The 71,384-nt window shown below is 42.1% G+C and overlaps 1 protein-coding gene across 1 annotated transcript; it reads left to right on the top strand.

Annotated features, from left to right (window-relative positions):
* Nucleotides 1-32,121: 32,121 nt before the first annotated feature.
* Nucleotides 32,122-68,507, top strand: JMJD1C (jumonji domain containing 1C). Its single transcript, XM_054382775.1, has 22 exons — nt 32,122-32,157; nt 33,858-34,001; nt 34,121-34,313; nt 34,401-36,076; nt 39,080-39,252; nt 39,571-41,780; nt 44,410-44,611; nt 46,906-47,120; nt 48,112-48,264; nt 51,022-51,111; nt 53,582-53,709; nt 53,884-54,097; nt 54,564-54,778; nt 55,786-56,064; nt 56,444-56,612; nt 56,998-57,088; nt 57,203-57,333; nt 58,457-58,579; nt 59,593-59,732; nt 61,907-62,083; nt 67,371-67,502; nt 67,838-68,507. Exons 1-22 carry the CDS (start codon nt 32,137-32,139, stop codon nt 67,925-67,927), a joined length of 6,966 nt encoding a protein of 2,321 aa, XP_054238750.1. The 5' UTR covers nt 32,122-32,136; the 3' UTR covers nt 67,928-68,507.
* The last annotated feature ends 2,877 nt before the right edge of the window (nt 68,508-71,384 follow it).

The raw sequence follows: 71,384 nt of genomic DNA, 5'->3' as shown, positions 1-71,384 counted from the left end.
TTGTTCCTGCAGTCTCTGAAAATACAAACCCTGCGGCACTGCCATCCCCGCATGCACGGCCTGGGCGTGAGCCGGGGCTATGCTGCTGCAGCACACCGGGGCAACTCTTTGTTGTAGTTGAAGTGAGGACTGTGATTTTAGGAAGGGAATGTTTGTGGGTTTCCGTCGTTTTTCATGATTATCTGTAGTTCTAGTGATTATCTGCAAAATAGGGCACACTGTGTTGCCAGTAATACATGTATCCTGTGGCAGCGAGCCAAGACAGTAATTGAAGGTCAGGGATTGTTTGCGGAGTGCAGTTCAGTGTGCTGCCTGATTCCATAGGGGACTGGCAGTGCCAAAGAACAAAGGCAACTCTGTTCTGCAAGCTTATAGCATAGCTTGTTCGGCAGAGTTCAACCCCAATTGTGAGAAGAACCAAACACATAGTTGGAAACAGCACTAAAATAATGTGACTCTTCAGTGAGCCACTCTAAAGTGTAATGTTTTGCAAATGTCATAACTAGGCTTGGATAGGAATATTTTCCATAGTCTTTTGGGATTCTTAGGACACTATTTTTTCTTTAATTCTTGTTTAAAAAAATCAGTGTCAGGGCCTTTTCATGGCAAATCTGTGTTAAGAACACACACCTAAATTCTGAGGTTAATTTAGTAATCTGGAAATGACGTAAATGTTTCATGTTGCCATAGCATACGTAACATTAGCAGTTGCAGCAGTAGCAACGTCATTATTGTTTTAATATTGTCAAAAGGTGATTTCCCATTTAGCAGCCTTTTACTGATATTTTTATGTGAAACCCTTGGAAATAGAATTGTAGGGTCAGTGCTCCGTGTGTTGCTGGCACCACTTGAGAATTTTTAGCAAAATCTCTCTGTGGTAATGAAGAAGCAGTGGTGTGCTCGGTATTAATATTATTTGCTACTAAGTCGCAGTCTATTAATAAAGTTTTGTCCAAAGTGGCAAACTTGCGTGTCCTCCAGACAGTCTTGTGATTTGTATTTTAACAGTGTCTGTCTTGGATAGTGAGGACTGCCTGCTTTCACAGTTGTGCTACATACCGCACAGCTATTGCCGCACCATTAATTGAATAGTAACATGAAGTATATTTCTGTCTGTAACAGGCATAATTTGTTTGCTCTTCCTGGAATAACTAATAGTGTTTGGACTCCTGCTAGAGAGAAATTACAAAACAAAGCTGTGAAACCATATGGGAGAAGTATGAGTTTGGTGGCAGTAGTATGTCCTTGGAGATGTTCAGTACTACCTGAAGGTATCTGAAATGTGCTTTGTAAGTTAAGTTGAAGTAAAGAATGAAGTCTGAAAAAAATACTTTATTTCTTGACTACTTGGCAAAGTCTGAGCTCAGGATAATTCCTTGCGTCAGTTATTACTGATAGGTCAAGTTTTGTTTTTTCAGAGGTGGTGGGGCCTCTGAAGAACCTAGTCCGTGAAAGATTGCCCTGTTGCTGTTTGGTGGCAGAGAAGGGGCATGCTTCTGCACCAAAGGCATAAAGGTGGTGCAATGGTGGTGCAACATGTGGCCCCAAACATGGAATAAAGATACATTTTAGTCTGTGCAAACTTGCATGACCTGTCTCATCATTGGTGAAAGTGGCTGACACATTACTCCCACCTGCCGTGGGAATGGTAGAGTGGAAAAGAAGGAATTGGAAAGAAATCATGTCAAAATGGTGTCACTAACGTGTTTAATTTTTTTTTGTCTGGATATGAGGAACTGCAGCTCTGCCGTACAGGTGGTGTGCTTTTGGGGGAGCAGAGGGAGTTAGCACGCCCCATGCTCTGGTGGCTGTAGAAGACCTTTCTCTGGCTGGCTCCAAGGGCAAACAGATCTGATGAGGGGCTATGTGCAGGGCTGCCTGAGAATAGAGGAGCAACTGTCCAGCTTGGGTGGTCAGGAATAGATGGAGGCTGCTTAGGGCAGCCTTGCTGCCATATAAGGCTGCTCAGCTGCCTCAGGCTTGCCGGGCTGGAAGACTCAAAAGACAAAATCAACACAATAAACCACCTCTGTTAGTGTTCCTTCAAAGCAAAATCCAGTTTTGTAGTTACATGGTTTGAGTGGAAGCTGGATGGGGTACAAAAGACATGAACAGGTACTCTAGTTCCTGCCTTGTTTGTGCGTGTGCAGTGTCACAAACTGTGTTGGAAAAAATCCAGTTGCTGGAGAAAAAAGTCCATTGTGGGGAGAGAGCCTTCCCATTCAACTTTAATTTTTAACTGTACTGAAGTATTTTATTATTTCAGAGCTCAGTATTTTATAGCATTCCAGTACACCTTTAAGCTTACATCATTTGGAATAATTCACGATGAGAATAGAGGTAGCCATGCATTGATTTCCCATTATTCTTACACTTTCTTGGCAAACTGCAGGCTTCATATTTTTTCCATAAAGTAAAAAATTTAAAATGTACAGCTGTTTATGTTTAAAGGGTTCAGAGGAAATAAATGCTTCTATCACAACCTCCCTTGTGATCCCCCTTTCCCCCTCCAGTTTTACTCTTCTATCCTTGCTTGTGCCTGTGAGTTAAATTCAAGGAATGTGTTACAGGCATTATTGCTAAATTTCTGGTTGGAAACCATGCTCTCGTTAGTGCACTGCTTTTTCCTTTGGACTATTAGGTGAATTGATGTTATATAAACTGTAAATAAATGGGTTAGTGCTATTAACTTAGGTACACCAGTGGAAAAAATGTGGTTTATGTTGCTGTTGCTTTTGTTGTTGTCACGATGGAGACAATCAGTTGTATGTTGAAAATTGTGCTTGAGAACACAATGCTTGCTTGCATCAATTCATGGGCCGTAAATAGTTGCTGGTCCCGGCAGAGCATGCTGTCACTAAAGGGCTTTGGGATGACCAGCCCCTTTGCTAGGCTTTTCCTCGTACCCGGGGTGAAGCGGGAAGTGGAGCAGCCCAGGGCTCCTGGCCGCTCCTCTGCGCTGCGAGTCCGGTCGGGCCACTCCACTCGCCGCTCTGTTCTGGCTGCTCTCCTGGACCGAAATCAGGCACTGAGCTCATGCTTGACCCGCCCTTCCTTTTCCTCCCCCCAGCCCTCTTCTAAAGAACGGGGCCAGAATTGTAGCTCTCGCTTGCTGACTTTGAAAAGCCCAGCCAAGGGGAGTGGTCAGGGACAGGCTCTCAAGGGACAGGCCTGGGCCTGTGGAAGAGACCTGGGGGGACGAAGGACTCAGGCCATAGACTGCGTCTTAGCTTTGGCAGATCCCGAGGTCTGGCGTAGGCCGGGCGCAGCGGCCGCTGCCCACAGCAGGGCGGCACCCCTGGGCAGCGGGAGCCTCTGCCCCCGAGATGCACCGGCCCCAACTCCCCAGCCGCCGCCACACGTGGCCCGCAGCCACGCCTCCGTCGGACGTGGCCGGTTCTCCACCCGCGCGGGCCGCGCCTGCCGAACGCCGCCCCTTCCCGCCGGCGTGCTCCCCTAGCTCGGCTCCTGGAGGCACGGGTGCCGGCGGCCCTCTTCGGCTCGACGCGTCCCAGCTCCTCCCCACCCCGGCAGAGCGCCGCCATGGCCGGCACCGCGCACTACGCGCCCGCCCTTATGTAAGCTGCGGCGGCAGCGCGCCATGACCCAGCGGCGGGGACGCGCCGGGGCCTCCGCGGCGGGCGCAGCTGCGCGTTAGCCTCACAAAGGGCGGGTGGCGAGTCCTCCTCCTTCTCCTCCCTCCCGGCCCTGCCGTCCCCGCCCCCGGCGCGGCAGCCCGGACCGACCCGGAAGCGGCGCGGTGAGAACCATTTTCCTTGTGAGTTCAAAGGCGGAGGCGGGCGCGGAGGTCCCGCGGGCTGGACTGGGCCGGGCCGGCCCGGGCGTCGCTGAGCGAGGTGCGTACCGCCGGCTGAGGGGTTGGGAATCGGCTGGAGTCCGAGGGTGAAAATCCGTCGCCATGACTCGAAGGTGGGGGTGGAGGGGGCGCGGGCGCGCCTCAGTGGCTTCCCCCGCGGGACACCTACTCGCACGCGGACATTTTAACTTTCTGATGCGCACCCGGACGCCTTTTGTTTGTTCTCCAAGGCGGTGGGGGCGGATTGGGACTGCCGTGCCCCCTCCCTACTCCCCCTTCCCCCCGCCGTGCTCCCGGCCCCGCGCTGTGCGGAGAGGCGCACGTGACGAGCGGGCTGCTGCGGGCGCGGGGGAGCGTGGCGGTGGCACGGGGGCGGTGCGGCACGAGGCTGATGGGGGCTTTGTGCAGGGAGCGGCGGTAGGGAGTGCAGGCCGGGGGTACCAGGCATCTCCCTGCCCTACGGAGCCGTGCAGGGGCGGATGGCGCCTTTCTGAAAACGTAATTTAAGAAATTGGTTCTGTTGGGTTGGTTTGTTTTTTTTTTCCCCTCTGTGATTTTTGTTAGTCAGCTTAAATTCCTGCCGTTAATGCCGGTTGCCGAACGGGCAGTTCTCGTTGTACAGGCTTTAGCAGTGAGGAGTTCCCCCCGTTACAAGCCAGCTGCCGGTAGTCGTTGCAGCGCACTGCTATGCTGCAACCGCTGCCGCCCTTCTACCGGGGAGGGGGGCCGGCCAGCGTCGTGTCCGCGCCCCGCCGGTGACTTCCTTCTGCCAGCGGGCTTCGGCACCCCCGCCGGGGAAAGGCTGAGGGAGTTCCGCCTGGAACAGCGCCGTGGCTGGAGATGGGCCCTGCCGCAGGGAGTGCAGGAAGAGCTGTCCGCAAGTGAAAAAAAGCCAGTGCTCGGGTTTTAGGTCAGACATGCCTTATTTATCTTTCTGTTTTTTTGCTCAGTAGTTCTGCCTTTGAGTGTAAACCATGGCAACCAACGGCCGCTGGAGGAGAGCTGCAGCTCTCCTGAGTGATTAGGGATCACAGCGAAGAGGTGCCAGTGTTTGCGCTATTGCAGACTAAACGGGGGGGGGGGGCGGGGGGCGGGCTCTGGAACAATGTGTGGAAAAGTTTGCCCAGTGGAACGTACCCATTGCGTTTACACGATCTTCGCTGGTTTTGTAGACTAAAGAGGAAAATCTATAGAGTAGCACAGGTTTTATCTTAGGAATAGCTTGTTTGAATGCATTTTTAGGTTTTTAAGAGTCTTCGCGGTATTGTCTTCTCTAGAGGGATTTAGAAAGCCCTCAAAAGGCCAATGCAGATGGGTGTTTGCGGTGCGGGGAGCAGGCTGCAGGCTCCAGCGAGGCGGGGAGGAGGAGGTGGTGGTGCTACGTGCGGGATGAGCCAGGCGGCAGCTGCGAGCTCTGCTGTAACCCGAGCGTCTGCTGCAGTGAGCTGCTGGCTGTCACAGCCTGGCACTGCCGGGGCTGCAGCAGCCGGGCGGCAGCGGCTCCCGGGGCCACGACCGGTGCCAGGGAACTGCCTGCTCACATGGGGCGGGCGGCTTACCGTGACTCCAGCTGCTTAACTGCGTTAGACAGAGATAAAAAAAATGCAGTGTGCTCCTTCAGGGCTGCATCCTTGGGAGATGAGGGCCTGTGGTTGCTGTGGGGGTTTTGAAACGATAAATAAATAGATGAATTGTGTCACTGGGCGTTAGAAAAAGCAGCTCGTGAGTAATCAGCTATGTTCATATTTAATGAGTGCTATCGACTAGTTGTTTGATGTGAAGTGATGGCACTGTCTGAAAATTTGTTTGGATTTGCAGAAGCTCCCCAATGTTTTTTCTTAGTCTCAGAACTGTGCTGGATGCCTTCTGTAAGCAGGTTCTTGCATGAGTTGGGGTAAAGTCATGGCAAGAAGGGGAAGGGCAGGGTAAAAAATATTTTTTACGGTACCAGTGAACATGGTAGCAAAGCAACCCAAGTATATGTGTACATAGAGCTCCCTTTGGTCAAGCAGGGAAATTTGGTGGGGGGAAAAATGTGGGATTTTTTTTCAAGCAACAGTTTAGAAGAACGATGAAGTGACATGACACTTAAAATAGAGTGCTTGAGTCCTTCGCTTAATTGTGGTCTTCGGGGAGTTGGGGTAACATAGCTGGTAAAAGGAAGCTTTATGCAAGTTTTAAAGGGAGGTTTTTGTTTGAAGAGACTGTTTTTTCTGGTTTCAGCCACTAGGCCTGATTCTCCCTTGAGTTGTCCTCCTCTTGGGAAACAGAACAGAGAGCATCTTCCTCTGAAAATCTACAAGGAGCTTGTTGGATCTTTTTTACATCTATTTTCATGTTGTTACATGTCTCACGTTTGCCTCTAGTAGCTTACTTGTGCCTGCTGTGCTCTTAGTCTGTTTTTCTTTGTGTTGTATGCAGTATGTGGGGTGAAGTTTGGTCATGTCTTCTGTCTCAAGATTTCCAAATCCCTAATCTGTACTAGTTTGGGTATCTCCTTGGTGGCCTGCCTATCTCCTGGAGCTGATGGAGCCTGGACTTTGCTTTCCCAAACAGGCCTGCTTTTATTAAAGGGTGGAGTTTTGTTGTCCTTTGATAGTGGGAATGTTTTCTAATAGTGTCTGAAAAATCAGGAGTTCTGTGCAGCTGAGCAGCCATCTGCCTATGAGGAGGTGTGTGACATGGTGTAGTTATTGCTTTATTTATTTACATGTTTTTCCCCTGTGCTTGTGGGATAGCCTACATCCTCCACATGCATATTTTGGGGGCGTTGGCTTGTCTAGAGGCTTAGATCTATGAAAGCAAGTGAGAAGGTATTACATATGTTTCTCTTCTCAGAATAATCACGTTCACAGATCTATATTTGGAACCAGTTCTTTTAATACCAGCAGTAAGATAAACCAGTGGCTCACTTGTACCTTAATCTGTAATGTTGTCTGAATCCTGAATGGTAACTGCAAGCCACATTCCACATGGTTTCGTTTCAGCTAATAATGTGGTTTGTCCTGTTGTTTGTAGTTGGAAACGTGTTTTTTTACCTGAATCATAGCACAGAAAGTTAGAAAGACGACAGTGTGGAAAAAGTAGAAGTGTGCAAAGATGCAGGGCTGAATTTAGAACTGAAAGACTACCAGGTTGACTTTTTTCAAAAAAAAGTTTGTCTGATGATATAATCAATGCTCTGCAATCTCATGATGTGAACTCCATCCTCTCTTAACTCAAGCCATTAGAATACAAGACCCATTATAGAAAAGTGATGTAAGAGCAAAGGCCCTTTCTTAACAATTAGAGGTTAAATAATTATTTACTATTCAAACTCTGTAGTTAGCATATCATGTTCTTCTCTCCCTTCAACATTTTCATCTAGTTACCCTGTCATTGAGATGGCTGAAAGGTTATTTTTTTTTCCTTGCTTGTTTGAGAAAGGGTGAGAGCTGAAGTGAAACTTTAAATAAAATGGAAACAAGAATGCTGTACATTAAATCAGAACCTTTGTAGAGTTGGATATATTTATTAGACAGTATTGTGTATCTCCTTTGAAGTATTCTCTCATTTGTTCCCTGAGTGCCAAAGCTGAAGCTCCAGAGGCACTTGGGTTATATTTAGCCTAATCGCGAGGCAACACCTTTGTAAAGTAGGTAATGAAGACTGATAAAACCTTGAGTGCATCTCTTAGGAGCTGCCTGCAGACTGGCTGAGGGCAGGGCACTGACTCCGCTGCTGCCCTGCTTAGGTGGCCTTTGTCAAGGTAGGGGTTGGCTTCATGCCTCAGTTTCCCCATCTGTGAATGAGCGGCAGTGAGCCTGCCCTCCCCTTGTAAGTACTTGGGGTCTGTTGCTGCATGTGAGCTCTGTTCTGTTGTGATAGCAGTACCTTACACATGTTGGTGTAGCATTTGCACAACTGCTTCCATGTGGTTTGACCTGCCCTTGTTTCTCCTCTTTGTCTTTTTTTCTCGCGTTTTAAATTTAGAATCGGTCCCAAAGGGCTAGCTAGCATCATTACTATGTTTGGGTTTTTTTTTGTCCTGTAGGATAACTTTCCTCTTCTTTTTTTTTTTTTTTTCACTGTACCTCCATGGTTTTTTTTCCCCCTTGTATCCTGCATGTGCTTTCTGATGGTCGTTTCTTTTGTTCACCCGTGCTTTTCCTGTCTGTCTTTTTTCCCTCCATCCGCTGGGATTTCCTTTCACCTGACTCATCCCCTCTCGGTACATCCCTGCGCAGTCACGCTCTCCTTGCCCTTCTGTTCCAGGAAACCCAGCCAGCAGGGAAGGAGACCGCCAGCTCATCCCCTCTCGGGGGAGTCCTGACTCCCTCCCCCTTGCCTATCACAACCCACTGCGCCTGGAGGAGGCAGGGTGTTCTGGGCAAAGGCTATGAGTGGCATCGAGGAGCCTGTTATTGTCAGCTCCCCTTTCTGCAAGCCAGGCTTTTGCACTGGGGCCGTCAGGTTTCCTGCTTCGTCCCGGGTTGGGCCCCTCGCCGTTTCCCGAGCACGTGGGAGGAAGCAGGAAAGCTGCCGGCCCCCTGCAGAAGCCTCGGGACCGGGCGCTGCCGCCTTGGAAGCCGCTGCGCCGGAGCAGCCAGTTGTTGCAGGGAGGAGGGGCTGCGGGGGTGGCAAGCAGCAGAGCCAGAGCAGTTGCAGAGACAGGCAGGGAAATGAGATGGTTGACTTCAGGCAAAGCGAACGATTTCAGAACAGGAAGGGGGGAAGCATTTTCACGTCTGCAGTCCCTTTCTACTTCAGTGTCCTTAGTGTAATTGCCACTGCGCTAGTTGATTCTGCAGGCAAAAGGAGAGGTTCTGCTTGCTAAGCTGTATGTTTAAGATAAAATCGTACTCCCGTACTTTGAGATTCTGTGGTAAACACTCTTGCTCAAGCACAATGAGGGAAAGGAAAAGGAAGAATGAGTGGTGTAGTCCCCTTTTCTAGCCGTTTTTTTCACCAACAGCACGAAGGAAAAACGACTAAATACAAAATCCTCATTTCTTGTATAATTTGTAATTGTTACTCTGTTTTAACTTGTTTTGATGGAACAACTATGTCAGTGTTTATACAGTCCTGGGGTCTTCATGTGCTGAGGTGGTTTTTAATTGGCTAATTTGGTTTCTTTTTTTTTTTTCCTTTCTTCCCCAATAGACATTCAAGCCTTTGGTTGGAAAAAGTGTATACAATTCAATTACTGCAGTAGAATTCCTTGTGGACAAACAGCTGGATTTTATAGCTGAAGATAGTGCCTTTCAGCCCTATCAGGTAAGAAATTTTTCTTAGTTTGTAGGTACTGTCCACTCAGTTAAAATCTATGGGTTTATTATTAAGTGCATTTTACAATCAAGTTCTGTGTTACAGAAACAATTTCCTCTTGATTACTAGCAGAAATTAGTGCTTGTTTTGTGAAATACTATATTGGATACTGTATTTGACTCTAGTGAATCTGATCATGTCAAGGACTACTGTGCAACTAATATTGAACCATCTTGAATTAAATACCTTGAAAGGTTATCAGTACTGTTAATTGTAGAAGAGGTGAAGGACAGTATCCGTCCCTCTGACTCTGGGCTTTTATTTCTAGGTCTTTGCAGTACTACAGTGATGCCCAACTGTATTTTTTTGGAGAATGAATAGCAGAAAATGTTTTTAAAAAAGAAGAAACCCTTGTTTCTCTTGCTGTTGTTTCTAACCTTGTTAAAATTTCCAGTATTCTTGGTTTTAATGCCTTCTTCATGCATTAGCAAAATGTTAATATATTGTGTGTATTTAAAAAACAAAAGAAACAATAATTCTTCCCCCTCTCAGCTAAAAATTTCTTCTATGACAAATAGAAAAATATTTGATACTTGTGCTGAACTGATTGCAGTTAGAATAGCTATCAGTTCTATCTTATGACTGGGCTGGTACACTGCGGTGGTACAGAAATAGTACTTTGAGACTTGGAATAACAGATGGCCCTGAATAAATGCTATGTAATTTTGTCCTGACACCCCTTCTTCCCTCCTGCTTCACCACGATGGTTTTTGGTTGTTTTTTTGGTTTGGTTTTTTTTTTTCCCAAGGACTAAATAGAGAGTAGAAAAAAGGAGAAGCAACTGAGAGAGATTTCTGGGGAAAGGAGAGGGAGGTTTAGTTCATGGAAGAGCTGGTGCTTTTGTGTGTCTGTGGTGGGGGAGCTAAATGAGTTCAGTGCCTCTCATCAGGATGAGGTTACATGTTGTGACGAGCTGCTTGAACAGCTTGGCTCTGCCGCAAAGCACAGACGCTGCGCTAGTGCCTTCAGCCTTCCAAATCAGCACAACCTTGATTTTTTAAAACTGAGGGGGCAGGGAGAGGCGGGGGGGGAAAAGCTTATGATGTTAGCGAGCTGAGTTGGATTAGCCCAGGGTGCAGTGAGCTCTCGACTTCCTCCAGGGAGGGGGTCAGGATGACGCAACGCAGAGTGGGATATCCTCCTTTGGCAGCAGGGAGCTCTTAAATCAGCTGAGCTGTGAAGTGTAAATTCACCCTCGGAGTCCAGCCGCAGTCTTCCAGATTCATTTTACAAAGCAAATACTTGTGCTAGTGCCTGTCCTTTGCCTGAAATCTGTCAAGATCGTGTCTCTGATAACATTCATTCCAGTAACAGTAATCGATCTTTTTTTGGCAGTGGATCATTTCTTACAGGATGAGCTGATCAAAACAAATTGAATATATGAGGAGGACTGCCTTCATCAAAACAATCCTACTGCCAGGCATTGCTGGCAGTAACAGTGATGCTGTATGCATTTTAGGTTCTTCATTTCAAGGAGCTTTTACTGGTACGGTATCAGACACAGAAGCACCTCAATTCGGGAAGGTGCATATAAATTGAAGGTGATGTTTTTGGAAACATGTCATATGAATAGCTGTCTTTTTACAATGTCTTGGTAGGTAGTCCTGTAATTAACAGCATTAGCAACTTCGGTTTTAAAGGTGTTGACCAAAAATTGGTACCATGCAGTACCTTCTGAAAAATAGTTCTGGATAATAAGCTTGGTCTCCCTAACTCTTGGCCTCTGTTTTTTAATACATAGAGGGCAACTGGTCAGGTTGTTTCCCCCTCTTACGGAGCAAACAGCTACCTACTGAAGTCTGAGGTGGAGGCTGCTGATCTGTATCAGTCATAGGTAGCTTAGTGACAAGAGGTACCTAAATCATCTGTTTACTTTAACATTAGAAGAAGGTTGCTGATGGTGAATCCTTTTAAATACTAAGGCATCCAGAATTTTCATCTTAATTGGGTATTGCTCAGATATCTAACGTAGAAACATGAAATAACATTAAGCTCACTGACGACTATTGCTAAGATGTCTTTATTTGAATGTTTATAAAACATTTTAGAACAGTTTTGTAGGCACATCTCTCTGCTGGGTTAGCAATTTCTTATTGCCAAGTTTCACAAGTTGATTGTGCAGGTAAAAGCTGTAATGAACAAGAATGTCTTTAAGAGAAAAGACACATTTTCAAAAAATAATTTAACTGAATTATGTACCAATTATGTAATTAAAATTAAAAATATTTTAACTGAATTACGTGTGTTAAAAACATGAACTGCACCATTATGAGACTGTCTTTTCTGAAAGGTACCTGAATCAGAAGATTGTCTCAATTCATTTGCTCTACTTGTTTGTTTTTGTCAGTCCTGGAAATAGTATTCCTAACCTTCAGTCACTTCATGTAAGGTAGTTTTAACTTGTACTTTTTTCTGGAAGGCTTTCCTTTTCTTTTCCTGCCTTTCTCTTTGCTTAGAGAAATCTTTTTTAAACTTCAGTGAAAATCTCTTGTTTCTAAAAAGAAGAGAAAAAACAGCCTTTTTGCTCTCTTACTTGTTCTGGATTACTGTTAACCTGTTTTTGAGCAGAAGGCAGAACTGAGGGACCATTTTTTGCAGAGATGGGTTAACTTGAAGCCTCGCTAAATGTGTTTAGGTTTTGGTTTAAGCTCTCATGGCTGCACGTTTTCAAAATGAAGTCTTAGAGACTATGGTGATCTCAACATTTCTTTATTGCATTTTGCAATTGGTGCCTAAAATTCTAATACCTTTCTGCCAAAACAAACAAAGTTTGAATCTCTGTGGGAAGGCCTCCATTTCACTGCAGGTACAATTCTTGACTACTGAGTAATTTTTCCCATCATTGTGTATACTCCTAATGCTAATAATGGGCAGCAGACAAGCGTTTGGTATGGATTCTGCTCAGATCAGTTCCTAATTGAAAAAAAGCAGCGCTGTTTAATAGAACTGTTGGTCTAAAGGGCTTTATGAGTAAGGTGCTGCTGTTCAGTTTAAGGGTGACAACTGCTCAAGGCAAAGAAAACATCACACTTGGCATCCTTCTAATCTTGGCAGGAAAAGCAGAGTTTGAGTAGGCAAAGAGCTAAATTCCTATCGTTACCAGAAGTGGTTCTTCCAGAACAAGAGAAAGAGACTTTGGCAGGACTTGCTGGGGAATCATGAAGCATGGATTCCCATGCTATGTCTGCTCTTTGCATAAATAAACGTTTCAGTTCTTAAGAGATTCAACAATCTTGGTAAGATCTAGATGAATATCATTATTGAAAGTAGGGTATGTAGCTCTGCTACAGCAACTTTTTCCAAGTCCATATACCTTCATGAGGTTTTCTACAGCAAGTATTGTACTTGCCATTGAATTTGTTCTTCACAGCTAAATGTTAGGTGATTCTTTTCCCTTATGTGTGTACTGCTTTGAATCCTGCCCTTCTCCCTAAAAACTCCTTGTAGTTGGTATGTGCGGTGCTTTAAACACCAACCTACAACTTACTTCCGGTGGCTTTTGTCTCTGCTGCTTCATAGAGGATGCAAACAATGTTAGTCTCTAAGTGAAACTTGTGTGTCACTGAGAGTGACTCATTCATTAATCTGGGATGGTCAGACCATTTAGTCATGTAGTTCTTTTTATGGTGGTGACAAGGAGATCTCGAGGAGAAAGCAGATATGCATGTTTGCTCTCGTACTTTGCTTAGCAGGGACTTCTTTGCAGGAAGTACCAGACATAAAATGTGCATTTTCTATGTCACACTAATATCTGTATTAACTGTTGTCTTGAAATGTGATGTGGAACTCAGGTTCTTAATGTTTTCCTAGTTTGCATTTACAATACATGTTTGTTTTTTTGTTGTTTTTCTTTTTTGGCTTTCGCTGTAGCTAGCAAATAGGCACACTTTCAAATACATTTGTTTTTAAGATACTTGAAGCAAAACTGCAGTAAACCTACAGAAATACCAGTGCACTACGGAGAATACAAGAATTGAAATGGTTTCCTGTAATAGTGAGGTACTTGTACAGCTCTGTGTCTATTCATCGTGATATACATATTAAGTTAACCAGCAAGCAAAGATCATTTTGCCATAATTTAAGCATTGTAGTTTACTTGAGGGATTATAGATGGGGATGTGAAGCATTAAAGCTCAGCATATGGTATGTGTGACCTCATCATTGTGGGGTTTTTGTCTGAGTGGTATTTGGCAGTATCCATCATGGGTGCTCTTGGGCTGAAGTGTGTGGTTCTGCTCTTATTGTCCAGAATGGCTGGAGTGAACTGCATTATACTTTGTACAAGCAAATAAAGAGCAACAGAAAGTGTTTTATAGCATGTTTTTTCATAATAAAATACACTTATGGAAAGACTCTGCTTTGGCTAAGCAGTCAGTGCATTTCAGCTGTGTCTCAGTCACGTAGAGTAGGGTGCATGATAAGATTATATATTTCCCATGATATACCTGATGTGTACACACAGATTTCCTGTGTGTGATAATATAATTCCAAAGGATTTGTGAGCATACAGCACTGCAACAAACACATGCAGCTGACACAGGGCAAAGAATTCAAATTAAGTTCCTTCACAATCATTAAACTTCATGCAAAGGTGGTATTTCACCACTTGAGGAAGGAAATGAGTGGGCAAAGTCTTCAAAAGTCCTGCTGCCTATTGAGTTAAAAAAAAAAAAAAAGATACAATCCCGCTAAGAACGAATCAAGAGTACTTAATTTCTCTTCTGTGGCAGATTTTCTATCTGAGCCACTGTACTTATTTATATTCTCTTTCAGAAAATCTTTTTTAAGACAAGTCTGGTTTCGTTAGTGTTTCAAAAATGATAAGGCCTGCCTCTGTGCTGAAGGTTGCAGATAGAAACAGCACTGAGATGTCCCCTGTGGGAGGTGTGACATGCACAGTGATAGGCCTGTGTACTTTGCTCTTTTTCTAAACATGCATTGCACATTTGAGAGCTGACAGGTCAAATGTCTAACACACCTTAAAGATTGTTGAGGTAAAAATCATTAAATGGGCTAATCTTATTTGACCTATTAGAAAGTCAAGTTCTATATACCATGAAGTAAGGCTTAGGAAAAAAGTGTTGGGGAGCTCTGATCCTCTTCCCATTTATTATGTGTAGACATTGGGTTGTTCAGGCCTTGATGGTCTCATGAGATGTTTGCTTATAGGAGCAAGCCAATGGTGCAGCAGGGCTTGTGTAGCAATGATGCACACATTAAAAATTCATTTGAATGTAGTGAAACAGGAATAAAATAATATTTTTCAGTCTTTAATAAAGTACTGCATAATCATACATGCAGTCATCTTTCAAACAGCTCTTTAAACTTTAGCCTTAAAAATAACTATTGCAACAGAAAATTGCTTTTCCCATAAGCTGGTACCTCCACTGACCAGGTGGGCAGGAGCTTTTGAGCTGGTCCCATCTTTTGAGGTTGAGCTTGGGAACTCCTGGTGCCAGCCAGCTGGTGAACAGTGCCATCATGGGTTCCCCTCCCACTTCCATTTCCTCTACTGGTGACAGAGGTGCACACAGCTTTCTGCATCTTTAACTCTTCTCAGCATTGTGTTTAAGTGCCATCTCTATGCTTTCCTGTTTCTCTGCTGTCTGGACCACCCATAAATAGTCCATCTGGTTTCTCTGGCAGCATCATAAAGAGAGATAGTCTAAACTGCCTGTCACTGACACCTCCATGTATAAGTGTGCAGCTTCTATGGGAGGGGAAGCAAAAGGCTGCCTTCAGCTAGAAGTGGGTCAGATGACTTATACCAGTCCACTCTCCAGGTTACACATGCAGGATAGAAGAATTTTATCAGGGTACTTGCAAAGAGTGAGAAATGAGGGAGGAGGAATTGGATGTGTTCCTGTGTGATCTGGTATAGGTGATCCTGCTCTGAGATGGGGCTTGGACTAGGTGATCTTTAGAGGTCCCTTCAAACCCCTATCATTCTGTGATTCTGTGACATTCTGTAATTGGATCCCCCTCCATTGGTACAGTCAGGGAGATACACACCGCCTTTCCTAAGTCTGTATTTGCACCACCCTGTGAAAAAGAGCTGCTTCTCTGAGGACTTCATCTGTCTTTATTCTCAAAATAGATGAATATAATTGTATCTTTCTGATTTACCTTGATTTCTTAAGAAGAAATAAGGGCTTCAGTCACTTTCTTGTCTTTCTCAGTGAGGCTTGGCATAGGAGTGGAGTTCTTCCAGATCTGACAAGACTTAGGGAAGTCAGCAGCTTGGAGGGGAAGCCATCAGTCATCAGGTGGGTGGCATAGCTGCTGCAGATGGTGTGACTCTTCAGGTAGTGGGAGGGAGTTGAGGTGGAGCTGCTGAAGGCTGTGGGAAGGAAAGGGAAAAAGTTGTGAGGTCCTTGGGATAAGCTGAGGTTGCTACATGGAAAAACAGGTTTTCTTCCACTGTCTTAGAGAAACTTTACTTTTCCTACAGTTTTTAAGAAATCACAGTTGGTTAAATGTTTTTTGCCTTCATTTAATCCTACTTGACGTAATGTTAATAATATAATAGTTTAATAACAATAAATAATTTTAGTTGGAATTTGAAAACAGGGCAGATGGAATAAAACTTGCTACTTCTTTGAAGGTGCAGATCAAGTCCTTTTACTGGAGTATTTTAGTAGTTCTCAAAAGCAGTTTTGGGAGTACTGAACCTACAAATCCATCCAGTGTTTCTGGGTATGGAGCTTTCTGTGTGTGATCGCAGATCATTACTTTTCACCTATAAAAGCCTAAGGAAAACACCACTCAGTAGTAAGAGAAGGGCACTTTATCCTCTGGTTTGTATCCTCAGTATTTCCAGCTTCCACACTTGATCTATTAAAAAAGGAAAGTTTAAAGTGTTTCTTACGTGATGTTCTTGACCAACACTGTTTTCATAATCCAGATAAAAAGTCAGCTCCTAGAGAAGCCTGTTGCGCTTTATAATTAGACAATGCTTTCCCAGCACATTCTTGCTTTCCCAAGTAGTTGCTTTATGTTGGGATTGGGAATCCTTCAGTGTTTTGGGGAACTCTGAAGTGTGAATGAGGGTAAAATCCTGCAGTCATGGCCTGAGAGTGCTTTACCCAGGGAGGGACAGTAGACCTTCCTGCACTCTAGGTAGGGGGGAAACTGTCATTGAAATGTGTTCTTAGCAGAACTAAGATTTAGATTGAGATGATGAACACGATAGCTTGCTTGATAAGTGCTCATGGTTTTGTTTGCCTTTGTTCCTCTGATACATTACTTTGTTCAGATCTGATACCCTGTAACTTTTTCTTGCCCCTAACAGATCGACTCTTTTGTGGGGTGTAGGGGTAGTGCTTCATGAGACATGCTCCCCAGCCTTCATTAAGCTGCAGTTAATACAGGTTGAGAGCTATAGCAGTTCCAAGTGTGTATAAGGAATTCCTTTTCCAGGCCACAGATGTGGGGAGAAACTCGAGTAATCTTACGCAAACCTGAGGGGTCTTGTTGTTGAGTTTTTTTTTATTTGGTTTGGTTTTAGTTAAATTTAAGTGTAAATTTCAGTTTTTTCTCCGATACTGAAGTAACTGCATTAATAAAACTAAGTGTGCAGTACTTGTTTTGACATTGAAGGCTTGGTGTACAGTGTGCATTTTGTTATCAAACGTAGTATCTTTTTAACACTGTAGTACAGAATTGAATATGGTTCTAAAATGTGGGGGGGGGTTGACTACCATTGTTTGTAAATACTGATCCCACTCTTCCATCTAGCAAACATTTCCTGTCTTCTGAATGGAATGAAAATTAACTGTTCCTGTTTTCTTTCCCCTGCATTCACTTCTTGTATGTGTCTGCCAGCATTACTGGGATTAGTATTGTAGCATGTTTATGATGAGAAAGTGATGCATGATAATTTCTGTGCATATCACAAATTACTCTATATTTTAGGATTTTAGTAGTGAATTTTAAGCATGGAGTTGAGAAATTATATTTCAAACATAGGGGCTGGGCTTTTATCCACTGTGAATGTTTTCTTTCCTTTTGCTGCCTTCTTACCACCACTGCACACCACTTTGGTGTACAACAGGTAAAATCAAGTTAAAGCAAATTTCAGGATGCGTAAGGGTTGGTAAGGGTTGGTGGCTAAAGTGTGGTGCTTGACAGGCTTCCAAACACTAACAAGTGGTGCAGTTCATTCTTGAATTATGTTCTTAATAGGATTTTTTTTAGTTCTGTGTGCTAATAGATGTATTGATGGAAAAATATTACGAAGTAGAGGAGCATTGTATCGGTTCTAAACAGTGACTCCTGAGTTTACCCTAAGGAGCTTATGGCAGCAACAACCGAAATGTCCCTATTTTCTGATTAATTTAATCTTTCCTCTTTGTAAGGCCATTATTTGCCTGCTTTATAAAAGACACAGCCACTGCTTTCTCCGGTGTTGCGGAGAGCTGTAGTGTTAATCCAAATATACATCCCAACTGGTCAGACCTGTTATTTATAGGGAAAATTCCTAAAATGTCTCCAGCAGGTCAGAACAGAGCTCTTAGCAATAAAAAAGCACACAGTTGTGGCCACGTTGCTTCTGATGCTGTCTTGGAGCAGAGGCAGCATTTCCGTGTTTGTAAAGAACTGGACTTTCTGTTGCCTGCCCTGCCATACAGTTGAACAGTCTGCACCATAGAGACCAGAGAAGTGTTGTCTTCCGAGTGAAATTCTGCAAGAAAGTGTGCTAATTATTTCCCTCACCCAGATGCACTGCTTCTGTGCAGTGCTACTTTAAATCATGTTAGAAATTTATTTTGAAAAGTTCTGTCTTAACACAGTGGTACTCATTTAAAATGTGAGAGAAATGTGTTTTATTCTGAACTACCTTCATATTATCAGCATGCTGGCCAACACTGTTAACAGTATTAAGTAACATGTTTTCAGACAAACCCTGGAAAACCACTTGAAAATAAACTGTTACTATAATAGTAATTAAGTGGATCGAACTCCACTAAAGCTGTCTTTCAAGGATGTTTTGAAGGTCTCTGTGTATTAGAAGCGGAGGCTCAGGGGAGACCTCATTGCTCCCTACCTGAAGGGAGGTTGTAGCCAGGAGGGGGTTGGTCTCTTCTCCCAGGTAGCCAGCACCAGAACAAGAGGACACAGTCTCAAGCTGCGCCAGGGGAGGTTTAGGCTGGAGGTGAGGAGAAAGTTCTTCACAGAGAGAGTGGATGGCCATTGGAATGGGCTACCCAGGGAGGTGGTGGAGTCACCATCCCTGGAGGTGTTCAAGAGGGGATTGGACGTGGCACTTGGTACCATGGTTTAGATAGTCATAAGTTTTAGGGTGACAGGTTGGACTCGATGATCTTTGAGGTCTCTTCCAACCTCCTTGACTCTTGATTCTATTCTTTCCTCTTGACAAAAAAAACCCAAACTGTTACGATGTTCAATGCTGTGAGGGATTTGTGTTTTGCCCTTAATCCTCGTGACTTATGAGGGGAGAGGAGATGCCAAGTTGTATGTTCCTGGAGTTCCTATTTAGTACATAGGGTTGAGGATCTTTGCAGAAGGGAGTAGGTAGCTCTGTGACTGCTGGTAATCTAAGTTGATGGTGGTTCAACTTGAAGAGCAGATAGTCATTCACAAGAGCAAGATTCTCATGAGCATATTTCTATGAGGTGGTATTAATTCTTGGGAGCTATTGTCTGTCTGCCACGTATTAGGTGGTGTTTTACACCAGATTTGAATTGAGAGACCTTTGCTTTTTAATAGAGTAAGTTCTTAGTTATCAGAGAATCTTGTCAGAGATACTGTGTTGCTGAGTAATGCAACTGATAAAAGATTTGATGGAGGTAACTACCGTGAGATAAGAGGTGAACTCTCTGGTCTGTCGTCATGTGTGGCTATGATGTACAGCTTTCCAACTCTGCCAGTTCAAGCTGCCACAAGTAACTTGTGCTGTCACCCTGATGCAAGGAAGATGTGTCTTCTGAGCAGGAACTGATCTTTTGGCTTGGTTTCTAAGGGCATTAGTCTGCCTTTCTAGCAGCTCGCAAGTCAGACAACTGGCGATCAACAGAATGTACTTTGTACTTCAAGATCCCTCCATCCATACAGCTTGTTCTTTAGCTGATACAATTTGGGGAGTTAGATGCCTTCCTAAAGCTGTTCACAATTCATATGGTGTCTGGGTCTCAGTTTAAATTTTAATACCAGTGTATGAGAGATTTTTCTCCCTTCTACTCACTTAGCTCGTCTCCTTGTTAGCATCAACTTCATTCTGTTAATTGCTTGCTTCAGGGAAATGTCTGCACTTTGAGGTTTCTTTTCCCATAGTGGTATTGAGCTGCTTGGTAAGTGACTTAAAGGCTTGTTCCTTTATCACCACATGACTTGGGAGTTGCTGAGTGGGGTAGGACCAGTACTCCCTCCCTGTTTCTCTTAGGAGAAGCTATACCAAAATGCAAAATTGGGATAAAGTTGTCTGTTGTACAGATGGTGATGATAAATATGTGGAGCCTGCAATGAGGAAGGGGACAGAAATGTGATTCAGTGGGGAAAAAAAAAGGCAAATGTGTGGCTGTGTCACCAAAACGAGTGAGAAGATTAATGTAGAGCAGCACTGTTTACTTGACCTTTCATTCCTTTGTACATGGAGAATGTAAGTCGTACAGACTGTCACTATGGTGGTCTGAGTGGAGGCTGATGGCCCACCCGCCAGGTTTGTAGCAGGAACCACTTGTTTGGGGATGTCTTTAGATCAGATGCTAGAAGATATCTCTGGCACTCCAGGAGATTTTGCTTTTCTGACCCAAATTGTCACAGCTGCTCAAAGAGAGGGTGACATAACCTATGAGCATAAGGTCATCTATTTTTATTTGTTACTAATCTCTTTTTTCAAATGAATTAACTGTTGCAGAAGTCACTAGAGCAGTTTTTAGGTCAATTTATCACAGTCCCTCCCTAGTGCAGGTTAGATTTTGCTTATCCTTTGGTGGCTGCTTGCTTCCCTGCTGCATGCACATTCTGCATGGTGCTCTCATTTGCTTTCTGCCTTTCCATACTAGATTCTCAGCTATAGCTACAGGAGTAGCTGACTTGTGAAAACCAAGTTCTCCAGCATGCCCTTTCACCTGAGACCTTGGTAGTCTTCCAGGAAAGCAGTATCTCTGTTTATTTTTGTGTTTGTGAGCTAAAATCCAGGAGAATATTTTACTTCAAGTCAGATTATTTTTTCCCTGTGTATTCATGTTTCTAATTTTAATATATTTTCCATAGGATAATATTTTTTATTTCTAATAGAATTTTTCTGGTATTCATAGGGATGTGAGTTACTCTTCCAGAGCTGAGCTAATTGGTGCAATGATGCTCTGTAAAACCTGAAGTCATGACTTGGAGAAGCGTACACATGCCCTGCTCGCCTAATTCTTAAACCTGATAATTAAAATTTTAAAATCAGGTTCAACTCTTAAATTATTGAACAGGTGAAAGGAAGAAGAAGGAGGAGTGTGTGGGGAGATTCATTAGGCAGGAGGGAAACATGGTGGGAACAAAAGAAAAATAGTTGATAGTTTTTCCTAAGAAATATTTACTGACAGTTGGAAAATTACTGAATTTGTAGGCTTTTCCCCCCACCCCTATAGTTTTAACTTCTTATTTATAGAATCATATTTGTTGCTGTTAAACACTGTTTGTAACCCTTAATCGTAAATGTTTGTGGTCCTAAGTATCTCTAAACAACAGTCCCTGTCAGACCAATGCATTCAGAACCACTTGTTGGGAAGGGATTAGTTAATCCCTGTTGTCTGGCCTGGCCTCTGCACGTAGGGAGAGTGTCACTGCTGTCCTGCCCTTCCCCATGCGACATGCCTCAGTGCACGTGTGAGCAGGCCTGACCTCAGCTCGACTTTGTTTCTGGTTTAGGGGTCAGGGTTGTGCCTTCAAGCTTGACTTAACTGGTTCAGATGTAGCCCCAGCAGCTGCTGGGTTTGAATGAGGTAAATTGTGACTGTGCGCTCAGAGCAGCAGAAAATAGGTCAAGTGTGGGTTGGCTTTACATAGAAAGCGCTGGCGTCGCCTGCTAAGCCTAAACCTCTTCCCCCAGCTCAGACAAAGCCGTTTAAGGTAAACTGGGAAGTTAGGATCTCCCAAAAAAACTTTCTGTCCTCTGGTAGCCTTGATGCTTGTGGCTGGCATTGCCCTTCATGTGCAGCCTGGAGCAGGAGGGAGGTTGCCCTAGTTGCAGGGGCAGGTGATGAGTGAGGTCAGTGTGTTCCCCCTGGAGCAGTCCCCTCTGGAAAGGAATTTCTCCGCTGGCTTGCTTGGAGCAGCACAGCCCTGCGGTCTTCAGCACCTTTCTGACCTCCTGCCCACCAGCTGCAGTGCCGTGGCAGCTGGGGTAGCTAGCCTTTCACTGGTCAGAAAGGAATAAGCTGTTTTGTGGTAAATTTTGTGATCTCTTGGCTAAATTTTATGATCTCCCTGTAAGGTTTTGCTGTCATCTGTGTAGCATTGGCATTGCCTGTGCTTGCCCAGTGATGCCCTTTGGGGTGTTGGTTGCTGCAAATTTTTCTGTGTTTCAGATTCTCATCTTTAGCTACTGGAAGAATGTCTTATAGCATGGTAGATGATTACTAACAATCAATAGTTGATGTTCTTTTTAAGATCTTTGGTATTCTGCCTATCCAGAGTTTATGTCACTGTTTTGTGTGGGTCTTTTAACCCTGCTCAGTCTGATGTCAGGCAGGACAATATTGAGATTAAAGGTTTGTTAGAAAGTTAGTGAAGGAGATGACAGATCAGTTATATAATCAGTTATGTCAGGTGACACAATTGGTGCTATTTAACAAGGAATGAAAATAAGGAGAGAATAGTGTAAGGACCTTTTGAACGAGGTAAAAATATGCATGGATATGTTTAGGGGTGGGGTGTAGGTAAGGTATTCAATTTTTTTTTTTTTAATGTGAGAAAATTACCTGCTAAAAAAGTCCACTAGAGCATTAGTATGCATTCCCATCAGTCTGTATTTGAAAAACAATACTTTCTGCTGCCACTGCTCTTTGGAGGCTCTTGTGGCAATGAGTGGGCAGGTGTCGACTTACCTTGTTCCTTGTTTTCAAAATTTAATTTCTATGCAGCTGAAGTTCCATGAAGTTATAAAAATTGTTAGGTGCAAAAAAAAAACTAAAAAGGGGGTAGGCTTATTTTATAGAAATTGTTTTCAAGATGTGTACTCATGAAGCAAGAAGAAATCAAGGTTTTTTGACTCTTTGATCTCTGAATTTATTTGTGGTGTTTGAATTTACTGACAAAATGCTTATTTCCATGTGCTGTGCATAATGTGTAAACATTGTAAACAGGACTTTCAAGTTGGTTATGTAGTAGTTTTCATTTAATTCGTGTCCTAAATTATCAGAAAACCTCTAAGCAGCCAGAGGAAGCTATAGTTAATTAAGCCACAGATGGTGAGGACTAATGTGGTGTTGACCTTTGTGAGGACTGCAAAATCTCCTTAGTCTTTCTCTGTAAAATGCTAGCTGAAATGAGTTCTACTGATATTAAAAACCTGTCCTTGATGCATTGAAGCCAAATACAGGGATACTGTGGCCAAGGGAAGACACTTTCCCAAATAAACCTCTGCAGGTTTCTAATGCTCAGCGTGTCTTGAGACTTGGTCTTAAGGACTCTGATGTAAGCTTTTTTTTTAGTGCTGAACACCACTATTTTTCCATGACTGGTTTTCCTGGGGTGCATTTTGTCAGTTCTCCTCCTTTGCTGAAAACAGAGAACTGACAATTGATTGGAGTTTCTGTGCTCTCCTATGAAGAGCATATAGGCTGTGTGATTTGGGGGGAGGAACGATTATTTGGATCCACCTTTGAGTTGCTATTTTGTGTTCCAGAGTTTCATCTCTCAATGTAATGAACCCCTTTCTGCCTCTCAAGTTGATGAAGAATGACTTGGAGAAGTGTTGTAAAATGTCAAGGGAAAAATCTTTCTACAATAGTTCAAGTCATGTTGGGAAGGTAGAGAGCTGTGGAAATGTGGAGGCATTCCCACCACAGACATGCCTGGCTGCCCAAAATAGAAAATGTTTGTGGTCATACGAGTCTTTCAGAAGGTGCTTTGTATGATCTTTGGGCAGTTTGACTCATTCAGGGATGCCTCTCAGTCTCTTGGACAGTATTTTGTTTGTGGATGGGGCTCAAGTAGGAGAATTCTGTATATATTTGATTCTGACTTGTTTTTCTGTGAGTACTGTCTTTTAAATTCCTATTTGATCATCATGACTTGGAGGAATTTTGAAGTATTATAAGTGATCTGCACTTGTTCACCTGTGGCTTTGATTGACAAGTTAGGTTTATCTGAATAAGCTTTCTGCAAATGCTTTGCTGAACAAAGATTTCTACATTCTGGTTAGGGCAGTGTGATATTTTAACTTAGTGGTGTGGTCTGTAGTTTCCAACCTGCTCTGTCATTTTGGACCAGAAGAACAGATATACTAGAAAAACACTGGATCACTTTGTTACTTGGGAAAATGTCATTCTTTATCCTTTTCAGGACTTCAAGCATGTCCTCAGCAGGTGAGAATTAACACCTAGAGAGATACACAGCTGACTCGTGTTCATCAGATAAGCAGAAAGCCCACTGCACCAGAAGTTGATTCCTCTTTTGGTCTGGAAAGAAGGGAGAATACCAGCAAAGATCTAAAAGCTTGGCTTGGCATAGGTTGGCAGGCTTCTGATAGTCACATTGCTTCATGTGACTGTCTTCCAGAAGGGCAGGAAGGATTATCTGGACCATGTCTTTCTAATCCATGCACCCTTTGTCTTCCCAGTATTGCATGTAGTCATTTGTGGAGCAAGGGCCACTGCCTTATGAAGTACCTAAAGAGCTTCCTACAGGAGATAATAAGAAGAAAATTGCAGTCCCATTTATTTGATTTGCATTCTGATTTGTATTTCATAATGATTTCAAACCAGCATTAACATCTTCTTGGAGGAGTTATTCCAGGACTTGTGGAAAAACTAGTCTAGGAGAGAGGGTACCCTACATTCTTCTGTGAGTAAAAATACTTTAAAAGGATGAAAAGTCTGGAGGAAAATTCTGCAGGGCATTTCTTCTGTGGGTTAGCCTGTCAATCTTGCTACTTTGACCAAGAAGGAGGGGAAAACTGAAGGGCGTAATTGCCAGGGTTCAAACCTGTAAACAGTGTTGTTGTTTCTCAAGCAATACAAGGTAAGGAAAAGGACTGGGCACTGCAGTCATCTGCTCATCTTCAGCACCAAGGCAGGGAAGAGACTGCAAGTCACCAGCCTTGATTTGGGACCCTTTTTCCCTGTTTTTGCAAAGATTGTGGTGTGTGCTAAAGCTGTGCTTAAGGCTGTAACTTTATAACATGAGGCAGTTTATTTCCTGGCTTTTAGATGTTCAAATCTAAAGATTAATTATGGGGAAAAGTTAATCAGAGCACACACTTTTTTCATCAGCTATGTAATAGATACACAAAAGAACAGAAGTTTTGGAATTTGGGGAACCTTTTTTTTTTTTTTTTTCCAGTATCTTGATAACTGAGTTTCAGTTATCAGTAGTTTTGCTTTGATGCACTGTTTTCTGTTGACCACTGCATATCTAGAAGCAAAACACTTTTCTTTTTCTTTCTTCTTTGCAGGGATTGATGATATGAGTTAAAGGTATATTTTATATGTGTATTTAGAAACCCTGGGTTCATGGTGACATCCTTATGTAATCCCAGTCATACCTGCATGTGCTTTGGATCTTTGACCTGGCTTGTGCCTTTTGTAGCTCATCTTTTGCCAAGCCTGAGGAGATGGACTTTGCAGTCTCCTTTCCTAAGTGTTCACACAATCACTTTCCATCAGAGACATACATCTGAACAGGAGATAGAAGTAAAAGGTTGAAATGTATTGTCTCTAGGATCACCAGTGTCTTCAGTGCCAAGTTCAAAGGCAGCAAAGGTGCTTAGAAAGTATGGGAAATCTAAAAAAAGGAAAAGTGGAGTGAGTGGCCTTAAGAAACAGAAGGAGCTCAAGACAACTTTGGAGACTCAAAAGCTTTGCATAAAGAACTCATTGAAATAGAATAACTTCAAGAGTAACAGCTTTGACTTGTGGTGGTACCTAATCAGTGGTATGGTCCTGAAGATACAAGTTGTTTTAGATGACATTGAAGGATTTATTCAGAACATGTGAGATCTGCATATTAACTGCTTTTAAACTCAGCCAGCCTTTGGTATAGCAGTGCCTCAGTCTGTTGCTTAGGCCTAATGCTTGTGGATCTGAGGGGAAATTTTTGGTATACGAATCTCTTAGAGATACTGTGAAAGAGAGTACAATAGGAAGGAGGGCAGATGAATGATCATCACAGTTCTGGTTCCAGGGTCCACTAGGTTCCCCTGGCAAATCATTCCTTCTTTCCAGTGGTGGTGTAGCTTCTGTATGTAGGGTGAAAGCACAGGAATGCAGGACAGCTAATACCTTTTTATGTTGCCTCTGGAGAGGAAGTGTTTTGCTGGTCTGCCACCCTTGAAGAAATGTTATTATTGACCCTCTAGTCCCTCTAGCAGTGCTAGCAACGTACTTATCTGGTTGGTGTTTTTAATGTGGTGGTTAAAGTCCTGTTGATCTTCGTCTTTACTTTTAGTTTGTTCCACTTTATATGTATTAAAACAATCATCAAGACTATTCCTTTTGGATCTGAGGCCATACCCTTTTCAAAGACACAAGGAGAGCATAATTTTCTCTAATAACCAGAGCATCGATGCATTCTCCCTAATGGGGCGTAGCAAATCTTCAAGTGTCAGGAAGTGAATTTTGAATTGGAAATAGACATCCTGTGATCAGTGGGTTAGCAGGAATAATCTAATCCAAATGAACAGAGAGGAATTGCTCATGTCACTTGAGGGCCTGTCAGCAATGCATGATTCCCTGAGTGTTGCTTGTATCTTTCTATTCTATGGCTAGAGCTCTTCATAATACATTGTGAAACATCAAGGAACTTGCTGGAGATCAAGGAAAGAAATTACTTGATCTTAGCTGCAGTACTGGTAAAACATTTTACATTTTGTATGTGGAGAATGGCTCTGATTATTGTAGTTGTCTGAAATTCTCTTGGCACAAGTGAATGTTCCTGCAGTTCACGAATTTCCAAGGCTGTCTTCTGCATGAGGAGTCACCAGGCTGCAGTGCAGCTTTGTTTCTCTGCTACAAGCCTTAAAGGAAGAAATACCAAGTTATAGAGAATAGAGAAATAGGTATTCTAAGAGTCTAAAGATGAATGATGATTTAAGCCATGCTTTCAAGGATGCAAACCAGATTTTGTTCCTAGTTTTTCCTTGTTAGGAGGACAGTGCCAGCAAATGTCTCAATTTCCCAGACAGTGTCCTGCTCAAACACTGAAAAAGAGCCTTTCAGGAGACCTGAATATAATAAAAATTGGTGTCTCTTATTGGAAATTGTCTAATTAATGAGGGTCTACATACTTGAAAATCAGTACTGGTGTTTCTCTCAGGATACAGCTATCTCTTATGTGTTATCCTTGTGGGTTTTCTGTCTATGTTTGTTCTCAATATGTCCATATTACATTTCACAGAGAATGGAAAAAGATTTTTTTTTTTAAAAAAAAGAAGGTTTCACTTAATCGTTATTTCAACAATTCTTTCTGCATACCTGTAAACATTAAAATCCTTAGAGGCCAATTTTAGCTTGTAGTAAGACAGTATTTATGAAACTGTGATCCTATTAATAGCTTACAAGTCTGGCCACATGTGGGATCTGCCATCCCATGTTCCCGTGAAATAACTTCAAGCACTATGTTATGCTTTTAACTTATCTGGGGTTTGGTTGGTTTTTGGTTGTTGTGGTTTGTGGGTTTTTTTGTGGTTTCTTTTGTGGTTTGGGTTTTAATACAATGCAGGGATTTGTAGGTGGTCAGTAAAATTAGCATCACACTACTTAATATTATATACTGAAATACATCTAGGAAAATAAACCGAAATGTTACAAGTAAACATAACATATGGTTCTTTTTTTAATCTCTACTTTAGGACGACGTAGACAGTCTAAACCCAGTTCTCAGGGATAACCCGCAGTTACATGAGGAGGTAAAAGCCTGGGTAAAGGAACAAAAGGTTCAGGAGATTTTTATGCAAGGTAATTATGTGGGCAATTATGTTATTTTTGTTCTGTATTAGCTAGTTTAAGGCCATTAGATGTGGGACTCATCCCATAGCATTTGTGATTTAATGGAGAATGTATTTCTAACTTGGAAGTTATTTTTTGGAAGTATTTGTTAATACAAGAAAAGACGACTGTGTAAGAAGCTGTGCCTGACTTCTTCAGACTGCACTTAACTTGTTTGTTTTGGTTATTACAGCTAAACTTGGATATAGTCATCTGAACATAGATGTTTTATAGTTTGGTGTGAAAATAAGTATGAATGGCAGTCACATCTTTCAGCATGCTTAAAACTGCTTTGTGCTGTCAGTGTTACTGTTACAAGCGATAACTTCTCAGGTATTTGTCTGTGCTTCTGGCTCTTCACAGAGGTGAAGAGTAGTTTCAGATCCTCACCTCACATCCTCATCCTCTGATTAAAAAGTGCCTTTCAAATCACTTAGGATTTTGTAACTCTGTTCTAATGCTGTGAGGCTGCAGCAAACACAGGCATCATTTTCACACTGTAGATACAACAGTTTTTGTGTAACTTGTGAGTTAGAATAAATTATTTTGGTTCAATCTTGGCTGTATTATATGCATTTTCAATGCACTCATTAACTTTCTGCAGAACTGACAGGCAGCTCTACAGAGGCACTTGTATCAAGGGTAGGCAGAAACTAGCCTCTGTGGATCTGGATAAAAATCCCTATGCAAGCAGTAAAGGTGTTTCAAAATAGAAACGCTTAAGCAGTCATTTTGTAAATTAATGTTGGGAGGGGAGCATAAATAATCTGATATTTAAGGATGGTGCAGAGGTTTGCATGCTGTCCAGTTTCTTTGGTAAAATTAAGATTAGAAGATGAATATAATAAGTATAATACAAAGTTACAGTAAAAATGTTGTCTTTCCTTCTGTGGCGTTCCTAATTTGGCTAGATATGATTATCCTTATGAGCCATAGAGAAAGAAGGCTGGAAAAAGCAATGTGTGGAATTGTGTAGATAGTAAGTCATATATCAGTGTTAGTCATTTTAGATTTGATTTTACTGTCCTCAGATCCAGCATGAGTTAATAGCCTGTTGATAAAATTTACAGCCAAAACTGGATTGAGAGGTGATGTGAAATCAGATTAGGGCTATATGAAAAGGAAACTAAAATTGAGCTTGTTTATTCTATTGCATTAGAGTAACAGTAATAAGACAATTAATTACAAAAATCTCTGTGTAGAGTGGTACAGAATCCATAATTGAGCAAAGCCCCAACAACACTGAAATAGTAATCTAAATTAAACTGCCAGCCCATCAGCCACATGACTAATTTTTACATCCTGTCATTTCAAAAACTATATTTATAGCTTTATATATAATTTTATGTAATTTCTCAAACAGTTGTTTGAACGCTTAGAAGTGCACAAATTAGGAGTATTCTAGATGATTACATGAATCTAACCAAAATGTCCTTGCAGACTTGTTCTCCTCATCCAAGGAGAAGCTGCAGTTCCATTCTCTCACCTGCTGTGATGCAGAGTCCAGTCACCTGAGGTGCTTCCTTGGGCAGTGACATACCACCCACTGCCAGGGCTTTTGCTGTGCTGCCACCTCAGCCCCACAGAGGTGGTCTGCCAGCAGAAACTGCTGTCATATTCTCTTGGGACACAGTCTGCTCTTGGCCACTGAGACTGTATTTGGCACAGACCTTTCCATGGCTCACAGGCAGCCCTCTAGCAGTGCTAGCTGCTGCAATCTAGTCTTGTTATCCTTTTCTCCTCCCTTCTCTGGTTTTCTTCACCTTTCCCATTATTACCATTTTCCTGTTCCCTGCAATTTAAGCAACATTTTTAGTTCTGCCTTGTCTAGACGCATGTATTAAGGTTTGTTACCACATTCTCTTTATCCTCTCTAGCATTTTTAGGATCTGGCCTTTCCCTTGTCTGTCATGCTGAAGCCTTCACCTTAGTATTTTTGGCTTTGACTATCACAGTTAAAATTTAGCTTAGCTGAAGAAAGAGGCTTGGAGGAAAACATTAAAATCAGGTTACAAATATTTGAAAAGAAGCCTGCCAGTTGGAGGAGGGGGAATTCTAGTCCAAACCAGTCCAATTATTTACATGAGCAAGATTAAAGAAAAAAATTTGGCCCTTGCAACCTTTTCTTTGGGTGGCTGTCATAGCAGTGTGCTTTGTAGTAGAGATTGTTGGTTTGGCAGAAAAGTAGTTTATTCCTTAATTTTAAAAACAAACTCCTCCCAAACTTAGCTAAGGTGAAAGTTTTTTGGACAAATAAAACCAGCTCAAGAAACATAGTAAAGTGTCTCTGATTTTTTTTTTTTTCCTTAACAGTTCAAATTTTCACATTTTTTCCTTGCTATTAGATTTATCACTACAATCTCTGAGGCTTATCTGTGTAATAATCCTGTTGAAACACTGAGTGTTCTTCAGCCTTGAAGGTATTTCCTGATAGTACTGCACAGGCTGTTCCAACAATGTGTAGCTGAGTGTAATTCAGCCAGGGACTGGAGACAAAGCCAGGCTTTTCCTATAATGGCTGCTTGTGGCTGGGCTGAGCTAGGCTGGAGCTGAGCTGTCCTGTGTCGTATGACTGTAGTTTAATGTATCTCCTTCCTGACACCCCAGCAGCATGTAGGAAAAGAAAACTCCACTGTTTTTAAAGGTAGTGAAAGTCTTTTTTAAAAATAGATAGGATAACAGCTGGGATGAGGGGCAGATGAGAACAAGGAGTATGAGAGGAAAGAAACTGTTACTGGGTCAGTGAGGGAAAGTATGAGAGAGGCTGGCAGCTGATGGGGAAGGATTCATGGAGCTTTTGTAAGCTGAGAAGACTGAGAAAGGACTTGGAAGCCAGAGGCCTGGAATTGTAAATGCTAAAAGGAGACAAGAAGCTCAACAGAGACAAGAGGCTGGTTCTAGTTATGCAAGAGACTGAAAATCGTTCTGCAGTTAACAGCAGAATGCAAGAGAGGAGGAGCTGGGATAAGTAAGTAGGAATGGGAAATTTGCACAAAGAGACACAGGCAAAATACTACTGAGACTGTCTGAGCAAGACAGAGCTTTGGGACAGCCATTAAAAGTTCGAGACGTGGAGAATGCAGTTGGGTCAGACAGCCAGAAGTGTGGGAGCTGAGCTGGAGGCATTTTACAGGGGCATATGGAGTAAGAGTTGGAGAGAAGCCGTCAGGAAACATGTCCCCACGGGAACCCTGTCTGGTCCAAGACCCAGAATGTGAGACAAGCTTGTAGATTCTTCCTCTTTTTCTGCCCATATGTATCAATGATTTGCAGCGCCTGTGGTGCTGCACTTCTGCTCCTTGTCTGTGCAGCTGGAAATGTGTACTGAGGATGAGTTGATGCTGGTAGCTCAGAGGTTTCAGTGCATATTGATGCTTCAGTTGCAGTGAATGATGCAGTAAAAGAAGGTGCCATTGCATGGTGTTTCTTTTCCAGCTGGTTTAATACTTAGATAATCACATGCAAAAGGTATTCAAAAGGCCTTGCTGAGGTTCCAGAATAAAACTGAGACAGACCACTTCTAAGTCTCTAAATTGTTACTGCTTTTGCACCTCTCTTGATCTCTCAAATGTTGACGTTAAAAACAATCCTTATGATCATACACATTCTTGTACAGAGGGTATAATGGACACAGTTGTGTGAACATGGATATCTTACTACAGAAAGCTGTAACCTGTGAGGTCCCTGGCCTGTTTGCTGCAGATGTTTGAGCTTGCTTAATATACTGTGCAGGGGTTGGAAAAAAATGATCTTTAGGAAGGTCAGGGGAATTCTGGCTTTGCCTCTGCAGATGTGCAACTAAGCACTCATACATCATCTAAGTTAGTCTTCTTGTAGGTTGTCACTGACTAGTTCTGCTTCCATTCCTGGGACCTGGTGGAGGAAGTAGCAAAACTTAGACAGTTGGAACTGAATTCTGTGGCAGTGTTGCTTTGTCGTGTGGACAGAATCCTATACAAATACTTGAGTACGATGAAATTTAGGGTCCTGATGATCAAGTGAGACACCATGAATAAAATTGTTGAATCTCAATTTTGGGGTCTTGAACTATAAAATAAGTACTGTAACACACTATCTCCCTGCCCTCATGGGCTTATGGAGGTGGATTAAATTGACCTTTACAAAAGGATAGTGTGCAAGCTTTCTTTGCTGGTGATGTGCCTGAAAAGGCTAAGACTTCGTAAAGTCTGCATAGTGTGTGGTTTGTTGAGTGTTCTGTGTGGCCATAGTAGGGACAGGATCACTCAGCTGCCTGATTGCTGTAATGGGGAAAACACTGGTTGCTTATGGGAAAGACTTGGCAGATGCAGAGCCCAACCACCAAGATGTAAATCTTTTTGCCAGCAAAGCATCTGGGCACGTGACTAGCCTGTTAAATAGCTTCTGTATAACCTGCTGCTGCCACTTTCTAGCCTTTCAGATTACTTTTCAATGGTCACTGTGTGTAGGCAGGAATTCTCCCATCACTTGTCATAATGGTTGCAGAAAGATTTCATTAGATAAGAAAAATGTATGTTGAAAATGTTAGCAGAGTTGACCTTACAGCATACTTTAATGTACCATTTGCAATCCAAAATGTCTTCCTGAAAAAAATCCACAGGCGGTGCTGTGCCAAGATTGCTTGTAGTTTGCTGTCCATGGCTTGCACGGTGTAGGTTTGCTGTGAAGCTTAAAAACCCAGGAAAACCCATTTATATTTGTTTTTCCCCTGAATTCCTGAACGGCTTTTTTATTTTTTCTCTTGCTGAAGGTCCGTACTCCTTAAATGGTTACAGGGTGAGAGTGTACAGACAGGATTCTGCCACCCAGTGGTTCACTGGTATCATCACCCATCATGATCTCTTTACCCGCACTATGGTTGTTATGAATGACCAGGTGAGTTTGATATGAACAATTTCACATAAGCCACACATTAATAATTGTAAAACATTTGTTGTGGTACTCTGAAATACACTGAGTTACTCAGTTGCAGCAGGGCGAGTCTTATCCCTGCACTGCAAGTACAATGTGACTTCATGTTGGGCAAGTGGTTAAAACTGTCCTGAAGCTGAACCTTTGTGCAATGAGATGATTAATACCAGTCCCTACAGCTGGTATTTTATTCTGCTGTCACTGTTTGACTAATGAAGTCTTTGAAGTGAAGCCATCTAGTTTTAAGAACTGGTCTTCCCTGTCAGCTCTCTTCTCAACACCAAAATCTTTTAGCACCGCAGCAGTGATTACTTCTTCCAAGTAATTGCAATATATTGAATTAAGCATTCTCTGCAACCCTAGTGTACATTTACTTGTGGTGGGCTTTAGTTGTATTTCTGAAATTGATGTTACAGAAAGAATTCATGCTGGTATTTGTAGTGGCAGTAAAACTCTATTTCATAAGGATGCAGAGCTGTTGGAGGCCAGAGGCAGGCCACAAAGATGACTCAAGGGCTGGAACATCTCTGCAATAAGGATAGGCTGAAGGAGCTGGGGTTGCTCAGCCTAGAGAACAGAAGACTCCAGGGGGACCTTAGAGCTGCTTTCCAATACCTGAAGGGATCCTACAGGGAAGCTGGAGAGGGACTTCTCATCAGGGTACCTAGCAGTCAAACAAGGGGGAATGGTTTGAAGCTGAAGCAGAGATTTAGACTGGATCTTAGGAAGTTCTTCAGTATGAGGGTCATGGGACTCTGGAGTAGGCTTCTCTGGGAGGTTGTGGATGCCTTCTCCCTGGGGGTGTTCAAGGCCAGGCTGGACGAGGCCTTGAGCCATCAAGTCTAGTTGAGAGGCATCCCGTGGTGGGAAAGCTGGAGTAGATGATCTCTAAGGTCCTTTCCAGCCTAAGCCATACTATGATTCTGTGATTTCAGGAGACCAGAATAATGACTTAGTGTTACCATAGCAAATGACCTGTCCGCTTTGAAATGACTGACAAAATCATGGGTGACAATAAAAATTTAACACTATTCTAATGCCCAAATACATTTTCCCTTAAATTGTTCTAATGAAATTTGCCCAAATACTAGATTTTTTTTTCTTTGTGACATTGATTAGCATTTCCTTCTTTCTGAAATATCCCTCACTACTAACACTTTTGACAATCTTTTCAGTTCTTGTCTCAAGTTGTTTTGGTTCTTTGTGTTCAGCTTCTCTTGGAAGCAATATTCTAAAAGGCTTCTGCAGTGTATTTTATAGTATGTTGAATAAGTTTTATAAACTTTCTGTATTGTGATGGCTACTTCATTGAGTAATACTTAAAAGCTCACTGTCTTTAAATTTCAAATTGAATGGTCAGTAAATGGAGAGAAGGAAGTGGTGTTGGGGTACCTTTTCATTTAAAAAATCAATAAAGAAAAATTTTTAAAGGAAGTTTTTTTTCAGTGATATGACTAGTGTAAAGACATTTGCTTTGGTTTTACTCTATTCCCAGCCTTTGTTGAAAGTCATATGTCAGTTCTGCTTGTCGGGATTAAGTAGGCTTTTCTCTGATTAGTCTTTAGCACACAAAATAGACTGGTGAACACTGATACAGAAAATACAGATTGAGCAGTGTCTGAACATCTGTTGATTTTTTTCTTTTTTTTTTTTTATTAAACCAGGTGTTAGAACCTCAGAATGTTGATCCTTCTATGGTTCAGATGACCTTTCTAGATGATGTTGTTCACTCTTTGTTGAAAGGTGAAAATATTGGCATCACTTCACGCCGACGGTCTCGTTCCAACCAGAACAGCAACACAGTCCACGTAGCTACATTTTATTTTTTTACATAAGTATTTCAGTATATTGTTAATGCTAGAAATAAATGTTACGAGTTGCTAGTTAAAATTGCATTTAAGTCCATTAACCACAGTATTATTTTTAGGGTCATTATACACGTGCACAAGCAAATAGTCCCAGACCAGCAATGAATTCCCAAACTGCAGCATCAAAACAGAATTCTCACCAGCACCAGCAACAAAGGAATACTCGTCCAAATAAGAGGAAAGGCTCTGATAGCAGCATGCCTGATGAAGAGAAGACAAAAGAAGAAAGATATGACTATATAGGTCGAGGAGGTAAAAGCAGTTATTGGAAAGGGAAAGAAAGCTTCTTAAAACCATATTAGACTTAAAATGTGATAGGCATGTTTTTCTCTTTTGCAGAAAACCCCAAAAACAAAACCAAAAACTTTGTTAATAAAAGAAGAAAACCTGAAGAGGATGAAAAAAAATTAAATATGAAGAGGCTGCGGACAGACAATGTCTCGGATTATTCTGAGAGCAGCGACTCGGAAATTTCAAATAAAAGATTAACAGATTCGTCCTCAGAGCAAAATTCGGAAAATGAGTTAAAAAGCAAGAACACTTCAAAGATAAATGGAGAAGAAGGAAAATCCCAAACTGAGGGAGTAGAACAGACACTAACAGATAGGCAGTCTCCCTGGGATGAAGTACAGGAGGATAAAAAACATGAGGAGACAGAAAGACTAAAGTCATCCATCTTAGATCAGCAGGAAAAATCTTCTCTCCATGCAGCAGAGCAGCCAACACCTTATGAACAGAATTCCAAGGATCCACATGTTCAAGAGTGCAATGCAGGAAAACATCACACTGCAGAAGTAAAGAATGAGCAGGTTGTACCCAGACCTCCTACTCCAAAATGTGATGTTGACATTACTAATGAAAACAACTCTGAAAAGGAGAGCCAGGATAATGCTGCTGCAAGTACCTTTGGTTTGCAAACAGTTCAGAAAATAGAATCTCACAGCAGCGATTTGAAACAGCAGTTTGCAAATGCAAATTTTGTTGAAGCAAGAAAACAGGAAGCTGATCAAAGCTGGGTTAGCAGCATTGTTAACAAAACAGATTTGATACAGCCTGGGCTTGTAAAATCATTATCAGTAAATGAGCATTTAAATCCTGAAAAAGAAAAAGTGCCATATGGCTCCTTTATGTCTTCGTTAAATGTAGCTTCTCTAGCAGAAGAGAGTAAACTGCATAAGCAAAGTCCAGTCTCTGATTCTGTGAAGTCAAAACCTAGTGCTTCAGTTGATCATCCTAAAACAAAGTCACCTGATGTTAAGCCTAAATTCACCCAATCTTCTGATACTGTGAAGTCTAAGGTTAGTTCCCAAAACAACCATGCTACTGGATTAACAAGGTCAGCCAATAAAACTGATCATGATTTGCCTAGGTCTAGTTTTCATCCAGTTCCAGCTAGAGTTAGTGCGCTAGAAGCTACTAAAAGTCCTCTTATCATTGACAAGAATGAACATTTCACGGTGTACAGGGACCCCACTCTGATTGGACAAGAAACAGGAACTAATCACATTTCACCTTATTTGCATCAGCATAATTATCCTCTTCATTCCTCATCCCACCGAACCTGTTTAAATCCAAACGCTCATCATCCTGCATTAACTGGTTCATCTCATCTGTTAGCTGGCTCTTCAGCTCAGGCACCTTTGTCCGCTATTAACACTCACCCCCTTAGCAGTGCATCTCACCATTCTGTTCATCACCCTCATCTACTTCCCGCAGTGTTACCTGGAGTGCCTGCTGCCTCCTTGCTGGGTGGCCACCCACGACTAGAGACTGCTCATGCTAGCAGCTTAAGCCATTTGGCATTAGCACACCAGCAGCAGCAACAGATGTTACAACACCAGTCTTCACATCTTCTTGGACAAGCTCATCCTTCTGCTTCCTATAATCAGCTAGGGCTTTATCCAATTATTTGGCAGTATCCAAATGGAACACATGCTTACTCAGGACTCGGTCTGCCCTCCTCCAAATGGGTCCACCCAGAAACTCCTGTTAACACCGAGGCTTCCATGAGAAGGGTAAGTTGAGCTTGTTTCATCATGATGTATTTAACTGGGGCTAGTGTCTCCCAGCAGTGATTTTTCTAGGTATAGATTTGGTAGCTTGCGCCAGACTGAGCGAACAGTGATGGATGGTGGTTTTTTTGAGTAAAGAGAGAACTAGGAGTGGAAATCTAGCAGTAACCACTGTCCCACAGTGGACTTGAGTAGGGGGTTCTTCCAGAGCTTGATTTCCTGTGTGTTAAAGACAAAAATGTTTGTGTTTAGTTCATGACCAAGTGAGGTCAACCAGCTGGTTTGGGATCTCAAGTCCACAGGGTAAATATCTGCTATCTCAATCTGTGAAAATTGTTGTGTAAGGAGAGGTAGGACAGTCATCTGCATAGTGAAATTTTATGTATTCTTGCTAAATAATGGAGAAGGGCTGAGATAGAAGAAGTACTAAATCCAGTAGGAAGTACTAAATCCAGGAAGAAAAATACTCCAGCATTTATAAATCCATCTTGCACTGTACACCCATTTCTCTTGTCTTTACACCTATATCTTTGTACCCTCTTTTGGCATATCTTCTTCTCCCCTTCTGTTCCTGTTGACACACATCCCTGCCTTCCCATCTGCTTTGTACTCCTCCGTATTCCAGTCAGGGCAATTCCTCTGTCTTTGTGCAGAGTGCAACCACTGAAGGCTCAGAAGAACTGGTTGATGCTTTTTAGCTTAACACCCAGTGCAGCAGTGGTGACGCTTGGCAGACAGACCTGGCAATTACAGGAAAAGTTTTGTCTGCTCCTGCAGGCTTAGGGTATAGCAAGCTCACTTGCACCTTAGAGAAACAATGTAAGATGTAGCATATGTAATGCGGAAACTTTGGAGATCATTATTGCCACCTTCATTCAAAGCTCCACTGAGCATGTGCACACTGATTGTTGTGGAGGCTTACAACTTGGCCTAATTTGGGCAGATTTTCACAGGGACCACAAAAGGCATGTCACTGACAGTGGTCCCTCTGCCAAATTGTAAGCCTTTGCGTCAAAGTTTGGAACTCCTGAATGGTTATAAAAACTTTTTCATCATGGGGAAAGCTATTCTTCCCCAGCCTCATTCTTGAGAAGTGCCCAAACCATTGTGGCTAAGTGTTGCCCAAACAGTCAGTTTGAGTTAGCCTTGTAGTATGAAGTCAGTTTGATCTAAAATATGATAAAATCAAACTCAGCAGAGCAGAAAAGCCTAAGAGAAAACTATAGGTGGATTTATCTTTTCATGTTGTTGCCTGCTCCACCCCATCATGAAGTCCATTTTAAAGAACTTAGGATAGACTCTTGTTTTCACTTTGGCTGCCTGAACTATGCAACTCTGCATACCGAGGCACGTAGCTTTTTAATTATGTTGATATGTGGCATTTGTCTTGTGGTGACTTGTCTTCTGGCTCCTGCACTGGAAGCCTTTTTAAGATACATCTTAGAAACCCAGAATGGGCGTTTCCAGCATTGGTTTCAATGGGTGCCAGGATCACAGAAAGGGATCTGTGTCTCAGCTCTAACATGAGCAGCTGCCACCCTCAGCTCAGGGCTGAGCCATGTCTGTGTGCTGAAGGAAGCATGCTGCCAAGCCCATGTTTACCAACTGTCCACAGGTGGCTGTGGCAGCTCTGTAGATGGCTGCAGGTAGGAGTCACTGAGCTGTTCAGGACATGCTTGGTGCTCAAGCAGATGTTGCCCAGCTTGTCTAGGGAGAAGGTGATGGGCCTTTTTTGCATAATACTTTAATACAGCTTACAGGATATTCGTGGGAACACACCACAGCGTGGGAACTCTAGGCCTAGGAAATGTGTGCGCTAATTGTTAGTGAAAACCCAAACGGTTGCTTTAAATATTGAAAAGCAGAGAAATCAGAACTTCAAAGCTACACCTGCAAATCTGTGCTTGTCTCCCCTTCTGCTGCAGCAGTTCTCAAATGGGAGCCATCTAGACTAGGGAGAAGGAGAGGGATGGACTGGTGAGGAGCAGAGGAGGGGAAGAAGTTCTGGGCAGTGCCAGGAGTTAGGGGTGGAGTGGCTCTGAGAGGCTTTGGGGTGCACATGAGCCCTCTGCTTACTCTTGTCCCAGTCCCTTCTTGGCTTGCAGCTAACACTTGAGCACCACATCAACACGGTGTGCCCTGCCGCCCCGCTCCTCTGTGCCTGTTCCTTATAAGCAGGTGTCTCAAGAGAAGGGTGGGGGGAAGGGAGTGAGGTGGAAAGGTGCTTCTGGTCTTTTCTGCATTTGTTACACACTTTTCAAAGAAAATACAAAACCCGAAACTTATTCAAGTATTCAGTTAAAAGAGAGTACCCTGGTGCCTGTAAACAAGGAGGTTGGTATTGCCCACTGTTTGAGTATTTGGGTAGAAAGCGCAAAATTTTGCCTACTGTGAGTTTCCCATGCTGCAAAGTATGGCTGGCATGTACATTTATGGCTTTAATTGTGTGCTCATGCTGAAATTATGCCAAATGGAAATGTCTGGCAAAATAAAACAGATTAATTAGGATTATCATACTTTAATCATTTGGTTGGAGGGAAGAGAGGAACCATCCAGGAAAGAAATCTCTCTTTTATTTTGAGATGAACACATCTCAAGCTGGAGGTGATTTTTTTTTTTTCCTGTACTTGTTCTTTGAAAAAATTACTTTTTGCAGTTCATTGAAGAGCTCATGGTCTGTTTATGCTAAAGTTAAGTGGTGTCAGACTAGCATAGGTTTGCTAATGTTAGTCATTTTGAGATGCTGTTCTAGGATTAACTATTCATGCTGGGTACTTGGAAAAATAAATGGTTGTAAGAACACTTCTGAAATGTTTGAACTATTTTGTATGCCACAAATACAGTGAGATGTTCTCTTTGATCAAAAAAGTGATTGAAAATGTTAGATTTTATTTACTGTGAATGGTTTGATACATTACTTCACTCTTATCAATGGTAGGACTTGATACACTGGTCCCATGATTAATTTGAAATGTGATTTGATTTTTTTTTGGTTGGTCTTAACAGAATACTCCCAGCCCATGGTTGCACCAGCCCACCCCAGTGACCTCAGCTGACAGCCTTGGTTTACTGAGTCACATTCCTGTGCGACCCTCCAGTGCAGATCCCCTTCGACCTCTCAAACTGACCCCGCATTCCAGTCCACCATTGTCCAAAAGCATCGTAGAGCATCACAAAGAGTAAGTTTGATGCTTTACTCTGTGTGTGAGCAAACATTTCAACAGCTGATGTTGTCTTCTACCTTCTTTTTACCTCATCTAGAAACATGAGTGATAGACAAAAGCTTACCAGTGTGCTTCAAAACAGACTCTGTCCTCTTGACTTGGAATGGTGCTTGACTTCCTAAGTCATTGGAAGACTTTTGAAAATTGTAACTAATTTTCTATTAAATAAACCAAAAGTTTATTTTGTGTTAATAGATAACTTTGTTCAGACCACAGGAAGAAAGATCTTTGTGCTACATTCAGAGTAATCTGTGTCTACTTAATCTTTTTCAGAGAACTGGAGAGGAAAACGTTTATTGAGCCTTTACGTTCTGTTACGACTGCCCCAGTAAAGACTGAGTTAGAGCAAGGCAGAACACAGACAGCAAAGGAGAGCCATATGCACAGACATTTTGCAGATCCAATGCTGAACCAGCTGCCCAGGCCAGCACAGGAGACTGGGGAACGACTGAGCAAATACAAAGAAGAGCACAGACGGATACTCCAAGAAAGTATTGAAGTTGCTCCTTTTACAGCTAAAATAAAAGCACTAGAGGGAGAGAGAGAGAACTATTCCAGGTTAACATCCTTATCTTCAAGTCCTAAAAGCCATTCAGTAAAATACGACAAAGATGCTGAACGCTCTGTGTCAGAACTGTATAAAATGAAGCATTCAGTTCCACAGAGTTTGCCGCAGAGTAACTATTTCACCACTTTGTCTAACAGTGTAGTAAATGAACCGCCAAGGTCATACCCCACAAAGGAAGCTTCAAGTGCATATGTTGATAAACAGGCCAATTGTCCTTCAACAGCAGCTAGTCCCCAGTCTCTTCCCTCTTATGTTTCTTCTCTTTCAAAACCTCCACCTTTAATTAAGCACCAGCCAGAAAGTGAAGGTTCTGCGGGCAAGATGCCTGAGCAGCTTTCACAGTCAGTGCAGTCTCACTCTGTAAATTCCTTCAGAAGTGACAGCAGGAGCCCTACTCAGTTGTCAGTCTCATCTTCAAATACACTCCGGAGTATGCCTGCCTTGCATAGAGCCCCTGTGTTTCACCCCCCTGTACACCAGAACCTGGAGAAGAAGGAAAGCAGTTACAGCAGCCTTTCACCTCCAACTCTAACCCCTGTTCAACCCGTTAATGCTGGTGGTGGCAAAATACAGGAGCTGCAAAAACCACCAACACTGGTACCTGAGCCTAAGGAAGCTCAGGCTGTTTACAAGGGCACTTCTGAACAGAATTTATCAGAAATGTGGAAGTCCAGTAATGCCCCAAGTAACGAAAAAGTGGATTGGCATGCTGAGAGAATGAGTGGAAAGTCACAGTCCGCTGCAGCATCTGTTATTGTGCGTCCTCCTTCTAGCACGAAATATGATAGCACAGCAGCAATGCAGTCTGCTCTCAAAGATCGACTTAGCGAGAGGTCTTCAGCTGTGACAAATCAAGCAGATTGCCTGAAAACAGCGGAAGCTAGGGAGACTGGAAGAATCATTCTGCCAAATATGAACTCAGACAGTGCTCGCACACAGTATGAGAAGAAATTTCCAGCTGTCTCGCAAGGCAGCATTTCTTGTGCTGTCACCCCTACCACCACTATGATCTGCAGTACTAAAACCGATGTCACTACATCAGCAGCAACAACTACCAGTGTGTCCAGCTGGGGCAGTTCAGAAGTGACTTACTCCTTATCGAACACAGTGTTGGCCTGTGCACCGCTGGAGAGTACTGCCTCGAGAGCCACGAGTCAGGCAGGGATGCAGGCCCAGGAATGCAAGATCAGCACTCCAGCTCCGTTTACACCCGCTGCTGCTGGCAAGGCAGGCAGTGCTGCTCAGCCCAGCATGGGGTTCTCCACCTCCACAGACTTCGTCCATTTGAAAAAGCACAAGGCAGCATTGGCTGCAGCTCAGTTTAGAAGTAGTAACAGCAGTGAGGCCGAGTGCAACTCTGTGAAAAATCAGACATTTTCAACCTCTCTCTCCCTAGACTGTGCTGTCGGCTGTAATACAGCAAACAAAGCAAACTCTGTAGGCAGTGGGCAGACTTCCCAGGCAAGTCAGCCCAACTACCACACTAAACTGAAAAAGGCTTGGCTGACAAGACATTCGGAGGAAGATAAAAACACTAATAAAAAAGAGAATTCAGGGAACAGTGTTTCAGAAATTATTAAACCATGTACTGTCAATTTAATAGCTTCTACATCAAGTGATTTACAAAATAACATAGATAGTAAAATCTTGGCAGATAAGCTTGTGAAGGAAGAGAAGCACCCACGGAGAAAAGCGAAACGAACTTATGAGTCTGGCTCTGAAAGTGGAGACTCTGATGAAAGTGAGAGCAAGTCAGAACAAAGGACTAAGCGGCAGCCTAAGCCAACTTACAAAAAGAAACAAAATGACTTGCAGAAAAAAAAGGGTGATGCAGAGGAAGAAGTAAAACCCAACGGTGTTCTTAGCAGAAGCGCCAAAGAAAAAAGCAAGCTGAAGCTACAGAGCAGCAGTAACAGTAGTGAGTATCCATCTGATTTGGAATAACGTGAAGTCAAGAAGTATTAATCCTGGAGTCATGCACAATAGGTGGGAAAGGATAAAAAGCATGTTGGTGTAAACAGCTGGTTCCATTTTTATTTGCCTTGAGGCTGTTTGAAATGTCCTGGTTTAAGAAATGCAGTGTTCTGTATATATGTGTTACACTGGTTCTTGGCCTAAAAATAAGCAGCAATCTGGTTTATGCTGTACATCAGAATTCATCAGACTGGTGCATATCGGTGTGCCAATGGTATTGAGATGGATATGATTTTATTGTTTAATTTTAAAAGATTTAATGCTTTTATTTTTAGAGTACTACTAGAGAGAGAGAGAGATTCTCTATTGTTGAACCTTAATTCATCCTTTGATCAGGAAGCCAGAGGCAGTTCCTTGAGAGTCTGATGCCACTTTGTATGATTTGGTTAATTTAATGAAAGGTTTGAGGGAGAGTCATTTCAGACTCCTAACTACCATGTGTATTACATGGTGTTAATATCCCTCTTGTTGAAGGAATAAGGAAATTTAGGGAAACACCAATTTAAATGTCATACTGTAGCATGTAGCAGATTGCAATGAGATTTAGCTGGAAGGAGAAACCGGTTTGCCAACATGAGGGATTTTACTTAAGAACATACCCTAATTTTGTAGTCACAATTTATTCTTCTCCAAGGACTATTCTTTTGTCTTTGTTCTGATTGAGAAAGTCTAACATTAAATAACTTTTCACAGGAATTTTTTAAGTACGGGTAGTAAGAAATTGAGTACTGCTCCCTGTAACTACATTCTCTGGCTCTTCAGTGCTTACTGTATAAAATTACTCTTCTGGTAGTTGAGAGTATTTGGTTCCTGAGTTGTACTGGATGCTGAAAGTGTTGCCATCTGTCTGAGGTATTCTGGCTTGGGTCCAGTGATAGTAGTAATACTTCCCCACCCCAAAAGGGAAGATGTCTATAAAGGCTTTTTTTTCTGTTTCCCTTCTTAAACCATAAATATCTACATGTTATATCTTTATGTTATATCTTTATGGTATGTTATATCTTTATGATCTTCATGTATTGTTGCAAAAGGGTTCTGATGACTTTGTTTAGAAGAATTGGTTACCTATGTTAAACGAAGGCAGTGGCTTTTTGTTTCAGCTTTGCAGTACCTGAGTATAAAAGTGCCCTGTGGTTATACCTTATGGAACTGCTTCACGGGCTTAGGTGGGGGAATGGGTAGGAATTGGTTGGCAGAGCTTTGTTATGATTTCTGAGAGAGAGATGGTCAGAGACTTTTTCAGGAAAAGGACGTTCCGCAAAGACGTAAAAACCTGGTTGACCTTGAGGAGCTTTCAGGAACAGATCCCCATGGGACAGCTGCCTGGGGTCATCGTATGTCGCTGAAGATAACTGTGCTTCAGCACAGTGGTCAATGACAGTTCTGAAAATTGCTTTGTCCTGATGTTTCAGAAAGCTCCAAGGAGCCTGTGTGCTAGGCAGAATGCTCAGAGCTCCAGGCTGCCAGGCTTCTTTCTGCAAAGCAAGGCATTTTGCAGTCCTGAAAGCACTGGCAATCTTCCAAGTTCCTGCCCACAGAGCTTGAAGCCTAGCAGCTACCAGATGAGATCCAGGATCTCTGGTTCCAAGGCAGAAAACTGTTTTGGACTAGTAAAGCTGTACTTTGGCCCTTGAGTTTTGATGCAGTTGCCATCATGCTCCTCAGATGAGCTGGGAGTGCCTTTTGTAGGCCATGAACTGAGGCACAGGCAATCTGTCACTCTCAAAAGTTTGCACAACTCATTGCTGGCAAAATACAGATTTGAACCCAGGTACCAAGTCCAAAGTTAGCACCCTGACCTCTCTATCATCCTACGTCAGATCCCTGTTTACAAGAGTAGTGGTAGATGAAACAACAGATACTTCTGTCTGCAGAGAAAACTGGTGCCACTTTAAAAAGTCATTAAACTGAAAAACTGGTTAAATAACAACAGGGTTTAGTTTCAAAATATGTATGTGAAAATTTCAGATCTTATTCAATAGATTTTTTCCTTGTGTTACTCAGTGTCACATATGCTGACTTTCATATCAAAAATAGAATTGTGCTGCTTAGCCTTGCAAAGCCAACAAACTTGACAGAGAGTAAATGGGTTCTGATCTTCCTTATGAGTTCATGTGAATAGAGCTGCTCTTTTGTAATACTACCTCTACCTCTCAGCAAAAAATAGATGTGTAAGGAGTACAATTTATTAATTTTTCTAAGCTCTGCTTTCATTCATTAACTTGTATTTATCTTTTGCATACATCTTCGCCTGAAACACAAGTCAAACCTTTTTTCCTTTGCTTGTTTTGTAAGGATGATATTCTGTAGATGATTGTAGTGGAATATTTGGTGAATGATACACCTAATACAAGAGAAAATAATGTCCAGTGTATTCCTGGTAGCTCAGCAGGTACTTAACTGTGCTTCTGCCTGTAGCAATCTGATCAGTAGCTATGGTTTTCAAATGTGTGTGCTGGCAGGTGGACAGACAGATGTAACAGTAACAAATGTTCTTCAGGTAACAAATGTACTTTCTGAAAGGTTGGATGCTGGCTGTACCTCACCTGAAACTCCCCTTACTTCTGCAGCTGGTATACCCCGCTCAGTGTTAAAAGACTGGCGCAAAGTCAAGAAGCTGAAGCAAACTGGAGAGTCCTTTTTGCAGGATGATTCTTGCTCTGAAATAGGACCAAATTTGCAGAAATGCAGAGAATGTAGGTTAATAAGAAGTAAGAAAGGAGAAGAACCAACTCACTCACCAGTATTTTGTAGATTTTACTACTTCCGACGGTAAGTACATCTGTTTTCCTGATAATGTGGTGGTTTAACTTTTAGAAATAATAACTGACAAAGGACTTTAAGGCTTGGAAGCTTGTCTGATTTTTCTGGCTCAGTGAGTCTGCCTGATAAAAGACACTGTCTTAATTTCCCAGTATTTACATTTGTATTTCTTACTTCTTTTGTGAATTGACTTCATTGCTGTTTAAAGCTTTTATACCAGAGACATCTGAATAGCTGCCCAAAGTACCTAAGGCAAGCAGAAAATAGAGCACATCACCATTACACAGGTATCTGTGACATTTGAAGTGGGATTTTCAAAAGGCAAGCTTCAGTTATTCTGGACAAGTTGTACAACCCCAGAACCGTACTTAATCGTGGTTGTTCTTATGCCAGTCTATGGTGGGAATGCTGCTCAGGGTTTGCTGGGAGTTTTTGGAGGACAGAGGCATTATGACCTCCTTTTCCACAAGGAAAGCTCATAAGAGAATTTCCCAGGATGGGGCACACCATACATGGTGCAGGCAGCACAGCTATCGAGGCAGAACCAAAACAGCTTTCAGTAGCATGTGGGCTCTGTTGTCAGTGTGTATCTGACTTGGCTTGGAGAAGAAATTGTTTGTTTCCCAGGTCAGGTTTAATCTTTTATAACATAGCTTTAGTTACAAAGTGATAGCCCTACAGCAATCATTTCAAAGTTGGACTCTCAATACCTTCTGTGTAAGAGAATATTTAGTTCCTAATGTGGCAGTGTCAGAATCTAACTCTACTCTCCTTCAGCTTCCAACCATTCCCCCTTGTCAGATTGCCAGACACCCTTATGAAAAGTCCCTTGGCAGCCTTCTTGTAGGATCCCTTCAGATATTGGAAGGTAGCTATAAGGTGCCTCTTGAGTCTTCTCTAGGCTGAACAAGTCCAGCTCCCTCAGCCTATGCTCATAGCAGAGGTGTTCCAGCACTTGGATCATCTTTGTGGCCCTCCTCTGGACTCACTCCAGTAGCTCTGTGTCCTTCTTATGATGAGGACACCAGAATTGGATGCAGTATTTGAGGTGGAGTCTCAAAAGAGCAAAGGGGCAGAATCACTTCTCTTGATCTGCTGCTCCTCTTGATGCAACCCAGCACATGGCTGCTTTCTGGGCTGCATGAGCACACTGCTGGCTGGCTGATGGTGAGCTTCTTATCAGTCAACAAATCCAAGTCTCTAATCAGAGCTACTCTCGACCCACTCTGCACTCAGCCTGGTTTTGTGCCTGGGATTGGCCTGACACAAATGCAGGACCTTGCACTTTGACTTATTGAACCTCATGCAGTTGGCACTAGCTCACTTCTGAAGCCTGTCAAGATCTGGAAAGATGTCTTGACATCTTGACATCTTGGCATCCCTTCCTTCAAAGCTTTGTCAATGCTTTATAAAAGTTACGAAATTTAAAAATTCAAGTGTTTTGAACATGTTGTGGTAAATCATATGACAGTTTAATTATTTTTCATTGTGTTGGATAATAGGGCTTGAATTGTAACTGAAGTTTGCACTACTGTTGTTAGTCGTATCTGCAAATTGACCGTTTCTTCTTGTTCATTAAATACATGATTCTGTGATACATATCTAAATACTGGGTTTGGTACTTAAAAGTTTTGAGTTCAAGATGGTTTTACTGGCACTGCTGTAAAATTCTTTAACTATTATAATAGTTACATATGCATAATGAATTATCCTGTATTATGCAAGATGGAATAATTAATTGTTACTACTTAAAAATAGGCTAAATATAGCCAGGGTTGGTGGGATGGTATTGGGTAGGATAACAGGAAAGCTTTTAGTGGTTTTAAAGGTCAAAAATAAGCGGATACAAAAACATTATCTTGTATTAGTGATTTGTTTTGCTTAGACTTAAATATAATGTTCAGATTCCTGTTTTCTGAGTATGAGAGCAGTAGGATAGAGAGATCTATAAAATGGGAGTCAGACTGAGTGAGTGCTATTCCAGACACTTGAAAATTAAAGGTGAGGAATAGGTGGAACCAAGCTTTTGTGGGTGGGAAAGATAATTTTCCTGTCTGCAATTCTAAAGCAATAATAAATGTTAGAAGGAATGATAAGAAAACTGAATGCAAAAAGTGCCTAAAAAGTTAGTTTTAGTTTTTGTTCTTTCTTACTAGTCATTTGAAGAATGACTAGGATTTAATTTTTAATTAAAAAAATGTGGTAGGATACTAAAGAAGGTAAAGAAAACTTACTTGTTGTAAGGCAAATTGGTTACTGAACTGTCAGTCCTAGAATATAATGCTGTCTGTTTTCATTTTTAGGTTATCTTTTAGTAAGAATGGAGTGGTTAGGATAGATGGTTTCTCCTCTCCTGATCAATATGATGATGAGGCACTGAGTTTATGGACACATGAAAACTATGAAGATGATGAACTGGACCTAGAAACTTCTAAATACATTCTAGATATCATAGGTGATAAATTTTGTCAGCTAGTAACATCTGAAAAAACAGCCATGTCCTGGGTGAAGAAAGATGGTAAGGAAATCTCAAATGCTCTGGAGGGTTGTGTACTGTTACTTGAGTGTTAGCATTTGTCATGACCCATTTAGTCCTTTTGAGTAGCAAACTTTACTGGACTCTCATGCTGCATTTTCCTAGGCTGTTGGTAATGGATTATGTTGGGAAAGGGCAGGAACCTTGGTCAGAGGGCCATCCTGTTCTCCATCCCTGCGCCGGTGGCTATGCTGGGCGAGAGCTGAGGCCAGGCTGCTGTTGGGATTGGAACAGCCTCAGTTCCCAGCTTGGCCTCCAGCTCGCCAGCCAGCTTCAAGCCAAGGCCCACAGTGAGCCAGATAGTGATTGCTGCCAACAGACATTGTGTTTCTGATGTGTCTCCTTCTCACAACAAAGGAGAATAATGAGACAGCGTGGGCCCCACAGACCATGTGCTAACACCAGCACCTCCCCACCAAAGCCACAGTTGATCTGTCCTTCTGGCCCACAGCAGATGGGTGCAGGCTGGAGATGAGCTGGTGGCTCCACTAATATCAGGTAGTATGAGGAGTACTAGACTGATTCCAGAACAGGCACTTTCTTTATGGCCAAGGACTTCTATCATCAAATGCATCAGTTTGGCTGCCCTTGAGATTAAACATGTCCCATAGGCAGGCAGGTGAAAAACCTAGCTCTATTCATTGCATGGGGTTAAAATTATATATTCAAGCTCTTGGTACTTGCAAGCCATTCATGGTGAGCAGGAATATTCTTTCTGTGTTACTTTCATCTGTGAGTTTTTTTAATGTTTTAATGTCTTCCTAGCGTATTGCTAGTAGCATTGATGGGGATGCTGTGTCATGAAACTACGGGGGGTAGATGTGGATGGTCTGTTAGAGAAGGATCACTTTGCTCCCCCTACACCCAGCTGGCATTTGGGGGGAAAATTACAAACACTTCATTTATAAAAATATTCATTCTGTACTTTGCATTGAAGTTTTAGTCTTTTTATTCTGCTTACTTTGTATTTCAGCCAAAATTGCATGGAAGAGAGCAGTGAGAGGAGTCCGTGAGATGTGTGATGCGTGTGAAGCCACATTATTTAACATTCATTGGGTCTGCCAAAAATGTGGATTTGTGGTCTGCCTAGATTGTTACAAGGCAAAGGAAAGAAAAAGTTCCAGAGGTCAGTTCTTTATGAACTAGATTGTTGTATAGGCTGTTTATTCTCGTTTGTTGTAGAGTTGTTGATCCATGAGTGTAACTGCTTTTCTGTAAAGTGTTAAATTATTGCTTGTGTGTTCTGGTTTCTCTTAGATCTTTTTCTCCTCCTTTTTTGTTGGTAGGTGCAGAACCAGTCCTTCAGAAAGCAACTGCTCTGCGGGCTATTTTAGGTCTTTATGTCCACTTTTCAGTCTTTTTTTTATTTTGTGGATTGTCTTAGATTGCTTGTGTTTTGCCCCTCAAGGTTAAATCTTGTTCTTCATCTGTGAGGCCAGCACTCCATTATACCTCCCTGCTCTCTGGTAACTCACTGCTGTTAGAACTTGCCTTGACAGGAGTGCTTTCTGATGTCCTCTTTTTAATATGACAATCCATGTACTCCTCACTTAGAAGCCACCTTTTTTATTATAAAAAAGAGATGGAGAAAAATACTTCACATAGTATTTAGAACGAGCATTAATGGAGGCTTCCACCAGCCTACATGTGTACTCAGTCTAATTCCTATACTTTAATGGACATGTCTAGTTCAGCATGTAGTGAAGTATAACAGGACTGACTTGCAGACCTGTGGCTTCTGAGTGACCCAGCGTGGTTGCAGTTTAAAGAAGGAATCACTTGAAGATTGATCTGGTCATTCAGCCCTTGGCTATTAAGTTGGTGCTCAGGCTGCTTTTTGGAAAGCAGGCAGCTTCCCCTGGGTGGCAGGCATTGTGCCCTGGCACAGTCCTGCAGTCACACACTGCCCCAGGAAACAGTTCAAGTATAATGTTGTTTTGAAAAGCATTTCCACGTTTGTCATAGCACATGTCATAGATGTGAAGTGTTAGTAAAATGAAGTTTAACTGTCGTGTGGCAAATCTTTGACAAACGGAGAGACACATCCACTTTGTCCTTGGCTTGCAGTGAGAGGCCTTCTGCACTGTGGTTATAGGACGTTCCCAGAGACTCCCATCAAAGCCTTCAAGTTTCTAGGAAACTAGAGTTAGTGTTTTCCAACACTGAGAAGAGTCGTCAATGCTTTGATGTTGGAGGCTGCTTCAGCAGCTCCTAAGTGGCTTTAAAGCCTGTGTGCACGCATGTGTGCGCATCCATCTGCTGACGTGGTTTGGGATATATGCCGAGCGTTATTTACTCTAGTGGGAACCCGCAGGCAGAGGCTTTTTATAGTGTGCATGTTAACCAGCCAGGAAAATGTTAGTAAAATGTCTTCAAAGCTTAAAAAAGCAGTATACAGAAGCAGACTTCTTTTCAGTGTTCTAACAGTAAAGACTTTCTTCTAACCATTCATCACAAAATTACACACAAAAGCAGAAGCACGACAGCTTCCCTCTCTGTGGCTTTATTTCTTCTGATGCTGTAGGATTTGCGTGAACTGTATCTCTCCTTGGCACCCTCTTACCAAGTTCAGAACCACCCACCCATTTCTATTTAATAGCACTTTATATTACACCGTTTATCCTGGAACTAGTAGTTGTTTTTACAGTTGCTAAATGTAATAGAGAATACAGTGGTTTCCCCCTGCTTCAGCAGGAAAGTTAGAGGCTTCAATATTCCGTATTCAGATAACTATCAATGACTTCTCTCACCACTCTATGAATGAATGCACATCCATTGCTGGCGTCAGACAGTTCATGGCACCATCAAGTGGAATACCATGCTATTTTGGGTTTGTGATTTGTTCTATATTCCAGTGTTTTAGGAGGTACAAACTCCATGAACTAGCTAACAAATTATTATTTTTCTGAAAGGTGCATTTGGTACATTGTGTCTATTACAGGGTAAGAAAATGAAGTTTTTATGTGCTAAATGCTCCTCCTTTTGCTGTGCTCTTCAGTTTACATTGGTAGAGCTGACCAAACTTAGCAGAAAGATTTGCAAAGGTTCTTAATACTAGCAGTTCAGTGGATAGGATACAAGACTGGGGGTTGAGAGAGAAGTTGCATTCCTATTTCTGCCCCAGCATCACAGACGTTTTTCGCTCTTGCTCTTCCCCTGTCTTACTTCTACACTGCATCCTTTTCTAGCAGGGACCATCTTCCTGAAACTTTATAGGAAGCCTCTCTCTCCTACCAGTAGGGCCCTCTCTGCTGCCACAAACGTATTTTCAACCAGAACATACAGACTTGTGATTTCATGGTTGCTTTATTCTGTCACAAATCCATGATGCAACTTCCTCATTGCTTGTGCCACCAGGGACATTGGTGCAGGCCAAATCAGAGAATGGATTTGGTTAAAAGGTCATCTTTTTGGCTTCTTTGGCCCTCTCTGATCAAAGACAGCCACTTTCAGTTGGGGCATGGCCTGTGCTACATTCAGTCCCCAGTACAATCACAGCCCAGTTGTGTCTCTTCTCCCTGTTAGAATTCCTCAAGGGAGTCTCACTGTCTTAGTCACAGCTGTAAAGGCTTTCAGTTTGCACCACATCAGCACCTCACTACATGTAGTAAAAGGAACCTGCTTTGAAATTCAGTTATTGGCAAGGGTCTGTGTTACAAGCAGCTACTTCAGCTTTCAGTATTGTTAAAATTCTCCATTCTTTTCCTTATTGTGAAAAACAGCTGTTATATGCAGATCTTTGGTCCATGGGATACCAGGACACAAGACTTTACAGTATGTGTAGAAACCCATTTCTAACTAAAGCAAATCTGAAAAATGTTAGTTAGCTCTCTCTGTGTACCGCTGGAAGTAAAGTAAAACAATTGCCAATGCTCTTTTGCAGATAAAGAGTTGTATGCCTGGATGAAGTGTGTGAAGGGGCAGCCTCATGATCACAAACACCTGATGCCAACACAGATTATTCCAGGCTCTGGTAAGACCACCTGCAAACAAGCAGGATGTGGGGTTTTTTGTCCAGATCTTTCTGTGAAGAGAAGCCAGAGCTGTTCCATGAAACTTCCCATTTTCCATTTAAAAACCTGAGAACTGTGTCAAATCATTGCAGGAAGGCAAGTGATTCTGGGCAGTTAACAGCAAGAGGGGGACAGATGACGATGAGAGGGAGTGGAGTACGCTGACAGATGTCTGAAGGGGTTTTGGGGACAGGCAGTGACGAAATTCAGGGTGTTTGATGTTACTGTTCTGTACCTTTTCAGAGCAGAGTAAGGCAGCCAGAATGTACTTCTCAGATCTGACCTTAGATCTTAAAATAAAATCTGAGAATATTTCTGGCAAGGAGCATTATGGGGCAGCAGACTTTTGGGGATTTGTTTTACTCTGTGTTCTGTCCCACCCACACAAAAAAAAAAAAATCATTTGTGGTTGTAGAATAGAATCATAGAATCAAGGAGGCTGGAAGAGACCTCAAAGATCATTGAGTCCAACCTGTCACCCTAAACCTCATGACTATCTAAACCATGGCACCAAGTGCCACGTCCAGTCCCCTCTTGAACACCTCCAGGGACGGTGACTCCACCACCTCCCTGGGCAGCCCATTCCAATGGCCAACCACTCTCTCTGTGAAGAACTTTCTCCTCACCTCCAGTCTAAACCTCCCCAGGCGCAGCTTGAGACTGTGTCCTCTTGTTCTGGTGCTGGTTGCCTGGGAGAAGAGACCAACCCCCACCTGGCTACAACCTCCTTTCAGGTAGTTGTAGACAGCAATGAGGTCACCCCTGAGCCTCCTCTTCTCCAGGCTAAACAGTCCCAGCTCCCTCAGCCTCTCCTCATAGGGCTTGTGCTCAAGGCCTCTCACCAGCCTCGTTGCCCTTCTCTGGACATGCTCCAGCAATTCAACATCTTTCCTAAACTGAGGGGCCCAGAACTGGACACAGTACTCAAGGTGTGGCCTACCCAGTGCTGTGTACAGGGGTACAATGACCTCCCTGCTCCTGCTGGCCACACTATGCCTGATGCAGGCCAGGATGCCATTGGCTCTGTTGGCCACCTGGGCACACTGCTGGCTCATGTTCAGGCGGCTGTCAACCAGTACCCCCAGGTCCCTCTCTGCCTGGCTGCTCTCCAGCCACTCTGACCCCAGCCTGTAGCTCTGCATGGGGTTGTTGTGGCCAAAGCGGAGCACCTGGCACTTGGATTTGTTGAATGCCATCATGTTGGACTCTGCCCATCTGTCCAGCCTGTCAAGGTCCCTCTGCAGAGCCCTTCTACCTTCTAACAGATCAACACCTGCTCCCAGCTTGGTGTCATCTGCAAATTTACTGATGATAGACTCAATCCCCTCATCCAGATCATCAATAAAGATATTGAACAGGATGGGGCCCAGCACTGATCCCTGGGGGACACCACTAGTGACAGGCTGCCAGCTGGCAGTGGCACCATTCACCACCACTCTCTGGGCTCAGCCCTCCAGCCAGTTCCTAACCCAGCGCAGAGTGCTGCTGTCCAAGCCACAGGCTGACAGCTTAGCCAGGAGTTTGTAGTTAGACATCTGATTGAGCATCTGAAAACACAGCAAAGGAGCTGTGAAAAATTAAGAGTGATCCTAAACTCAGCTAAATTCAGAATTTTTCTTACAACCAAATAAATTCTATGAGGAAGTGCAGTTGGTGGGGTCGTCGTTAGCACAACTTGACTTGTGATCTCCGGCAGCATTGATGCAGAGCTGCGAAAAGAAAACTCCTATGTGCGACTCAAACTTGTTAAGTAAACTCATAAGTTATTTTAACCTGGAAATGCAGATGCAGCCATTACTTTATGGGTTGTAATATGCCAGTTCAGATAGAAACGCAGGTTGGTTAGATTCCATAATAAATTCACATTGTGACATTCCTCAGAACAGGTTCCAGATTGATACTGGTTTTAATTTTAAATTATGAAGTGAACCACTCACCTGGAAACAGCACAGTGAAGACTGCTTACATAACCCCACTTTTATTCTTCTGTGCGTACCCATTACCAAACAGCCTCAAATTACATGGTCACGTATAGTTTTTTGTCAAGACATGGCTCACATCAGTCTATAGTTTGGTGGGTTTATTAAATGAAGCCGGGATCCACCCATTGAACAATGAGGAGTAAATAATGAATGACTGGCTTGCTCACTGTGTGTCATGCAGGGGCAATGCAGCATGAAAGTTAGATTATTCAGAAGTGTAATGTGCAGTTACCTACTTAAAGACCTTAGGACTTTCTGCACAGATTTTAAGGTAAACTGGACAGTCTTTGTGGTATTTTTGAGTGGTAAATTTCATATTTCTAATAGTTTAAATTTTTTTTAAAGGTTCGGAGACAGCATTTTAGCATCACAGTGTGTGTATTGTAAAGAGGGACGCAAAATGATTGAGAGCTGCTGATGCTTTTTTTTTCTTTTTTTTGTCTTCCAGTTTTGACAGATCTTTTAGATGCTATGCACCACATTAGAGAAAAATTTGAAATTAAGTCCCATTGTCAGTGTACCAGCAAGCAGAGCACACAGGCTGGCAAGCTCCCTGCAATGAATGGTGTATCTCAGGTGAGTCTGAAATGTTTGTGTACATCATGGTTTGTTCAGGTGTTCTGATTCTTGGGGATTTTTATATCTGAATAGTACCAGTTGTGGTGCAATTTGTATACATATGATTAAATGCTGGCCTTGTCTTTCAAATGCATTAAAGCAAAGACTTAAAAATAAATTTGTTCTTTACAGGTTTTGCAGAATGTCCTTAACCACAGCAATAAAATTTCGCTGTGCATGCCTGAGTCTCAACAGCAGAATACTCCTCAGAAGTCTGAGACAAACGGTAATACAAGTCCAAGGAGTGACGTAAGCACAGACAGCAAGTTAACACCACCTGAATCCCAATCCCCGCTGCACTGGTTAGCTGACCTTGCAGAGCAGAAAGCCAGAGAAGAAAAGAAAGGTATGTGTTTGAAATTGTCATCTCCGTGACTTTGAGGGTACAAGTGATATGTAATTGAATTAATTAGGGAAAGTTCACACAAAAAAGAAAAAAATATGTTCTTTCCCCTCATCATTTTCATCTTGAAACTGCAATGCTTTCACCTGGTGGCATCAGGATCTGGTAGCAGAAGAGCCACCAGTGGAATGCATATGTAACGTGGCAGCGTTTCCAGCTACAGCATCTCTCATTTGTGACAGGTACTCACTCAGCTGCATGTCTGAGATGCTGAGGAAGGCCTTTTCATGGTCACACTGTTTGACTGCATTTTGAAGCATCTAGTTCATCCTCTGGTGTGTTTCCAGGTGAATAAAACACTAGTGCTACAGTATGTTGCCACCAATATAAAATGCAGGCCACTGGTGCTGTTCCTGTGTCTGCTTCACGGTACAACAGTGTAAACGTCCAATGATTATTTCTGTTTTAGAGAACAAAGAATGTCCTTCTGGAAAACATTCAAAGGAAGAGAAAGACCAGGATAATTTGGAGTCCCAAAACTGTAAAGGCTCCCCTCCTGCATCCCAGAACAATGAGCAGGGCTCAACCTTACGAGATTTATTAACTACAACAGCAGGCAAACTCCGTCTAGGTTCTACAGATGCTGGTATTGCCTTTGCTCCAGTTTACTCAACCGGAACAGCAGTAAGTGTTTACCAGACTCAGTTTTTACACCAGGATTTGAAGTAACAACAGCAGCAGTGGTCATTGCTAGTTTTGTTTGTAATATATTTGTAGAGATTTTTGTGACTAGCTTGCCTATGGTGTACATGTAATCATCTCATACTCATTCCATGTGTTAATTGCTAATTTTATGACTGTAACTGGAAATTTGAAATGCAGTAAAATACTCCAGCTGTGTTAATGTACAGTTAAGAGATACAGTGTCTTGGGTGCTGCCTTCTTGATGGAAGGGAATTGATAGTTTTAGAAAGTAAAGAGGTTCTAAACAATGGTTATGAAGCAAGGTCTTAGGCAAGGGAACTGCAATGCCAGCAGACTTCTGTGGGGTTTTTTGTTGTTTGAATTAAAAAAAGTGAAATCCCACTGTCTCTTCAAATGTGGAACTTTGATAGTGATTATACCAATAAAAGCAGTAATGGAGACCTGCAGGGATGTTTAATCCAATTCTGAGCAAGCCCGTATGAACCAGGAAGTGCACCTGAATGTGGTGATGGAGAGCATCCAGTGTGTCCAGAGATGTGTCATTCTTCCCATGGGCGGGGAGGTTGGAGTAGATGATCTCAAAGGTCTCCTCAAATCTAAGCCATTCTATGTAACTTGTTTTGGTATGTTTTAGTTAGAGCAGTCTGACAGCTATGTTGCTTTAAATACTCGGAATTAAAACTTTATACAGACACATGTTTGCATGAACATTTTATTCATATGTAGAGAGAGTGGTAATTGATGCATGCTATGAAGAAAATGTCCATGAAATTAGATAAAGCCTTAACCTTACAAAGTAAAGGAACATTCCAAAAATAACTATATTTCTAACTTTCCATATGAGAATGCATGCAGTTTCCTAGAAAGAAAGTAGATAGCCTCGGCCTTCTGGCTGCTAGTGAAATGTGATTCTACTGCAAAAAGAGTTGCATGTACTTGATTTGATATTCCGTCATTGATGCGCATGTTTATTTGTTTCTCAACAGAGTGGCAAGAGTGGAAGGACTATGCCAAACATTCTTGATGATATAATTGCTTCTGTAGTAGAAAACAAGATTCCACCAAATAGAGCACCAAAGATAAACGTGAAATCTGAAATTAAAGATGAGCCAAAGGATGATAAAAACTGTATTCAGGATGAGTGCAGTAAACGGTACAGCGATATTCAGTATTCCTGGATCTGTGATAAGCATGTTCTGTGGCTCAAAGACCATAAAAACAGCAACAACTGGAAGCTGTTCAAAGAGTGCTGGAAGCAAGGAAGGGTGGGTATTGTGCTGGTTGGTCTATAAAGTGACCTCACTATGAACTCTGGGATGTTGAGTTGAAGGACAGATTGGCCAAACTCAGTGCTTGAAAATGTGTTAGCAGTGGAGAAAAGCTTGTCAGGTGTAGCCTAATAGAAATCTCCTGTTCCTTAAACTTCAGTTAATTGCTAATAATAAAAAACAAATTACTGGTTTGGAGTGTCAGATACCAAAAAGATGAGTAGGAGGTCTTGGGTATAGTTGTGGTTAGAAGTGGTGTTAGCAAGCTCATCAGTGCTGAGGTCGTCAGTGTGTGTTTCAGGTGCATTTGTACTCCAGCTTGATTGAAGGAGGTGTTTGCTTACAATAAGCTAAGTAATTATTTTTCTTTTTACAGCCTGTTTTGGTGTCTGGTATGCACAAGAAAATGAACTTCAGTCTGTGGAAAGCTGACTCAATTAGTCTAGATTTTGGAAACCAGCAAGCCGATATCCTGAACTGCAAAGACAGTATTATTTCAAACACCAATGTCAAGGAGTTCTGGGATGGTTTTGAAGATGTTTCAAGTACGTAATTTCCATTGATTCTGAACATGGTTGATGTTAGAAACTGAAGTTAAAAGTAGTCTTTATTGGTCTGGGGGCTTTGAAGAAAATTTAATTTAAAAAGAAAGCTTCTAGGTAATCTGTTTCCAGAGAATATGATGGAAATTTGCATTCTTTTGTACTTACGCAGAATTAAAGATGAACTAATACACTGCTTAGATTGTACTAAGAAACCAAACAAATGTCATTGTTCCTCAACTAGTTGAATTTGGTTTGTATCATTCCTTAGTCTCAGAAATAATTCTCCTGTTATATGGATGAAATCTTTATACACAGGTTAAGAGTTGAGTTATATTTTAGTTGAATAAAGTAAAACAGTTTTTACTAATTTCTGTGTTACTTGCAGAACGGCAGAAAATTAAAAATGGAGAAACAGCTCTACTAAAACTGAAGGATTGGCCTTCTGGGGAAGATTTCAAGGCTATGATGCCAGCAAGGTATTTGAGTTTAATGTCAGATATTCTTATGTCAATTTCTATGTTAGGTTGTTTGGATTTTTTTTTTGGTCTATGGCACAAATTCTGTTACATTCTTCTTTCTTTTCTCCTCAGATATGAGGACTTGCTAAAAAGCTTACCTTTGCCTGAATATTGTAGTCCAGAAGGAAAACTAAACTTGGCTTCTCATCTACCAGGATTTTTTGTCCGTCCAGATTTGGGGCCCAGACTATGCAGTGCTTATGGTGAGCATACCTTGGAAGTGCAGCAGTTACCTCTTCCCTTCAAAGTGTAGAACATCTCATGGTGTGGTGTTGGAGAGAAAGCTGAGCTTTGCTCGGAGGATTATTGTTTTGTGGATATAGACGAAATATGTGCCTGACTTGCATGTTAACAGTGTTTGCACCTGAGGCATGAGAGTTTGCCTTCTGCATTCTTGTCTTGTGCTGGTACAGTCTTCTGAAGCCTAGAAAGGGTCAGCCACTTTTACACACAGATTCTGCCTTTAATGCTGTGTGGCAAAATACTTTGTGGAGTATTGTTGTGTTCCTAATTCTAGTCATAAATAATTTCAGCATATTTTTCATCACTTCTATGCTCTACACTCAAAAGCCTGTTTAAAAAAAGGATGTTTTCCTCGGACCTTTTCCAGCTGGTCCTTCTTTGGAAAAGAAATGTGTTCAATCCTGTTTTACAAATTATGCTAATAGGAGAAGAAATGAGTTGTAATTTGTGTCATGATGGCTTTGATTCAAAAAGTTCTCCGCATGTCCTTTGAAATGAGCATATTAATTGTAGTGATGAAGGCATGGGTCTGAAGAACTGAATCATTAATGGTGCTTTGATGCAATGCTGCTGCAAGGCTTACAGTTCTGTAATATCATTTTGACTCAAATGTGTGTTTTCACAAATTATTTTTCCACTTTGCTTGGGGATTTCTTTTGAATAAGAACTCGGCTTACAACCAGGCATAGAAGTGAAACATTTGATTCGATAGCCTTATGTATTCCTTGTTCTTATATTCTGTCCTGGACAACCTGAAAGGTAAGGAAGGAATGTACTGGTCAGGAAATTATTCGTCTGAAATGTGTTTTGTTCTGACACAGCTGTTGCATAGGGACAGTCACCTGGACTGAGAGATCTCCAGGTCTCTGTTAAAAAGTTAATGTTTTCTTGTTTAGCAAGTGAAACAAAAGCACATTTGTAGTTGGTGTATCTCAATACTTTTATGTTAAAGCCTGCCTATACCTAAAATGTTTGCTGTCATGCTCTTACTGCACTTTCAGACATTTTCTTCTCTGTTAGCTGTTGCACGTTTCTGTCTAAAGATGAACACAGAATACAGCAAATCTTTATCTTGTAACATAGGTGTGGCTGCTACTAAAGACCATGATATAGGAACCACAAATCTCCATATTGAAGTTTCTGATGTCGTGAACATCCTTGTTTATGTTGGTATAGCAAAAGGAAATGGAGTACTTTCCAAATCAGGTAAAGGGAAGCTCATTGTAAGAAGTGTGGATGGTCTGCATGATCAGCTTTTAAAATTGATACCCCTCTTCTGAAGCAGGTCAACAATACCCATAAGTACTTGCTAAAACTTGAGAGATTCTGTGTTTCAAGGATTTGCACACGTTAATTCTGCATAAATTCATGAATTATGAAATGGTATTGCAAACAGTTTTCACTTCTTTTTGCCCGTGCCTGCAACTGATGCACCATTCTGCTGAAGCTGGCAGAGCTAAGGAAAGTGCAGGATAAAGGATTTTCTCTGGAAGCTGGTAGTTCTAACAGTTATGTCAGGATGATTTATTGCCAAAGCTTCTGTTTATTCTGCTCTCTCTGGATGCACTGTGTTTGCTCGATTGAATTTGGACTGTAATATAATTTTTCAGCACTGGAGACCTTCAATTGGTGTATGTTAGTCATCTGTATGAAGTTTATTGCTTATGGGAAACAGTCTTTAAATCACTGAAATAGTTTTGTTTCATTCCCCTTATTCTTTTGTCCTCTTATTTCATAATCAGCAAATGCAGATTGCAGGTGTGACTAACAGAGCTGCAGTAAGATTCGCTGTCCTCCATAAGCTCTGTTTTCACTTGCCTATGCGCTGAGTTAACAGCACCAGAACTCTGGCACCTTGAGAGGACTAGCTTCTCAACCAGCTGCTGCAGAGCAGTGTGCAAAGCATTACTTTTGCTGACTGCAGGAAAATACCTTTTTCATCTTCTAATTTTTGATGCCAGCCCTGCTGGTTTATTTCAGGTAGAGAATGTGTTCTGTCAAATTCACAAAATAAAAGAAAAGCTCAAAAGTTACACATTTTGAAGGTATTTTCGGAACTCATGTTCTCATAAATGATTTACCTACACCAGACAAAATTACCACCTCAGGACTTCTGTTGTCTTCAACAAACTTTTATCTGCTCACTTAAGAAATCTGAAGATGTTTAATTTAGTTTTTTCCTCATGTCTGTCTTGAAAAATACTTTTGTTCAATCTTAGGAGTTCTGAAGAAGTTTGAAGAGGAAGATTTGGATGACCTTTTAAGAAAGCGGTTGAAAGACTCGAGTGAATTACCTGGTGCTTTATGGCACATCTATGCTGGCAAAGATGCTGACAAGATAAGGGAGTTTCTGCAAAAGGTTAGATTTGTAATAATTTTTCATATATATAATCTCAGTAACTGGTAAACCAGAGGGGGCTGGCAAAACCCACAAACACTACCACCATTCTTAGGAAAGGAAAATGGTTTTCTAGGAAATTATGATTGACCTGCTTCATCATGAACAAGTAAAGTGTGTAACATGATAGGTATTCACTTCTTGAGAGTTACAGGTAGCCTGCAAACTCTGACATGTCAGAAGTGACACAGATGTGTTCTTGTCCTTCTTCAATAGGAAGGATAATTCGTAGGATAATGTCTTCTGTCATTGGTCCATTCCTGCCTTACCAGATGCTGAAGTTTTTGTGAATTTTCCCACGCGAAAACCCCTGACCTTGCCAATAGGCAGCCACTGATCTTCCTAAGCACTCTCTCATGTCAGTTAGATTGAACAGCATGGCTTGGCTCTTAGTGAAGGTAAAAGTGTGGTGGGAGATAATGTGTCTCAGGGCAGCAAACTTCTCCAACATTAGCTGCCGTGCAGGTCTTTGGCAACATGTGACACACAAGTTAGAGTCACATCAGAACCTTCCAGGTCGTTATTTACACATGGGATGAACATCCACCATTGGGTATTGATGGTCATCAATGGCATTGAATTGAGCGATGCCATTTTGGAAACAGTTTTCTGTGCCCTGTCTTCAGCGTGTTTCCGTGTTCTAGAAAGCGATCTTGATGGATGACATAGGAGTACCAAAATACCACTGAAGTGGTTGCATGGGGAAAAGCAGTCTTCACTATCTTCCACTGCGGGGAAAAAAATACCAGATGCATTTTTACTAGCTGAACTAAAGAGGTCCATAAACAGGCTGAAGGTCAAAGTTTCTACTGAAAGCAGGAAGAGCCTAAGAAATGGAGCAGTAAAGATTCTCTTGGACAATAAGGCAGTGTTTCTGTCTCAGGGCAGCTGTCCTCTGGTGACTCAAACAGTTGCTCTCTGGCATGCTGAACTGTGGAGAAAAATAAGCGCTAGTAAATAAAATACAGCAAGTTCCAGGAGATTATTAATTATATAGTGAGGATTTTCTGTTCATTTGTAAAGTAGATAGTGGCTCTTCAGTTTGGAGAACAGGATTGTGAACAAAATCATGAACTGAAGGGAATAGGTAACAATGAGCATTGTTCAGCATTTCTTCTTTCAGAGCAATTAAGGGATGTTGTGAGACCCTTTGAAACAGAAGCACTTAAGATGCTAAGTAATAAAGCTTGTCAATCTGCTGCCTCAGTTTGCCATGGGGGCCAAAATGAACTGTGTGCTGCCTTGTGCTTTTAGTCTGGTAGTACTTTTGGAATATTGAATTGGAGATTAATTGACCTTAGAACCACTTGCTTGCTGATAGACGAAATCTCCATATCTTGTTAGTACAAAAGGAATGTGATAATGCAGAGGACCAGTTTCAAGCTCTGTATCACACAAGTATATTTAATATCAATATGAATAAAAATTCATGGTTTTCATGATCTAATAGCTGAGTCGTGGTGAATGGATTAGATAAATAGGAGGTTTTTTACGTTTAGGCACTTCTTAGTCACTATAATTAATTAGCAATAGATTAAGGGTAATAATTTGTTCCCCTGTAGTTAACTTAATGAGAAATGGTTGTTGCAGTTAAGTTCACCACTGTTAGGAAGTATTTTTTAATGTCCATTTTTCCCAAGCTCATTGATGAGGATGGTAGGAAAATAACTTGCCGCAGAGTGGTTGAGATAGAAAGAAGACCTCTTGTCCAACCCTCTACTCAAGCAGAGTCACCTGGAGAAGGTTGCCCAGGACTGTATGACAAAGTTTTATTTGCTGATTTTTTCCCAAGCTGAGGTTGTGGTGTCATGTCTCTGTCAAAACTGGAGGTTTAAGCTTGAGGGAATTGGCATCACAGGAACTCTTGAGAACAGATTTTATTGAAGAAAGATGTCACATAAATACCATGTTGCTTATGAACAGATTATTTTGTTATGTTCTTTAAAGCTCTGTGTTCTTCAGGTGTCTTCAGTGGGACATCCCAGTTCCTTTGAGCTTCTTTTCAATCACTAACTGAAATTCTTTAGTTAGCATTGGGAGCATGATGTTGCACGTACCTGAGGTTTACGTAGAACTTAGCAGCAAAAAGTTCATCTTCTTTTGAAAGTGACACAGAATTTGTTCTGTACTTACAGATAGCGAAAGAGCAAGGCTTAGAGGTTTTACCAGAACATGATCCAATTCGTGATCAGAGTTGGTACGTGAACAAAAAACTTCGCCAAAGACTTCTGGAAGAATACGGAGTAAAAACCTGCACAGTTATTCAGTTTCTTGGTGATGCCATTATCCTACCAGCAGGAGCCCTTCATCAGGTAATGTACAGCTGCTTATGGACATGCAGGAGTAAATAACACTAATACAACTTTTTTTTTTTCTTCAAAGAGGGAACTACATCTGTACTCAAAATGTATGATAGGGTCCATGTACTAACATAGAGCAACTCGAGTGCTTGAACTAATACTGTTCTGTTCTTGCTTTAAAGTGAGCAGGCTGTCATGAACTGCTTTTTTCCACTTTACATTTCGTTAGCAAATGTCTAAAGAAGCTGGTGTTACAAGAAAGGTTAGTTTTGCTTGGTTTTTCACTTTTAAGCCAAATGTTAACCTAATGCTGTAGAGGCAGGGAGAGCAACCCAAGCAGATAAAAATACCTGCGTGTCAGGTGTTACTGTTTTTTGTCTTCAGCTGTAGAGACAATTTGGGTGTTTCTGTAACAGGATGTGGAGGTTATTTTCCTGCTCATCGTTAAGTTCGTTTTTACCCAGAAGTTTTATCAGTCACCAGGAGTCATCCTTGTTCCTTCAGTAGCTTTCCTTGCTGTCAGATTGATATCACCTTTGCAGCAGCTGGGATGATTTCATTCTTAGTTATGTAAGAAAAAGTACTGCCGGGAGGGCATTTCTGGAGAAACAGAATGAATTTGTATGGCAATCTTCAGGCACCTGTTAGCCTATAGGGTTTGTTACTTCATTTTGTTTGCTGAGCGTTTTGTTCTTTGGTCTCTTTTTTTTTTTTTTTTTTTTCCCCCCTCTGACTGCAAACTTTCTCCTTGGTGAAAGAAAGCACAGTTATTTAGACATGGGGGTTGGGCAGTTCTATATTTGTTGCTTCACTCCATGAATATTTTCCTCTTGTACCAGGAAATGAAGGGTGCTTTCTTGTTGTCTTGCCAGTTGTCAAGCACCATTAGTAAGGTAGCTGGCTATCAAGGAATGAGGAGCATCCCCACCCTGCATTAGGGGTTGTTAAACCCATCTTGCTCTTACAGATCTATCATTCATAGTCACCTGGGTTCAGGTAGGGCCAGGCCTTTCTGAAGAAGATGCTGTTTGGTTTCTGGTCTGCAGGTCACCTTCCAAACTGAGCAGAAAGGAAACAGTGGTTTACCATGTCACCATGACCAGGGCAGTAGGGTTTTCACTGTGAAAAACTAGGTATTGCCTCCCTAGTCTGCTGGCTGTGTCAGTGCCTCAGGCACTGGAAGCAACAGGTACCTTACCCAGACTAGACTCCTTTATTGTTTCAGTGAGTCATTGGGTGGTGTGTTAACCCTGGATGATCTCTGTGGATTGATTTTTCTGGTAAAAGAAATCGAAAACCCCACAAACCCAGGCAATGTAGGTTGGTTTTCCCTGTAACGTGTCTCCAGGGCTTGATGCTGCTTCACAAAGGTGAAGGAACGTCTGTTGTTGATGTTATGTTATTCTTAACTCCTGTTGGGCTGAAGCACTTAGGACTGGCAGAATTTATAAGATTTGTGTTGCATCCTCTAGTAACCTTACTCTGATCTGATAAAACAAGGAAGTAGTGATACAAGAGTGAAAAGAGAACCCACAGAAAATAGCAAGCATACTGGGAAATTTTCTATAGCATATGGTTCTGTATAAAGGTACACAGAAAAGAAAACATGAAGTAGTGGGAGTGTTCCAGGCTTCCCTGCAGTTCCTAGGTTTAAGGACCAAAAATAAGGCCACTCTTACCTTTCTGGCTTTAAACTCCAGATTGCTTTTGAAGTGGTAATGTTGCAGCTTCTGGCATCAAGGAGTTAATAAGGTGGTGTTTTGAAACCTTAGTGGGTGAAGTTGAGAACCTTTTCATCTTCCATAAGAAGTTCCTGTGAATCTGCCACGTAGGAGGAAATGAAAGCGTGGTGTTCTTTCATGTACATGCAGAGTGCTCTATATAGAGATGCATAAATACTGACCTTGGGGAGCAGCACGTACACAAAGCACAGTTCAACACTTCAAAATAAGTCTGAACAAGAATACATACTAGGTTTACATCTTAAGTGATTCAGATTTACATGTACATCATGAGGCTTTGATAATTAAAACCGGATGAGAGTTGATACTATATTTGCTGGTAAATTAATTTTTTTTTCTTTTTAATTTGCTTATCTGTAGTGTTGTGGAGCAGTGGAAATCAGGCTGAGGGGATGGAGTTAAGGAGTGCAGCCGCCTGTGGTCACTGCGTAGTGTGACTCTGACACTTGCAACCTGGAGCCAGTCAGGATGTTGTCACACTGCTGCTGGTCTAGAATGTTGCTATTCTAACAGAGAGGAGATTTTGTATATTCTGTGTGTTCTTTGTTGGTGGGTATTTTCCACCTTCTATGAATTCATGTCTAGCTCTGAAAGGAAATTGTTCTTAGCATCTTTCTGGTTGCATAAAGAGTTCCTCTTGCTTCCCAGATTGCTCCCTTCTCTCTGTGTACTTGCAAACTGCGGTCACATCCCTCTTGTGGTCATTTCAGTAGGCAAAGTCAAACTGTTCCAGCGGTAGGGTGGGAGGTAGACCCTCTCTTGTGAGCTGTGACGGTCTCAGTAGTTTTGCCAGTACCTCTTTTGGAGGAAATTGCTCCTGGGGGTGGGGGGGAAAGCCAGAAATAGAGTGTTGGACTGGACTCTGCAGATGCTTCCCTGAATGTACCATGAGTGATGCACTGTAGGATTCCTTTCTTCTTGGCTTTATGAGAAGGGGAGCTCCGAATTGCCCCTTGCATTGCTAATGCCTGGGCCTTGTTCTCTCTCTGGCACTTTCAACAGCAATCCCTCTGCTCTCCTTGAAAACCTCCCCATGAAAAAAAAGGGGGAAAGGGTGGAGGTGTTCGTGTTTTCTCAAATGATTCACTCATTCTGCTGCTCTGGGTCATCTTGTATCACAGTTGTCCTGTAGGGATGCCCTCCTGTTTTTAATTTGATGGCTCCAAATTAGTAAGATAGCTTAGTGATAAATTGAAAGTTAGAAACACTTGAGCACTTGAGCCAGTGATTGAAATGTGTTGTTCAGGCTACATGCAAAAAACTTGTTCGTAGTAGAACAGGTTATTACAATGTTGGTTTTTATAGCAGTGTTATCTTGATTTAACAGCAGGATTGTAGATTGTAAAATAACATGCTGGAGGTGATGGGACATCCTGGCAGTGTTATGATAAGGATGTAGGATAAAGGTCTGGGAGTTGCCTATACAGAGCTGCTGGCTGAGCGCTGACCTCAGGGCTGAGCCGTGCAGGAAAGGGCTGATCTACGGCTGTAAGTACAGGAGGGAGAGGCCCATGTGGCGAGGATGGAGAGCCCTTTCCTCCCTGCCTACTCACCTTGTCATGTTCCAGCTCTGGTCTGAGGCTTTGCCAATGCTCCACCCATCTCCCAGGCCCTGATGCAAAACCTCTGCTCTGCATGGGCTGGAGGTGAAGCTGTTCTCAGTTTAGCTGGAGCTGGGACAGCTGTGGGAGTGCTGTAAGTCCTTGCCCCACAAAGCTCAGGGGAATTGTTACTGAAGTTATTTATTTGTGTGTGTCATTGTATCAGCTTGTATTACAAATATTATAAATAGAACTGCCTGTGGGCTGTCAGCAGGGCATTCCCATGCTGAGTACCAGATCAGCTGGGTAAAATCTGTCTTTCCCACAAGGACTTGCACACCCAGAAGGCGGCCCTGGAAGGGAGGGAAGGAGGTTTAATGCACAGCAGAGTGAAAGATCTGAGGGCAACAAATATTGTCTGCAGTGGAGGGAGAAGGAATCAGTAAAACTTTGTCTCAGAGAGGAGAAAGTGAAAGAATGGTGTGGAATTGGCACAGGGTAGAAAGGAAAACAAGGGCACGTAGAGACTTGAAAATCAAGTGAGAAGCCTGCAAGGGAAGAGGTGGGGCTGGAGCCGGCAGCCTGTCTGTGCAGCACAGAGATGTTTCAGCTGAAGCTCTAGGAAATTCCCCAAGTGCTGGTAAAAGCCTTGTGGTGGCACTTCTGCAGCTGTTTCCTTGCTCCTGGCTTTCTGCTGTTTGCCTATTGTGTGGCATCAGTAAACCCTCTTAGTCTCTGGAATGAGCCCTGGTTTGATTAATTCACAGGAGGGAATGGCACTGCATTGTACCCTTGACGATTATGAGGCTACAGAAAGCCTCCCTACAGCACTAGTGTTGAGCCAGGGGTTACCCTCTGAGATTTCACCTGTAAAGGGGCAATCTACCTTATAAAATCAGAGCTATGCAGTGTTTTTGAAGATTTTTTAAATGATATGCACCCTTTGTTTAAAGTGAAGTGTATGAGCTGTGTCCTCAATTGTGTAGACCCCAAAGGACCTTTGAATGTCTGGTATCACAATGGAAGTTCTAGAGTATGCACTAAAACACCCAGGTTCTGCTAGGCTCGAGCTTAGAATATGCAGATCTTCATCAGTACTGGCAAGCTGGGACTGTTTGTTTGCTAGAATGGCAAAGGTGCTCCCTTCTCACCACCCAGGTTTTGAAAGTTTGCGGTATTGACATTGCACAACTTCATGAGCACTTGTTGGAATTTGAGGAAATTAGGGTTTTGACATGCTAAGGAAACTGATTTGTAAGGGTTTGGGAAGAAAACCTGATGCTGTATGTTTTGGAAGAGGACAAACAGAAACTAGTAGTCAAGTCACAACCAGGAAGGGTTTTTTTCCTTTCCTTGTCCTCCCAGGTATGACCTGTCCAGTTCTCTCAGTAGTTCCCTCTTATTGGTAAGAAGTGTTTAGAGAAAATTTAGAGGGCCTGTTCTTTTCCTCCCCATACCCCACTTCTGCACTTCTGTTCATGTTGGTTCATTGTTTTTTTTTTCCCCTCCTAAGTATTTCCACTGGCAGTTACTTCTTAGCAAACATGGCAAGTTGTGCCTGGCAGAGTGCTTCCAGCGCAGCTGCACGGCCTGAGGAGCAGGGTCCTGCAGGGCTGCTGCCACATTGGTGTGTGGCTGCAGTGCCTGTGCAGTGCTCTGGAAATGGCTATGCAGCAGCAGCACATGTGAAGCAGCAGCAGCACACACACAGCAGCTGTGCCTGTGTGGCTGCTGACGAGGGCAATAACACGGCAGAGCTCATCGAATTCATGTCGGAGCTGGCTCCAGAAGCAGCACCAGAGCACGGGCAGATGTGTGTTGTTCAAAGCCTACCTTTTGTCAGCAGCTAACTTAGATAAGTCAAACATAATTGCTCTCTACATAAAACGCATAAAGACGCCCTTCAGTCTGATAAGCCTGTGGTTTAAGGGCTCTGGGGCCCCACTCTTTTCTCAGGTATCTGCCAAAGAGTAAGTCCAGAATGCTAATTATCAGTCTCCTTGTTTTTTTGGATAGGTGCAAAATTTTCACAGTTGCGTTCAAGTAACTGAAGACTTTGTGTCTCCAGAACATCTTGTGCAGTCATTTCACTTAACGCAGGAGCTGAGGCTGTCAAAGGAAGAAATCAATTACGATGATAAACTGCAGGTAGGAAATGAATTCTGCTCTGCAAGCTGTGGGGAAGACAGGGCTGCTCAGGCTCATTGAAATGCGGAACAGCTGTGGAGCTACTTCCTCACTGCTGTTCACACAGAATAACAATAAGCAGCAGCAGCATGAATGCCAGGGGTGCAAATGACTCCCTTCAGTTGCTGGATTTATTTATTTCACGTTATGTTTTAAAAAGGTGTTTCCTTTAGTCCTGGCTTGATGTAGCCTTCCTTTTATTTCCATCCACTAGGCTTAGGGCTCCGTCCTAAAGGCAGTTGCTTTGCAGAGCTTCTTAGTTTAGGCCTTACTAAAATGTCTGCTTGTTCTTGCAGGTCAAAAATATCTTGTATCATGCAGTCAAAGAAATGGTGAGAGCTCTGAAGATTCATGAAGGTGAAATGGAAGACATGGATGAAAACTAAGTGTTCCCTGCTTTTTTGTGTGCTAACATCAGCTGGAGGTTATTTTTTCTGAGACATGAACAGTCTGCACACTAATTTAAGCTTCACAAACCATCAGTGCCAAGAAGTCATCGTATTTACTTGTTAATGACACTGCAACGGTAGAGCTTCATATCACAGCCACTGTGATTACTTTAGACTTACAAACAGTTAAGCAGCATTCTGCTGTCCTGTATCATACTGTATATGAAGTTTGTGAAATGTCAAAAGATTTAAGATGATGTATTTATTTTTGGAAAAAAACCCACAAAATTCTATGCTATATTGTTGATCAAATGTAAATGTGACTTGTACAGTTTGCTAAAATAATTCAGATATTTTTCACTACATTGAGACAGTTACTGTGAGAGTAGGACACAAACACCAGCTATTGCCTGCATTTGGGATCTTGCTGAGTCCGCACAGCAGTCATGTCATAATCTAAAAATTACTGCCAAATAAATGTAAACTTTGTAAAATATAAAGTATATAAAGTAGATATTAAATACAGACACTTCAGTATTTTATTGAAGCTATTCAGTGTACAATTAAACGTTTTCAAAAGGTGTAATTTATTTAAAAATTGTCTCATTTTGGTAAAATTTATGTGAACTTTTAAAGCTAAATATTAAACTTAATATGCCATGTAAATATATACATATATACATTCAATGATGTATTTTTTTAAAACATTGGCTTGCTTTAATTTGTTAAAAGTGCAAGTGTTACACATGCTTTGTACATTGAAGTTGAAAGGGGTTTTACATTTTCCATTAAAATGACTTTATCAAATGTTGTCTTCTTGATTTCTCATGTCTGTGGCCTGTGTGTGACAGCCCAAGTCCTTGTTTCACAGGGATGTGAGGCTTGAGATGCTGGACTGGTTCCTGGGCCACTGCTCTGCCCTCCCCGGGCTTGAAACAAAACTGCAAGGGGAAGCACTGGAGGAGCACTGCAAGTGGTGGAGCCAGGGGGAGCGGAGCCTCTTTGAGACTAAAACTATTCAGACATGGTTTATGTTCTGTCTAAAAATCCAGCACATACTTTGGGTGAAGGGAGAGAGGAGTTTCTCCAGAACAATGTTTTTATAGCATCTTGGCTTTTTGCAGTTCAAGTAATAACCACTAAATAGTGGATGTTGGGGAAAAAAATGTCTGTTTCTGTTTTTATTTAGTGATAATTGTGCAGAATTCCAGATCTGGGAGTTAGTTTGAAAAGTTGGATTGAAATTACTAAAACTATTCAAATATTTAAATTGGATATCAATTCTTGGGTGCAGCTGTTAGCTTGTGATACGTCCAAAAGGTATAGTAACTAGCTAGGTTACTGCTCCCAGTCTGACAAACGTCTGACCAGGTCTTGGGTCCCTAAAAAACAACAGAAAAAAGCCTCATATAAATTATTTTAAGAAGTGGTAAAACACAAAAACAATTTGTGGTTCTAAAAATACAGTTGTTTCTTTAGTTGGTTTGAAAACTTGAGCTTTATTGGAAGCTGCAAAGAAATACTTCGGGGTAAAGCCAATTGATTTTTAACTTGGCACCCTTGGTACCCATGCAGTGTCTTCCCTTGGCTGTGCGTGTCAGAGGAGTGGAGCACTGGCTGAAGGTGTACAAAACCTGCCAAGGTAAGTTTCCTTAATGACAAGTGGACTGTAGTCACATATATTTCCTTTTCAGGATGTGTAAATGAATGAATGTTAATCAAGTCTTAGGTATTCTTTTCCCAAAAATGAAGTTTTGGTGAGGTTTTTTTTAACATTTAACATTTTTTTAACATCCCCACCATGGGCATGCCACCCCTAGGCTCATCTCTAGTGAGCTTGGTTTTATCTCCTTCCCCCTTCAAACCTAGTTTAAAGCCCTATCAATGACAGCTGAACTCACTGTCCCCAGCAGGCCCAGGACCACAGGAATGTTCCCATGATCAGAGAAACCAAAGTTCCGCTTGTGGCACCAGCCCGAGCCACATGTTCATCAGCTGTGTTTGCCTGGTCCTTCAGAATTCAGTGCAATCTTTCCTGCCACTGAAAGGACTGAAAAAAATACTCCCTGTGCTCCTCCTGATCCTTCAACCAATTGCCCCACTGCCTTGAAGTCCTTTTTAATAGCTTTTGCACCTTCTGTCATATCACCCCTTGTTTTTTCTTTCTGCACAAAGAACAGTTGTTCATGGCCACACCACGGCTGTCAGCACAGCCCACTCCTTGTCGTTGGAGGGAATGAGTTGCTTTCCCCTGGGTTACTATTTAAAAGTGTCACATTGCCATGTCTGTCCTGGCCAGTGCCTTAAGCATCCTGCAGTTCCCCTTTCTCAAAGGCATTCAGGTGCTTTTCTGCCAGGAAATGCACAGCAGGTAGCACCCAGTGCTTCCAGCTCTGAGCTTTGGTACTGCACCCCACATCTGCCCTGTCTGCAGCAGTTACAGATGCAAGGAGGGATCCCAGTATCTGCCTGTAGGATTAAAATTCTTGTCTCTTAAGGTGGTAACTGGATTCACTGAACAGAGGCCAACTTGTATTTCCAAGTTCTTTGTGACCTTTTTCCTGCCATCTTTACTGATGAATCCTCAAGCATGTGACAAAGTTGTTAGTCTGCAAAAACCTGCAGGTGAAACTGATGAAGCAGAAAGAATTTTTCAAAGTAAAAGCCTGAGAGATTGATAGGATTTCAAGACAAAAAGCCTTCCTCTGGAGAGGCAAAGCTGATGGCCTGGCACTGCAGTGTGGCCTGGCATTGCTGCAGTCACTGGGTAAGTAGGTCTTCAGTGCTTTTGGAGCAGACATAACTGACAGTTTGAAGTGCAGAAAGAGGATTTCACTAGTTTTAGCTGCCCACTGCATTTGTTCAGTAGAGTCCATGGTAAGTTGATACAGTCATTACACCAGAGGTATAGTTTTAAGATTTTGTGGTCAGTAGGTATATTGGATAGATTTGCAATGCATAAAAACATAACCTGTGGTGTTTTGCAAATCGTTTTGGCAATTGCTGCAGACAGATTCAAACTGCCTGCAATAATTACGGTGTCTCCTAGTAACTGATAGGAGGGGAAGCCAAAAGCCGGTGAAAAAGGAAAAGATGGCACAAGCCTAACACAATGGGGAGTTGCTCTAAGGTGTTAATTGCCTCAGCTCGAAAAGACTCACATGCTGCGTGCATTAGCAGATCACAAGATGTTAAGGGGAACAAGCTACTCCAAATACCGCTAAAAGAGGCCCAAAAAAAGTGGCTTTTTTTAGATACTTAATGTACCAAATACAGCTTATTCATTATCTTAGGGTTTCTCACTGTCAGAATGAAGCAGAGCACCCAGCTCCCCTGCAGGAAGTCAGGCTGCCCTTGTGCTTGCTACCAGTGCAATCTGAGATTTTCATAGCTGATGTCTGAGATCAAAGAGGGGTTCGTAGGGAAGTGTTTTTTTTTTTTTTTTCAGGTTAGT

The sequence above is a fragment of the Indicator indicator genome, chromosome 7 (assembly GCF_027791375.1).
Source record: "Indicator indicator isolate 239-I01 chromosome 7, UM_Iind_1.1, whole genome shotgun sequence".
Lineage (NCBI taxonomy): Eukaryota > Metazoa > Chordata > Aves > Piciformes > Indicatoridae > Indicator > Indicator indicator.
This window is presented reverse-complemented; position numbering and strand designations above follow the sequence as displayed.

Coding starts and splice junctions, on each gene's coding strand:
- JMJD1C (XM_054382775.1), top strand. CDS start 32,137: ATGGTTGTTATGAATGACCAG. Junction 34,002..34,120: donor AGAACAGCAACACAGTCCAC/GTAGCTACATTT, acceptor TATTATTTTTAG/GGTCATTATACACGTGCACA. Junction 54,098..54,563: donor AGCCAGAGAAGAAAAGAAAG/GTATGTGTTTGA, acceptor TTTCTGTTTTAG/AGAACAAAGAATGTCCTTCT.